The sequence below is a fragment of the Miscanthus floridulus genome, chromosome 10 (assembly GCF_019320115.1).
Source record: "Miscanthus floridulus cultivar M001 chromosome 10, ASM1932011v1, whole genome shotgun sequence".
Taxonomy (NCBI): Eukaryota; Viridiplantae; Streptophyta; class Magnoliopsida; order Poales; family Poaceae; genus Miscanthus; species Miscanthus floridulus.
In genome coordinates this window covers 62,571,917-62,642,797 of record NC_089589.1, presented here as the reverse complement: position 1 = coordinate 62,642,797, position 70,881 = coordinate 62,571,917, and the positions used below count along the sequence as shown (strand labels likewise).

General features: G+C 46.5%; 3 protein-coding genes across 10 annotated transcripts; 2 read left to right on the top strand and 1 right to left on the bottom strand.

Moving 5' to 3' along the window:
* The first annotated feature begins 20,037 nt into the window (after positions 1–20,037).
* LOC136488752 (cysteine-rich receptor-like protein kinase 44) lies at positions 20,038–43,691 on the top strand. Its single transcript, XM_066485579.1, has 8 exons — positions 20,038–20,477; positions 21,279–21,419; positions 40,168–40,307; positions 40,388–40,646; positions 40,757–40,979; positions 42,059–42,212; positions 42,327–42,905; positions 43,353–43,691. The coding sequence occupies exons 3-8, from the start codon at positions 40,179–40,181 to the stop codon at positions 43,689–43,691; spliced, it is 1,683 nt and encodes a 560-aa protein (XP_066341676.1). The 5' UTR covers positions 20,038–20,477; positions 21,279–21,419; positions 40,168–40,178.
* LOC136488753 (uncharacterized) lies at positions 35,616–37,730 on the bottom strand. Its single transcript, XM_066485580.1, has 2 exons — positions 37,452–37,730; positions 35,616–36,599 (listed from the first exon to the last, which is right to left on the bottom strand). Exons 1-2 carry the CDS (start codon positions 37,728–37,730, stop codon positions 35,616–35,618), a joined length of 1,263 nt encoding a protein of 420 aa, XP_066341677.1.
* Positions 43,692–47,312: 3,621 nt separating the features above from the next.
* Positions 47,313–63,446, top strand: LOC136486671 (uncharacterized). Of its 8 annotated transcripts, none has more exons than XM_066483625.1 (17): positions 47,323–48,371; positions 52,701–52,737; positions 52,822–53,153; positions 53,233–53,370; positions 53,455–53,606; positions 54,458–54,529; positions 59,049–59,286; positions 59,399–59,851; positions 60,116–60,136; positions 60,232–60,293; positions 60,373–60,427; positions 60,540–60,576; positions 60,741–61,066; positions 61,196–61,330; positions 61,421–61,569; positions 61,973–62,041; positions 63,158–63,446. In XM_066483625.1, exons 1-17 carry the CDS (start codon positions 47,664–47,666, stop codon positions 63,210–63,212), a joined length of 3,039 nt encoding a protein of 1,012 aa, XP_066339722.1. In that variant the 5' UTR covers positions 47,323–47,663; the 3' UTR covers positions 63,213–63,446. The 8 variants fall into 8 exon arrangements, with proteins under 8 accessions (XP_066339726.1, XP_066339722.1, XP_066339725.1 ...); XM_066483626.1 differs by having other exon boundaries at positions 47,324–48,371; positions 59,043–59,286; positions 60,125–60,136; XM_066483623.1 differs by having other exon boundaries at positions 47,324–48,371; positions 59,043–59,286.
* Positions 63,447–70,881: the final 7,435 nt, after the last annotated feature.

The window sequence follows — 70,881 nt, the reverse complement described above, 5'->3', positions numbered from 1 at the left end:
GAAAAGAACCAGTCTTAATTTGAAATGAAGACCGGACGGAGGCTTGCCGGTTTGTAGTGACTCCGTCTGTGTCGATTAAGGACTGAATCTTGGAGCCTTTCCTGTTCATGTTGAACGCATGCCTCTCTCTTAGTTGGCCGGGTCTGGAGACCGACCATGAAACCGAGTAGCTCACCTCAGGCCGGGAGTCGATAAGTATAAAGTGCGCCTCGGAAGGGAGCCATAGGCGTGAGTCCAAGGGCAGGTGATTTAAAAGTCCTGATCGTCCTGGCAGAAGGGTAATCCCTGAGAGTGCTGGCGCTGATCGAACCTGTGAATTTGGTTCCTGAGTTGTACCAAAGGTGACCCACGGCTAACCTTGCAAAGTATGCCAGGGTGAGAGTTAGGAATACCCCCTCAGCTGAGTTGTAATTCGATTCGAGTCGCTGTCTCTCCCGGTTAGTGAGAACTTGACGGGCTTATCTCCAAAGTAGATACACTAAATAACCTAATGGTTCGAAAATGATGATATGATGATGACAGCCTTATTATACCTGCTATGGTTAATATTGTTTGCTCCTAATAAGTGAGTGCTCTAGTACAGGTGCTAATCTAGTGGACAGGTAAATGATGGTAAGCTTGATGCTAAGTTTAAACTGGTTACTATAATCATAAGCTCTTTTATGCAACTGTGTCAAGCTAGCCCACCTGAAAAGCCTTGCATGATCCTTGGTGTCTTTTATTCCTAGTTTTGATGGGTAAGTCTAGCTGAGTACCTTCTTGTACTCAGGGTTTATCCCACCATGTTGCAGGTGAAGTTCTTGGCCTGTTGAAGATGGTGGTTAACCGCCGGTGGCTCGGTGATTCTATAGTTACTTCTCATCTATATGCTTTTGTCGGATGATGTCACTTATGCTAGCAATGTATTTGGAACATATATTAATGTAATCTTTTGAAAGCTATGTTGTTTTCACTAATCGGTTTTGAAACCCAAACTTGTACTATTATTTGCGAATCCATTTGTAATATTATTTTCCGCTGCAACCCTGCATATGTGATGTGTATTTGCTTAATCACGCGATCTTGGTTGTGATGTTGATTTACCGAGGTCTTTCGGGACACTCGGCGGACTACCGGGTTTATATGAGTGAAAGTATGTGTGTGTCAACGTGTTAGCGGGGACAGCCGTACTTGATCTTGTATAAATTGGGCGGTTCTATTACAGCTGGCATCAGAGCAAGATTAAGCATAATACTGTCATGTACATTGTTTTAAAAACAAAGTTTTGGTTTAAAAAGCCTATTTTAACTAAAGCTTTAGCTACAGGCAAATTTGTCAAAACTAATTTGCAAAACTATGCTAGCGACATCCTCCTTTATGCCCAGTTAAGAACTATTAGGTGGCTATCTAAGTACTAACATGGGGGTTTTTACTTTCGTCGTCCATACGACGTGCTATTGTATGGATGCCATTCGCTTGAATGGTAATGTATGGATCAATTGTCTCTACGTCCAGGTAAGTGTGAGTTGTGAGAGCATGACCGTCCCACTATCGGTCTAGGGGAGAGTTAGCTTTGGTTACTGGAATATTTACATGTTACACACATGTATATATGAAGGTACTTAATTATGGGTATATCTATTGGGTAGCTATGGATACTGAAGTATATATATCTGGGGATGTATATATGGAGAGTATCTTAGTTTACTGCTTTCATTGTATGCTTATTTATCTCTTATGGGGATGGGCTACAATGAATTTGCCTGCAGGTACGCTAACCACAAATGCGTAGATTGAATGTAGCTGACGACTAGCTATATATCGAGAGAGTACGTGTTATGCCACCGACATAGAACGTGATTGCCACCTTAGGCTGGCAATTTCATGAGGACAAATAGGACGAGCATGCATCATGATTGTGCTTGTGCAAAATATGCTTCCCTCACCTTGTTCTAATAGTAAGTAACTTGTGATCCATGTGATGTTACTATCTTCCCTGTGTGAAGCTAGACAAAATGTCTTGTCCCATGCTGCTTGAATAGCTATGCTTGAAGATAGTGTGTGATTAGCTCATCTTGTATGTCTGCGTCCAAAGGAAATAAATGACAAGTTATTAATTAGCAAAACTTCACCCCTTTGAAAACTAAAATTGCTAAATGTAAGTAAAACTTGTTTTGTAGAGATATCCACCTACTCAGTAAAAAGGAAACAAAAGATAACAGTGCCTTACCACCATGTGTTGCTTGATATGTGTAGTGTTGTTGTTGTAGGTGACTGCTTGTTATGTACGAGCTTTGTGCTTCGTAATAGCCAATTAAGCTAATTGGATTGAGTGTTTCGAAATGCTCACTTAAGACCATGATGTAGGCATGGATGCTCGTTATCTAGGTAGTGCCGTAGTTGTCACCCTTTTGTCCTTGGTAAGCATATGAGTGTGGAAGAGCGCTATCCTGGAGCAGCGTCCAAGTTTTGGTAATCTCAGGGTTGTCTTCTGCAATTAAGTTCTCTCTTAGGAACCTGAGCCTATGCACGTGGTTGCTAGCCTTGAACGTTGTGCTATGAAGACTTTATCTATGTCTTTGCTTGACCTTAGGCCCAAGCTTAGTTCCCTTGAATTCTTGCATGTTTCGTGGTTATCCCGCTCCTGTGTGGGAGGACCCTGCTCAAAAATCCTTGTTAGATCTTATTGCTTCTTCTTTTACAGATGATCTGGTGCAACGCTAATCGCTATCTGCCCTGGCTTTGGAACCTTTTTCTGCGCAGATCATGTCATTGCTTTATCAACTGAATCCCTAGTGAGTGCAATGGCTCTGTCCCTCGAATCTCATTTATTTTGCCTCCAACCCTTTCAAGTCTCTGGATGTTTATCAGTCTTGATCTCCTGTTGCTGCTCGACAGGACCAAATCTCATGTTAATCTTTATCTGGTAATCACTTTGGTGGACACGAGGCGTATATGAAAATTAAGCAAGAGTCTCCTGCTTAGTTGCCTTCGGCAATTAGGCTATGTTCTTTTGCGCTGTGTTTTGATCTTCTGATCGCCTCCTTGTTGATTCCTAACCTTGTGACTATCCTTGTTTGCTATCCCTCTTTTGCACAATGCTTGTTCTTATAATCTAATTGGTGCCACTGGAAATTTCACTTTGGTTGTTTGTCCAGTAATGGTGCCACAATTAGTGATCTACGGTGCCGCGATAGAACCTAGGGCCTCCTTGTGGGCGGCTGACGCATGGTTGTGCTGCTGGGTGCGCGCTGGTATCGAGGTTTCTAGTCATGATCCATTGCCGAACTGCATCGATGTGTTATTTTCACATGAGCTCTTCCTTGGTTATCTCTCTATATCTTATCGAAGATCCATATATCAGACCAAAAGTAGTAGAGCTTCCGGTTGAAGTCACAAAAAGGATAACCTTTGAAGAACAGGTCACCGACATAAACATTAACCGACTACAAGAGGTGATAGACAAGTGACTCCACTTGGTTGTCCCAGTATTGATGTCCGTCACCTAGTGAACAACTTATGTCATCACTGTTGGATCAGAAAGGCACACAACAATTAATATTGGACAAGTTGTTAGTCAGATAAGAATCGAACGTCACATTATGATTATGACCTGGCTATCCAAGTCTTGATTATTATGTGCATGTTGATCGCACAGTCGAGATCAACATCTCTAGTGTGACTCCTTATCTGCAGACTTCAATGGCGACCATCTGTTTGTGCCTCGATTGCAATTATTGTTGTGGTCAAGAGTAAGAATTTGGAGCTTTGAGTGTTGAGAGACAACTGATTAGTTACCCATAGTAAAGTTAATCTCCAGCTAGGTAGCAACTTATTGGTAGTTACGAAGGCTATGTCTCGCAGAGCAATGTTAAGCAATGTAACAGCAAGCCGTTTAGCAATGCAACTACTGCTTTGTTTTCCAAAACCTGTGCTATCAAGTCAAGTCCATCTTGGATAATCACACAGATAGTACAAAATATTGTATCGGCTATGTAAGGAGCTAGCGAAAGCATGTCCCTAGTTTCAGTCAGCATCTTTGTGCCCTAGGTGCCACTAACACATGTGTCCAAACTCTATTGGATGAAGTGCCGAAGGATATATAGGAATGGTTCCTTATCTCTATAGGGATGCCCTCCATGTGGAGTAATACTTTGCGCCCTGTGAAAATAGCCCACAAGTCCAATGCTTGTGCATCGTCAAGTTGGTGTCGAGATCAACGGCGGAAATTGTTACCTAAGAAACATGTTAGGAAAACTCTAGCCTCCATCCTCAGCTAGGGAAAGGCTACTGCTGCTATGAGAAAGGTTAGAGAGTGCAAAACACACACCTCAACGTGTGAAGCAAAGAAAAGGGAGAAACACGAAATCTGTTCAGATTTTGTGGCACAAAACCGGTTATCTTCAAGCCGGCGATTAGTGACTCAAACGAAGTTGGATTGACTCCAAACTTGATGATATCATTCCTTGCTTAGGACCCTTCAATGTCTTAAGTTGGTTTGAGTATTGGTTGAGTAAAACATCAGATTTGAGAGATATCTTGTCGGCTCGGTTTGCTGCCATTTCAGAAAAGAGCAGTTTTGGTAAATGAATTGTTTGGATAGTCAAACGGTGTTCGGTTGAGTTGAATTTTGGTGAGTAGTTAGAAGGCCGATGGATCTACATGCCCACCAAAATTTGTGCATATTGGAGCAGTAGTTTGTGAGATATGAATAGAAAACAAAAGAGTACAGAATCTGCAATTTCGCTGTGACTGCGATCATCCTTTGCATTAGACGGTTGTGTTTGTAATTCATGCCAAGAAATTACAACTTGTAGGTGTATTGCTGTTAGACAACCCTCCATACCCTTGAGGAGACTAATTGCACCCCTATGTGCCTTGCTTTTGCCCTCTTAGATCAGCAATGCGTGAGCAGTCAAGGTGTTCTAGAAGACAAATTGTGCTCAACCTGCTTAGTAGTGTACTGTTTTTCCAGTCGGTGTATGCTTGCAACTTGTGTTGCCCTCCAAGCCTCGCTAACATCCTTCTGCATCAATGGTTCTCCAATGCTGACATGCATAAGGTGTCTTCCATGTGTTTTACCCAAGGGGTTGCCTCAGATACAACTCAGATAACTGTTGCCGTTTGGATACGAGAATTCCCTTAAATAATGGTCGTCGAAAACGCTGAGTCAACAGAGTCAGCTATCACATTCACCGCTCACTCAACTGACTCAGGTAATACAGTATTGTTATAAGAGAAAGAGCACTGCACACATGGAACATTATGTAGCTTTCCATCAGTTGACATATGAGTGAGTGCACCGCTACAACCAGTTTGGATATTGGTTAACTAGCTTCTCATTCCCTCAAAGGATGTTTACCCCATCTTTGATCACATCCTTTACAAAAAGTTGTGCTCAAGCCACTTTAATAGAGAACTGCTTTTCAAACCTTGGGAACAAATATAGCACCGTTGCAAGGAATATCCGTCAACTGACTGCGATCTAGTGCAAAGTCCATAAGTTATGTGCTATATCCATTAGGAAATTAGATGTTACAAGTATTTAGTCTACGCTTGTATCACTCTTCGTACATCGAGGACGAAGTACATAGGACAGTGCTATCTTGGATTCCTTCCAATGTAACAATGCTTTATGGACGCCAATGAAAGAAATTCTTCAGACAACAACTTACGACAAAGAGCAAGTATCAGAAAGTGTCATGACCAAATTAGTCTCTCTGATACTCCAAAGTTAAGTAGCCTAATGCTATCACTGATGTTGGAAACTGGATGACAAGTTCTCTTCTCTTAAAAGGCTTTCGCATCGAATCTCGGGACGCGATTCCTTTAAGGGGGGAGGGCTATAACACCCTAGGTGTTTGTCACTAGTTAAGCAATGGGTTTAAGCTCAACCATGACATGTTAAGTGGTGTTGGAGATGTCAAGGTCAAACCTATGGAAATAAGCCCCAACCTAAACTCGGATATTGCACCCTTGCTTTACATATAGGCCCGTTTCAAGATATATGCTTGGCTGGTGTTATTGGAATATCTTCATGTGTCTCACATCAATACCCATCTATATGGATCACTGGAAAAGTTTCATGAAGTTTGGAATCAAAAAGACATGAAATGATAAGTTATATCCTTATTGGAATGATTTTACTAAGTGCCTGAATTGCACTATTAAGTGAATGGAAATGTAGGTCATCAATCAAACCTTGCAACCTTGCCCAAATGACTCTAGATGAACTCTACAACAAAAGTCATGAAAGGTTCGTGTTGAGCCGAGATCAAGAAAATGCATCAATCGGTCAATAACTCTAATTTAAGCTTTACAGTGACGATACTTTGACCTATGTTGACCACCAACTTACCCTGCTTGTATGGAGTTTCACCTTAAATAAAAGTTGAAGATTGAGTAGAGTAGAAAAAACTTTGTTCTTGGAATAAGAACCAGATCAACTTGGAACTAAGTCAAACAGAGGCTCGAAGATTGAATCATCAGCTGTTTTCAGGTACTTAGAATTTTTCTAAGTCTAGAATTCATCGTCGTCGACGTTGGCATGTCGCGTTCTCATGTTTTCGTTAAGCAACTTGACTTGACCCCAAATTAAAGGTTGGAGCTAAGTTCATGGAGAAGAGCATATAAAAAGATGTCACTCGTTGGACTTCGTTTTGAACATCAATTTTGGAGTTTTGTTCATCGCTGTTAACGCGCTGACACTATCACCTTGGATCCTAATTAACTTCTAATCCATTGCTTGAATGACTAGAGTGCCTTAATGAAAAATGTAGAGCATGTCGAGGTGAACAAACTTCGTTTTGGGCCCATTAACCAAATCGGCCCATAGCTGGCCCAAACCTGCGCTCCACCATGCCCACACCGATACCCGCCAGCTGCTTGGTGGAATGCCTCAAAGGGGCGACGCGTGCCCTGTGCGTGGTGGCCATGCGCGAGCAGCGCGCCCCCGCCGCTGATGCATGCCCTACCTCTCTGTCGCGCCGCCTCGCGCCTTGCGCCTCCAAGACCGAGCGCCCGAGCGGCCCTCGCCTCCTCTCTCGCCTCTCCATCGCCCCTCTCACTCCCTGCCTCTCGCTTTGCTCTGCGCCGAGACGCGCGACCGCCATGGGCGTCGCGGCTGAGCTTGCCGCCGCCACGTCCTTGCTGCCTCCAGGTTTCCCCGAGTGCGCCATCACCTTCTCAGTCATGCGCCGCTCCCCCTTCACCCATTGTCCGGTCATCGCAGCCGCCGTAACGCGCCATCGCCGGAGCGCCTGTTGCGGCTGCCGCCTGAACGCATGGCCGCGCTGCCTCAAGCTATCGCAGAGCAAGCCGTGGCTACCAGCAGGTGCGCGCGGGCCCACTGGCACTGCACCGCCACTTCACCGCCGCTGGAAGGCCGTCACCGTCGGGCTGCTGTTTCTTCGACGCCGGTGCCGCTCGCTGCCGTGGCCAAGCCACCTCGGGCCACCTCTCGGCCCTCCAAGACCACCAGCGGGTGCGGGAGGACACCCTGGTGCTCCTCCTCCACTTCCCCGCCGCCGACGAGCCTCCTTCGGCCGGCAACAGCAAGTCCGGCATGCTCCTCTGTTGTGTTCTGCGACTAGGGGCCTCGGGCTCAAATTCGACAGAGTAAAGGGGCCTAACTGCGAAGTCAGTGACTCATGTGAATAGTGCCATAAGGACTGGTTTGTAATTATTTTGCATGAATTTTGGAAATTCATAGTAAATCGTAGAAAATTCGTAAAATAGTAAATGTGGACTTTTTGGAATCCTTGTGAAATTCTATATGCACTAGATCTATAATATTACATGTTTTACTTTAAAGTTTTAGCTGTAAAAATATATTTATACAGCTAGGTTTGTAATGCTAGTGGTATTTGTCTTTTTCATAACTGTAGATCTAGGGCTCCAAATGAAGTGACATTTTTGTGGCATGCTACTCATGTGATAGTTGATGTGTGGTAAAAATTTCATGAGTATTAGATGAAGTATGAGTGAGTTATTGGTTTATCTTGCTCTCACATGATTTCTTGCTTTAGCAACTTGTCTTTTTCATAGAGGTTGCTATACATATTCAAATGGAGTGAAATTTATACAGTAGACTATTGAGAGGATATGTGAGCCACTGTAATTTTTGTATAATTTATTATATACTTTTGGTATATGTTCATTAAGTCACCTTGTTATCTAAAATAAATTAAGAAATGCATTAAAAGAATTTATTTGGTCATGGACACTAGGTTTTCTGGTGTTCTTTAGTCATGTGTGACATGTTGGTAAAGTTAGTTTTTCCCAAGTATGTGTTTGCAACATAAGTTAATATTTATTTTCTTGCAAATGGGGTTTATGGGCAGATCTGGGAACTTAGCAAGGTTCTTCATGATAATGTGCTTTTTTGTGAAACTTGTTTATACAAAAGTTGTATATAATTCATGTGTCTAGCTTCTGTTAAAATTTGGTGTCATTTGGCCAAGTAGTTTAAGGGCTATAGCTGTTTAAAGTAGCATATCAGTTTCGGTTCATGTTTTTGATAGAGATGTCTTCCTTGGTTTAATTGACCTTGTTAACTGTGACATCATCTTAAGATGATAATAAGAAAGTTGTAGGTGACTTTATAAGCTTTCCATAAAGTTGAGAATCATATTTGTCGGAGGTCTAGAACTCCATTTATGTTTCTCTAAAGTTCCTATAAGTTTTCTGTCCATAGTTGTGCCTCTGCTGTTTAGGCTGCTGGTGCAAGTGTTACTTGTGCAACTAGTTTCATGGTGTAAATGATGTTTGCTGTAGTTTTGGTAAATACAAAAGTTGTAGATGATTATCTTATCTTGCTTGTGTTAAATTTTCATGATCCTAGGTCTGATAGTTTAGGAGTTGCATGCTTAATAAGTCTACTGTCAGATTTTGATTACATTCTGCGCAGACTTAAAAGATTAGCATGTTTGGTCATGATAACTTGGGAATCATGCTGAGATGATTAAAGATGAAATGTAGATAATTTCCTAAGATTTCCAGAATGTCTTGTTTCATATCATTTGGATTTATAAAACTCCAGATATGATTGATTTATGAAGCTGCTGTTTGCAAGTCCAGAAATTGGCATATTCCGGTTATAGTTGTTGCTTCACCTTGACTTGCTTTGCATGTTGCTAGGTGTGGTTCACGTCCTTAGTAATTAAGTTAAATACACCTGAGATCTTGTGAGACTTATGTGCCATGTATAATATTCTTTGTTATCTTAGCATGATAGATTGTGTGATGTTAAGTTAAGCATCGCAAAGTACTTAAGTGTGTTAGTGTAAACTATGCTTGTCTTGCTTGCTATTTTGTGATGCGTCTCATGGTACTATTCTTCATATTTATGCACTTGCATATTGCATCTCATCTAGGTACGCTAGATGCACCACGTGAAGGATGAGATGTTGGAGCCAAACTTGGAGACGGCGTTTGATGGACCTATCCCGAAGGTGGAAGGACTGGACAAGTGCTAGGACGGGAGATGCTCACTTAGCGAGTGTCGTCTAACTAACACTGACTCAGTGTGGGATCCCAGGCAAGCCCCGGAGCATATTAAGCCTCCTAATTTTCGAAATGCAGTTACAGTATTATTGTTACATATATATATTGTTGCATTAAGTTTAGGTGTTGGATGCAAACACTTGCTGTATTGGTTATCCAATCCTTGTCCAGATATTGATACCCTGAATCCTATGTAGCTCAGGCTCATGTAGTGCTTAGCCCTGCTTAAACACGGTAGAAGTCAGGTGATTTCCTGTCACCTGCGAGAGATAGGGAGATACATATGGCACGGTTGGCTATATTTGCTATCATGGAAAAGAGCCAGTCTTAATTTGAAATGAAGACCGGACGGAGGCTTGCCGGTTTGCAGTGACTCCGTCTGTGTCGATTAAGGACTGAATCTTGGAGCCTTTTCTGTTCATGTTGAACGCATGCCTCTCTCTTAGTTGGCCGGGTCTGGAGACCGACCACGAAGCCGAGTAGCTCACCTCAGGCCGGGAGTCGATAAGTATAAAGTGAGCCTCGGAAGGGAGCCGTAGGCGTGAGTCCAAGGGCAGGTGATTTAAAAGTCCTGATCGTCCTGACAGAAGGGTAATCCCTGAGAGTGCTGGCGCTGATCGAACCCGCGAATTTGGTTCCTGAGTTGTACCAAAGGTGACCCACGGCTACCCTTGCAAAGTATGCTAAGGTGAGAGTTAGGAATACCCCCTCAGCTGAGTTGTAATTCGATTCGAGTCGCCGTCTCTCCCGGTTAGTGAGAACTTGACGGGCTTATCTCCAAAGTAGATACACTAAATAACCTAATGGTTCGGAAATGATGATATGATGATGATAGCCTTATTATACCTGCTATGGTTAATATTGTTTGCTCCTAATAAGTGAGTGCTCTAGTACAGGTGCTAATCTAGTGGACAGGTAAATGATGGTAAGGTTGATGCTAAGTTTAAATTGGTTACTATAATCATAAGCTCTTTTATGCAACTGTGTCAAGCTAGCCCACCTAAAAAGCCTTGCATGATCCTTGGTGTCTTTTATTCCTGGTTTTGATGGGTAAGTCTAGCTGAGTACCTTCTCGTACTCAGGGTTTATCCCACCATGTTGCAGGTGAAGTTCTTGGCCTGTTGAAGATGGTGGTTAACCGCCGGTGGCTCGGTGATTCTATAGTTACTTCTCATCTATATGCTTTTGTCGGATGATGTCACTTATGCTAGCAATGTATCTGGAACATATATTTTAATGTAATCTTTTGAAAGCTATGTTGTTTTCACTAATCGGTTTTGAAACCCAAACTTGTACTATTATTTGCGAATCCATTTGTAATATTATTTTCCGCTGCAACCCTGCGTATGTGATGTGTATTTGCTTAATCACGCGATCTTGGTTGTGATGTTGATTTACCGAGGTCTTTCGGGACACTCGGCGGACTACCGGGTTTATATGAGTGAAAGTATATGTGTGTCAACGTGTTAGCGGGGACAGCCGTACTTGATCTTGTATAAATTGGGCGGTTCTGTTACACCTACGGCCAATGGGGCATTGCTTGGTTACACTATTTCCCTGTCTGTGTCGGTTAAGGACCGGCCATTGCATTAGGTTCTAAGCAAGTCATAGACTTATTATTCTGAGCACATACTTGTGTATGGGCACAGGGAAGACTTATTGATCTCTTGTTGTGGGTTTCGGCTCTTTCCGTACCGACTAATTGGAGGCGGGGATGGTGGAGGTCTAAGCACCGCACTGAGTCTAGGACTCAAGAGCGGGGGCTTGGAGTCCAAGTTTGGACGAGGACCTGGACCCCATGATAGGAGAGTGGTGGGTTGGTCCTTCTTGTGCCTGGGGGGCAAGTGGGGCATGTGTTTTGGGGTACCCAGCTGGGCACATTGATTCATGAATCACCGGCGATCCGATACGGCTTGTCTACAGTCTAGCATAGTAGTAAGAACTAAAAGATGAAAGGTGGCAAAATGGAATTGTTTGCTCAACTCCTGCTTGAAAATAGAACATGTGCTTACATAGAATGGTTAGGTAATGAGATAATGATGACTATTAATAATAAACATACATAAGGATGCACTATTAGTATTGCTTTTTGCAAAAAGGGAACCCAACAAACCAATAAGCTTATCATATCCCTTAGAGTCGGGAAATTATTTCCACTAATCGGATAAGTCTTGGGAGTACATTATGTACTTAGGGTTTTATTTACCCCTATTGCAGGTGCAGCTTGAGGAGTAGCCGTTGTGTGAAGGATTCTTCTGGTGGGCACAGATGGATCCTTGTATATTATCGATAGATGTTTATTTTCATTTCGCTGTTTAATTTCTGTACTCTAAATTTGGTACTGTAATAATGTATTTCTAAGAACTCTGATTGTATGAAATGGACTAAGTATTGTAAACTCATTCTCATTACTAGATCCTGGAGGGAAAATATGGATTAATCGAGTTCTCCCTTGGGGTGTGCTCGATGGAATCCGCCCGATGTAGCTCGCTTTCGAGGTACTTAGTGTCTAGTGGTAGACGAGCACCTCCAAAGGTGTGTTATTTTAGGCGGTTCTACCACAGTACCTACCATGAAACATTCACGAGCGGGGTGATGGCTCCCCTGCTGGAGTCAGAGCTAGAGGGTGACTCCATTTCTGCCGCGAGGAGGTCGTGGAAAGACTCCGCAACATATTCGGTCATCCCCCGAACCCATCGTTCATAGGGAATGGAGGCATGTGTTGCGCCACAAGGTGGCTAGCGGTCTCTGCGGTGTTGTGGAGACCGGTCGGGAGCGCTGTCGGGGCGCTCCGGATGAGGTATTCTAGGGAGAGCGGCTCTCCTCTGGCAAGTTGCATCATGGCGTGGAGAACGAGAAGGTGAGGTGGCGCAGGTCCTCTCAGGATGGTCGGGGTCCTAGGAAGGCATCGAGCTGGCGCTCTAACCTCCCATAGTTGAAGCTGAGGAGCTGGTCACCTCCGGGGGCACGGGCCTCTAGTGCGTGCAGCTGTAGCTCCTCAAGCACCTCGGTGATCGCATCGAGGCCAGCAGAGTGGAGATGTCGGACAGCGACAAGAGCTCGCACCAACTCTCCCTCCATCGTGACGATGAAGTCTAGGTTCCCAAAGCACACGTGCATGCCAGGGACCCAGCTGTTGTTGTGACTAGCCATCCGAGGCCTGGTGTGGATGTCGAGACACGCAAAAGGCCCCTACTTGGCACATCAACTGTCGGTGTTTCAAGTTACCACCGATGAGTAAATTTCTAATATTGCATGTCTTGCTCGGATGGTGTGCTTAGAGGACACAAGGTTTATACTGGTTTAGGCAGAATGTCCCTACGTCCAGTTCGTTGCTGCTGCTCGTGTTACTAGCACTGAAAGTTTGTAGTAGGGGTTACAAATGGGCGAGATAGGGAAAGGATCCCAAGTCTCTGGTGGAAAGAGTGGGTGCCGAGAGCTTGGTCGTTGTTCAGGCGTATGATCGCATCGTGCTTTTGTGTTGATCTAGCTTGAGTCGGATCTCGATGAGTTCATTCAATGCCCCTCATGGGACGCCCTACTTTCCCTTTTATAGTTCAAGGGAAAGCATGGGTTACATCGGAGGGAAAGAGAAGAACAAGAGAGAGACAAAGGCCTTCAGGATCGCAGGGTCCTTCTTCTCCTTCATGCGAGTCTCATCGACTCTATAGATATCAACAGGAACGGTGCCACATCACGGGCTTGTCCATCACTAGCGCCATGCGTGGGCTTCGTCTGCCGGTAATGGCGGTCCATTCTATCATGGCGAACGTCGTGGTGAACTGATGCGCCTGTTAGTGTTCGTATGAGGGTTAGGCAGAACAACACCGGTACGCCCGATGCTATTCTTGATGTTAATCCTCAGGTATGGCCTATTGTGGACACGGGCTACATCGAGGCATGCCAGTCTCTTCCCTGGTGTCAGAGTTTTGACCTAGGCCCATACGCCTAGACCTGGAGTGGTTGGCAGTGGTATGGGACTCCGTCGGGTGAGACGGAGCCTGCACCTGAGGGGTCGGGAGAGGTGGAGCCCATGGTCTTGGGGTCAAGCGAGGTGAAGCCCGTGGCCTCGATGTCAAGCGAGGCGAAGCCCATGGTCTCGGGATCGGTGTCGAGCGAGGCGGAGCCTGCCCCTAGAAGTTGGGCAAGGCAGAGCCCGTGACCTTGGGGTCGGGCGAGGCGGAATAGCACTGGTACGCATGACGCTGTTCTTGATGTGAATCCTCAGGCCGTGGGTTACATCGAGGCATGCCAGTCTCTTCCCTGGTGTCAGTTTTGACCCAGGCCCATACATCTGGACCTAGAGTGGTTGGCAGCGGTATGGGACTCCATCGGGAGAGACAAAGCCCGCACCCGAGGGGTCAGGCGAGGCGGAGCACAAACCCAAGGGTCGGGCGAGGCGGAGCCCACGGTCTCGGTGTCGAGCGTGGTGAAGCCCGTGGCCTCGGTGTCGGGTGAGGCGGAGCCCGTGGCCTTAGGATCGATGTTGGGTGAGGTGGAGCCCACCCCCACAAGTTGGGCGAGGCAGAGTCCATGACCTTGGGGTCGGGCGAGGCGGAGCCCAAGGCCTAGAGGTCAAACAAGGCGGAGCCCGCGGCCTTGAGATTGGGTGAGGCAGAGCCAACGGCCTCAGGGTCAAGCGAGGTGGAGCCTGCGACCCTAGGGTCGGTCGAGGTGGAGCCCGTGGCCTCAGTGTCGGGCGACACAGAGCACGCAGCCTCAATGTCCAGTGAGGTGGAGCTCGTGGCCTCGGTGTCGAGTGAGGCGGAGCCCACCCCCAGAGGTCGAGCGAGGTGGAGCCCGTGACCTTGGGGTCGGGCGAAGCGGAGCCCGAGGCCTAGAGGTCGGGAGAGGCAGAGCCCGTGGCCTCAGGATTGGGCGAGGCGGAGCCCATGGCCTCGGGGTTGGGTGAGGTGGAGCCTGCGACCTTGGGGTCGGGTGAGGCAGAGCCCGTAGCCTGGGGTCGGGCGAGGCGGAGCCTGCCCCCAGAGGTTGGGAGAGGCGGAGCCCAAGACCTTGGGGTCGGGCGAGGCAGAGCTCATGGCCTCGGGGTCGGGCGAGGCGGAGCCTGCCCCTAGAGGTCAGTTGGAGCTGTAGTCGTGCCCTTGACTGCTTGGATGAATCAATGTTGATGGTCATTAGCTCCTCTTTGGGTACCCTAGTACTGGTCCCCGACAGTGCTTCACACACTACGCCTACTGGGTCTACGCGTGCTGCTACTGCGCCTACCCTGTGCTTTGCACCCCACGCCTGCTACTGCTGCTGGGTCCACTCATGCTGCTGGTACGACTGCACGGGAGAGCATGTGCATGGGGCCGGCCTAGCTACATGCGAGAGACAGGGTGGGAGCATAGAGCACGTACTCGTGTTGACCCCGGCTGCATGCTCCACCCTAGGGGACCAAGCCTGGTGGTGTAGGGGCGTCCGCTTCTGCGTCACTGGCTCGCTCTAGCGCTCTGCATGTGCGCATGCACTTTGACCAGGGAGTGCTCGGCCATTTGGGCACTGACCGCCTGTTGTGTGCACGTCCGACTATTGGAGCTGGCCCGCATGATAGAGATTGGTAGCGTTGGCCCGCATGACAGAGATAGGCAGCATTGGATGGGTGCGTGCCCGCAAGTCAGAGCGCGTGGGGAGCAGCACCTGCTGCAACATACTGAAACCAGGTGAAACAATTGAAACATACGTTTGCAACATATGTGTATAACTACCGCAACATATAACAACATCCAGATAAAACACTTACAACATACGTATGAAAATAGGTGAAACATTTGGAACATACACTTGCAACATACGTGTATAGCCACTGTAACATATGCAACATCCAGATGAAAAGATGCAACATCCAGATGAAAACAGCTGAAACATTTCAAAAACAGAATTGCAATATACGTGTATAGCCATTGCAACATATGCAACATCCAGATGAAACACTTGCAACATGTGTTTGAAACAGCTGAAACATTTGAAACATACACTTGTAACACAAGTGTATAGCCATTGCAACATATGCAACACCATATCTACTTTTGCAACATACAGATGAAACATATGCAACATACATCTAAAACGCATGAAACATACGGTTGCAACATATGCTCATCTACTTGCTACTACCCAATGAAGGTTGACACGGGCGCGGGGGAGCATAGCACAAGGCGCAGACAGTGCGTGGTGCGAGGCATAGGCGGGGTGCGTGGCACGAGGCGGGTCTGGCGTGACGCGTAGGGGTGCGTGGCATGAAACGGGTCTGGCGCGAGGTGCAGGGGTGCGCGGCACGGGTGGTTCCGTCCCAGTGGAAGTGTCCAGATTTTTTTAATATATGATGGGCCGGTCAGACCTGATCGTCAGGCTCAGCGAAGGCGCGCGTCCGGCCAGACAGACCCTCGCTAGATAGTATTACCATAACAGGAAAGAACCACCGGAGGCCCGAGCGTCTCGTTGGTGGCAAAGGGCTAGCGCTAGCCCCCCGCGCACGCACCCCCGCACGCTTGTCGGCTAGGTCAGGTAGCGGCTGGGAGGTCGGGCTGCGGCCACTAGGGTTCTGCTCTGAGCGGTGGTGTTCGACCACGAGCAACATAGGATAGAGGCGGGGGAGCAGGGGAGGCCGCTCCGGCATCAGCCTCGTATGCGGCGGGCTTTCTAGCGACAGGGGCGTCTCCCTCAACTCTGCGTGCTCGGTGCTATCTAGATCCGAGTGTCTCGACCCCTCTCTTGCACACCGGCTAGGCCAGGGGGCAACCGGGTGGTCGGGGTAGCGGCCAGAGGCCCGCACGTGCCTGTGCCCCTGCGCGCTCGCCGGCTAGGGCAGGCGTTGGCTGGGTGGGTGGGGCTATGTCCGAAGCCACGCGTGCCTCTCCTAGATCCTAGTGTCTGGCCCCCGCACACGCACGTCGGCTAGGCCAGGCGGACGGTGGCCCGTGCATGCATGTGCCCCCGTGCGGTGGCCGGCTAGGCCAGGCAGCGGCGGGGTGGACGGTGCTGCAGCCAAAGTCGCATGCACTCGTGCGTGTCTGGGTCTGTGCCCATGCTTGCTGACCGGTCAGCGGCCTAAACGTCGACGGCCAGTCCAAGCAGTTCCACAGATTGATCATTAGGGGCCGCTGGGCTGCCGGAACACTGCAACTGCAGTGCCCAATATTTCAAGGCCATGGGAAAAACCTCAGGTATCGAGCTCTAAGCTGGTCTGGTCTTCAGGAAGACCCGCTACTGCTTATTGCTGCACATGTGCCAAACCTCAGCTATCTGAGCCTTAATAGGGTGAGCAGCACAGAGACAATGGTTATTTCTGAAGGGTCCTTTCCACAACTAAAGGCACTAATACTGAAGAACATGCTCAATGTCAACCAGTTGACAGTTGGGAAGGATGCTCTTCCAAATATTGAAGGTTTATATATTGTGGCGCTGCCGAAACTGAATAAGTTTCCTGAAGGATTTGAATCCCTTGTGTCTTTAAGGAAGCTGTGGTTACTGTCTCTGCATAAGGATTTCAAAATCCTGTGGGAGTTAAGTCGAATGCGCCAGAAGATGCCACAAGTGGTGGAGGTTCGCGTCGAGTGATCGTCTGCTTCTTCATACAACAATACTTCTGATTATTTATGCATATAGTCCTTTGTCTTTGATTCTTGCAGTAGACCTGCAATTCTAAATGCTTTTGTGGCTTGTGTTTTTCCTTTCAATAAGTTCGGAAGAAACAGATCTCCTCACCAAGAATGTGCCTGATAGTTTAGGGTCTTGTTTGAGGGTCCTGCTAGAGATTTCTCGTATGAAAGGCCATGCATGGTTGGAAACTGTCTAATGTAGTCATGATTTGAAACTGTCCCGGGCGAACACGGAAAGCGTGCATAATTCAGCCTGTTCGCTTGTTGGTTTCAGCCAGCCCAAATCAGCCAGCCAACAGTATTTTTCTCTCACAACAAACCAGCACCAGTCAGCCCAAACCAGCCCAGAAACCAACTAGCGAACATGCCGATTGTTTGTTTCAAATTCGAAAAAAAAGCAGGGGTCGTCAAAAGAGTGTCTGCGAGTTCCATAATCTAATCGCCAGCTTTCGACTAATTGATCACCAAGGAAAGTGGATTCGATTAGGTCCTCATCAGCGTTCCACTGATCCGCGTGCTCATGCCAAGTCAAGATGCGTAGGCCACACCCTTCAAAAAAAAAGATGCGTAGGCCACATCCGTGTGAACGGCACTAGCGGCTCCCACTTCCCTCGTAAGTCCCGCGGCTGCAAGAAATTCCAATTTGCAGTGGTTGCAGAGAATCTCGGTAGTTTCTCTACACTTTCCTGCTCCCATTGTCAAAAAGTTTGAAGCAACGCAGGGCAGAGCTAACTAGGGCAGAAACCTGTTTTGTTCTGCTAACCTCGCCCAAGCTAGCTAAACTAGGGGATCACATCCACTGCACGGACATTTCGACTTTCGAGGTATAAACTTTATTTAACAAAATCGTGTCACCTATGTATGATCATATGTTAGTATTAAGTACTCATGTTACACATCTATAAACGTTACAACAAATAATCAAGTTTAGGTCTAAAATATATTAATCAAGTATACAGGTTTCACATTAATTTACATATGCCACGTTATTACTAAGAAAAAAGAAGTTTCATCCAATATGCACATTCAGATCCATCATCACATATGTAATATGTCACATCAAAGGAAAAAAAAAAACTCTTACATCAACTATGCACATTGGGATCCACCACATATATCACATTCCAATAAAAAAATTACACCAACTGTGCACGTCCACCATGTATGTATACATACATTCATATGCATACTTTTTTGTTAGATTTGATTGCCCTATCTTATAGACATGCACTCAATCTATATTTCTCTAAAGTAGGGTCCCAAAATTTTAAGCTATGATTATAGACATGCACCCAATCTATATTTATATTCTTTTCATCTAGAAAAAATTTATATAGTACCAAAAGAAAACATCTTAAATTTGATCAAAATCTATTTAAAAAAGTTATTAATGTTTATGATACCAAAAAGTATGTCAATAGATTATCCATTAAATCTATTTTAATTTCTAGTAATATATATTTGCTATCATAAATAATATATTATTCTTTCAAAGATAATTAAGATTTAGGTAATTCGATGAAACTAAAATTACATTAGTACTCGCTTTGATATTATTATTAGAGCATCTTCAAGAGTGTCTTTCTAAAAATTTACTCTCTGAATCATCGTATGGAGAGCCATTTGAGTAAAAATCATTTTCTATATCTTTGTATCTTCCAACATCTTTTCTATATCTTGTGCGCACTCTAGGCAGTCATCTTCGTTATCCACTTGGGCTAGCGAGAAATACGAAATAGAAGATGTCTCTATTTGGTGATCCAATTGAAGATGCTGTTGGAGGGAATTTTTTCCTATAAATTAGGAAGGATATATAGAGTCTCTTGGAGTTGCTCTTAGCACATACTATGATGAAAACGAAAGTAGTATTATATTAGTCGCTTTGATATTATTCTTTACAAATTTAATTAAGTATCTTCCATCCTCTCACATTCCAGCAAATCCATCGTAACCGGACCGGCCGATTTGCGCTCTCTCTCTCCCTCTCTAAGGGTATGTACAATAGACAGACAGCTGCTGTCTGTAAGTTTTTGGGATTTACAATATAGACAGCTAAACAGACAGCTCATACAACCCTGAGATAGCTACTGTCTATTTGGCTATCTACGAATTATTTAATGCTTACATGTAGCCGTGATCAATCATGAATATCATTTCTATGTACCATTGTGTGTACCATTGTGTTGCTAATTGATACAAGATAAATCCTTCAAAGTAAATCATATATCCTTCAAACTATTTAATGATTACATGTAGCAGTGATCAAATGTGAATATGGTTCATCTATACCATTATGTTGCTTGTTGATATAAAAGAAATCAAACATAAATAAGATGAACATGATTATAATATTTCTCATCAATATAAATGATATATTAATTTATTTATATCTAGATTTAAATCAAATTTATTCCATGCCAAATTGCTTTCTCCCCAAATGTTCACATACTACAATCTTCTACGGACCAAAATATTCAGGATCATTGACTGACCCTATAGACCAAGGGAGGATCACTGTATATATCAGACATGCAGACGAGCTGCCATCTCTGTATCAGTTGCTAGTGTATACTTTTGCAGCATGTAATGAATCGTGTCACAGTCCATGCCAGGTGCGACGGAAGGGATTTGGCGCGCAATGCTCATCTCTCGTGCACACCCGTAGCCGATCCGCACGGTGTACCTCGGCTCGACGAGATCGCCTGGGAGCACGAGCTCTTGCCGTCGTCTCGCCAAGAGACGGCTTCTCCCTCTTTCTTCATTTATTGCGCTGGATGGAGGTGTTTTCTGCAATTTTGTCATCATGGAGACGGCATCTCAAAGCCCGTTGTACGTGCCCTAAAACTTCGTCCCTCACCTTCACTTCACGCGTGCAGGTGACCCGGCGCATGCACCGCAATTATTGTACCTGCTTCTTGGGTCGGCATCAGCTTTTGCTGAACCAGCATTGGAGACTTGGAGTCAACTAGCAGGTCTCCTCCCTTGGGCCAAATGCAGAGGTCCAACAACCAACATACTTCTGTTCGCATTAATATTGAATCTCGATAAAGCATAATCTACTCCAACCTCACTGGTTGCCGCCCTCTCCTTTCCTTTCCTCTGCTCACCATCGCTTCAAGGAGGGTGGCCATTGCAAGATTGCTTCAGGCTAGTGACCCTGATTCTGCTATATATTTAATTCTGAAAAGGTTTTAGGGAAGTTTATTTGCGCCAGGCTGCCAGCTCGATGATCGTAGCTCTGTGTTTACTACCAAATCTAACATGGCGACTCTGAGCATATACATGTGGATTTTCATCACATACTACTAGTTGTTGCCTTGTTGGTCCTCAGATACTCTTGTGTGCTCATCGTTTCTAAGGAGGTTGATTGGTGTTGTAGCAAACAGCAAGGTGACAAAAAGCCAGTAAAACCTTTTCGTGATACTATATTCTCTCTGTTAGTCATGTTTTATTTTTCTTACCAGGAGTCATGTTAAATAGTTCGTGACCCTTTTGTTGGTACTCTGCTATTTTTGTAATTTTGTCTCTCATATTTTGGAATAGTAGAGAGACGGATTCTTTCAGTTCTCTCCTCTCCTCTAGTATTCTTGTAATATCTTAGCTTATGCTTAAACTTACTCCACACAATCCTGTCAGCCAGCACACCCCCCACAACAGTAGTCTTTAATTTCAGTCTAATTGAACAAGTATTCTAAAGTCATGTTTTTTCTTTCTTATACTACGTATATATTTCGGTTCTCGAAGAAAAGCTTTCTACCAGTCGTCCAGTAGTATGTTTACGAAATACTCCTTTTCATACCGTGAAACTAGTCCTTCCTATGTTTCAGATGAAATTCCCGTTCAAGATCTGTGTTTATGAAAAGTCTTCCTTGATAACATGCTCGTGGAATATTTCGCTGCTGTCTGACCTCTGCTCTCAACCAATCCGCTGTCCAAATCGTATAGCAAGTTAGTACCACTGAATTCCATAGTGACCAATATGACATTAGCTTCCCTAAAACCTTTCAGAATTTCTTCCGAAATAGTACTTGAAATGCCAGCCTTTTTGCAGTAGAAGACAATTGCTTTACTACCAGGCTACATGAACTCTTCTTATTGCAGCATGAATTTTTTTCTATATTTCAAATGTTTAAAATGTTTTGATGGTCCATTGTCCATCAAAAGATGACACTTTTTTTCTTGAACATGCAGGAGAACTACATATCATTGCATTAAGAAGAAAAAAAAGGGGACCCTTAAAAAACACCACACACCCACAAAAGGAAACTACAAAATCCAAAGATCTGGAATTGTGTAAATATTGAACCTTCATCCTTTGAAAAGTTCCTCTAGGTGACTGCATGAAATTCCTTTTGTTTGGTTGTCTTTCAAATTGGGCATATGATGCTCAAGATAATTCCTGCCCATTCCCATATTATCATAATTTGAGTAGTTGCCAGATTGATTCTTTATTTACCACCATACTTCTCTGAAATCCTTGGATGTGAAACTGACATGGTGGGTTTGTTGGTCTGGTCCCACATAGCAGAGTACAACAAATGCTGATTAAGGGTTTCGAAACTCTGGACTGGAAGATAATGAATTTTGTCCATGTGTCGGTGTTTTGGGTCTGGCGGATCCTCAACCGACTAGTGAAAGTGTACTGCGTGCCCCTAATCCCGGATGGTGATGCAAAGAGACATAAGGTTTATACTGGTTCAGGCAATAGGTGCCCTATATCCAATCTGAGAGAGTGATCTTGTATTCCTTGCATCGAGGTGCTTGTAGTAGGGGCTTACAAGCTGAGCGAGAGAGGGAGCTAGTCCCAGGTCTCTGCGTGGAGTGGCGTGGGTTGCTTGAGATGTTGATCTCTTACAGTGAAGAAGCGCGTGTGTTACAGAGCGTTGTGCGTTGTTTGCACCTGTGTGTCTGTCTGTGTCCCTGTTCCCCTAGAAGTGGCCCTGGTTGCTCCCTTTTATATTTGAAGGGAGGCACAGGGGCAGTACATGTATTCGCTACGTGGCGTTTTGTGAGCGGAGGCGGTATGCCGAGCCCTGTAGCTCATCATTGTGGCGGCATGGTCGGTGGAGCGGCCTTGTCCTCGGTGCACTGGAGCGACGCGCCGGTCACGCCTGATCCTGTGCGACATGGGAGCTCCCACGCCTGATCCTGTGCGACGTGGGAGCTCCCGTGGCTTGGCGCAGGGCATGGTGCGTACTGCAGACGACGTGCCGGTTGCTGTATGTTGACAACGTAGAGAGCCAAGGCCCAGTCGGTGTAGAGGCTGAACCATTGTGGGGGGCTCGGCGGGTGCCAGTCCCGAGGCTACATGAGCCCGGAAGCGGATAGCCGAGGCTCGGAGGGAGCAGTTGGTCTTGTACGTCGATTCCGAGGCTACAGGGACCCGGACATGACTCTCCACGCCGCGCTGTCCTTGGAGCAGGGGTTAGGCAGCACAGTGCAGCACGGGTGTCAGTCGTGGGCATAGTGCCGAGCATAGCGGCCGGTAACCCCTGCCCTGTCCTGTCCCGGACGGTATGGCGTCGATGTGACTCCCATCTCGTCGGCCGCTCCGCTGTATTGAGCCATCGTTTGGCTGACGTCGCGGGAGTGGTTGGACGCGTTGGCTGGATGTGACGTCCCATCCGAGAAGTCGATCAAGGCGAGAGTGACGGGGTTGATGCCGAGCCGGCCTCGAGCGAGTCGGAGAATCGGTACCTCATCCAAGGCCTTACGGGCGGCGCCTCGGGCGAGGCGGAGAATTGGTACCTCGTCCAAGGCCTTACGGGCGGGGCCTCGGGCGAGGCGGAGAATCGGTACCTCGTTCGAGGCCTTACGGGCAGGGCCTCGGGCGAGGCGGAGAATCGGTACCTCGTTCGAGGCCTTATGGGCGAGGCCTCGGGCGAGGCGGAGAATCGGTACCTCGTCCGAGGCCTTACGGGCGGGGCCTCGGGCGAGGCGGAGAATCGGTACCTCGTCCGAGGCCTTACGGGCGGGGCCTCGGGCGAGGCAGAGAATCGGTACCTCGTCCGAGGCCTTGTGGTTTCATTTTGGGCCGAGCCCGCTTCGGGTGAGTAGGGATACTGTCCGAGGTGGGCCGGGTGGTCCAGCCGAGCCTCGGATAAGGTGGGGGTTTGCCGGTGGTTGTCTCTTGGCTTCGATATTTACAAGGTCTAAGCGATTTTTTCGGTTCTTGCTTAGGGGACCCCTTTTTATGGTACCCGACAGTAGCCCCTGAGCCTCGGGGAGAGTGTGAGCGCTCTTCCTGAGGTTTTGACGAGACTTGGCTCGCGGCAGCTCCTGGCGGGATGGTATTTCGTACTCGAGGCCTCGGTGGGTGCGCGCGAGTGCACCTGCCGGGTGTAGCCCCCGAGGCCCTAGAGGAGTGGATTTATTCCTCCAGGGGCTTTTCTCATGTTGAGCGAGGGGTTTTATCGCGTTTGCCGAGCCCACAAGTGCGAGTTCGGGTCGCTGGGCCTCGGCTTGGTTGCATGAAGAGCCCCCGAGCCTCTGCTCGGAGCAAGAGGGCGATCAGGAGTTTTCCTATCTTTTTTGTGTGGCCATCGCGCATCCTTTTCGTTCGGAAGGAGGGGTGGAGTATGCCAGGCTACCCTCGGTGGGCGCGAGCAGTGACACCTCTGGTGAGCAATTATCGGGTAAGTCCGAGTGGAGGCCCGTGCCCCATTCGATAGGGGTCGGCTAGCGGTCCAGAGACGCACTCCAAAAGTACCAGAGGGCTTCTCTAGTGGGTCATAGGGCTGTTTGATTAGCCCTGGGGGCTCGGTGCCTCCCTACGGTGGGATCCTATTCAGAGACATCCCTGCCGGTCTCGGACATGACTTAGGGCATCCCAAGCAATTACTTGCTTGGGCCTCGGCCATGTACGGGCTCACCTATAGTCATCCCTGACTTTGTTTGTCCTGGGGCGGCTGCCGAGACCCTCGGGGGGCTAGCCTTCGAACCCCTGGACCGTAACGGGCTCGGTGCCTGGTTCCTTAGTCTGAAAGGAATGGGCCTCGGCTTGGTTGCAGGAAGAGCCCCCGAGCCTCTGCTCGGAGCAAGAGGGCGATCAGGAGTTTCCCTGTCTTTTTTGTGCGGCCCTTGCGCATCCTTTTCGTTCAGAAGGAGGGGTTTTTATCGCGTTTGCCGAGCCCCCGAGTGCAAGTTCGGGTCACTGGGCCTCGGCTTGGTTGCATGAAGAGCCCTCGAGCCTCTACTCGGAGCAAGAGGGCGATCAGGAGTTTCCGTGTCTTTTTTGTGCGGCCCTCGCGCATCCTTTTCGTTCGGAAGGAGGGGTGGAGTATGCCAGGCTACCCTCGGTGGGCGAGTAGTGACACCTCCGGTGAGCTGTTACCGGGTAAGTCCGAGTGGAGGCCCATGCCCCATTTGATAGGGGTCAGCTAGCGGTCCAGAGACGCACTCCAAAAGTACCAGAAGGCTTCTCTAGTGGGTCCCAGGGCCGTTCGATTGGCCCCGGTGGCTCGGTGCCTCCCTACGGTGGGATCCCATTCAGAGACCTCCCTGCTGGTCTCGAACACGACTTAGGGCATCCCAAGCAATTGCTTGCTTGGGCCTCGGCCATGTACGGGCTCGCCTATAGTCATCCCTAACTTTGTTTGTCCTGGGGCGGCTGTCGAGACCCTCGGGGGGCTAGCCTTCGAACCCCTGGACCGTAACGGGCTCGGTGCCCAGTTCCTTAGTTTGAAAGGAATGGGCCTCGGCTTGGTTGCAGGAAGAGCCCCAGAGCCTCTGCTCGGAGCAAGAGGGCGATCAATAGTTTCCCTGTCTTTTTTGTATGGCCCTCGCGCATCCTTTTCGTTAGGAAGGAGGGGTTTTTATCACGTTTGCCGACCCCCAAGTGCGAGTTCGGGTCGCTGGGCCTAGGCTTGGTTGCAGGAAGAGCCCCCGAGCCTCTGCTCGGAGCAAGAGGGCGATCAGGAGTTTTCCTATCTTTTTTGTGCGGCCCTCGCGCATCCTTTTCGTTCAGAAGGAGGGGTTTTTATCACGTTTGCCGAGCCCCCGAGTGCGAGTTCGGGTCGCTAGGCCTCGGCTTGTTTGCATGAAGAGCCCCCGAGCCTCTGCTCGGAGCAAGAGGGCGATCAAGAGTTTCCGTGTCTTTTTTGTGCGGCCCTCGCGCATCCTTTTTGTTCGGAAGGACGGGTGGAGTATGCTAGGCTACCCTCGGTGGGCGAGCAGTGACACCTCCGGTGAGCTGTTACCGGGTAAGTCCGAGTGGAGACCCATGCCCCATTTGATAGGGGTCGGCTAGCGGTTCAGAGACGCACTCCAAAAGTACCAGAGGGCTTCTCTAGTGGGTCCCAGGGCTGTTCGATTGGCCCCAGGGGCTCGGTGCCTCCCTACGGTGGGATCCTATTCAGAGACCTCCCTGCTGGTCTCGAACATGACTTAGGGCATCCCAAGCAATTGCTTGCTTAGGCCTCGGCCATGTACGGGCTCGCCTATAGTCATCCCTGACTTTGTTTGTCCTGGGGCGGCTATCGAGACCCTCGGGGGGCTAGCCTTCGAACCCCTGGACCGTAACGGGCTCGGTGCCCAGTTCCTTAGTCTGAAAGGAATGGGCCTCGGCTTGGTTGCAGGAAGAGCCCCCGAGCCTCTGCTCGGAGCAAGAGGGCGATCAATAGTTTCCCTGTCTTTTTTGTACGGCCCTCGCGCATCCTTTTCGTTCGGAAGGAGGGGTTTTTATCGCGTTTGCCGAGCCCCCGAGTGCGAGTTCGGGTCGCTGGGCCTAGGCTTGGTTGCAGGAAGAGCCCCCGAGCCTCTGCTCAGAGCAAGAGGGCGATCAGGAGTTTTCCTATCTTTTTTGTGCGGCTCTCGCGCATCCTTTTCGTTCAGAAGGAGGGGTTTTTATCGCGTTTGCCGAGCCCCCGAGTGCGAGTTCGGGTCGCTGGGCCTCGGCTTGTTTGCATGAAGAGCCCCCGAGCCTCTGCTCGGAGCAAGAGGGCGATCAGGAGTTTCCATGTCTTTTTTGTGCGGCCCTCGCGCATCCTTTTCGTTCGGAAGGAGGGGTGGAGTATGCCAGGCTACCCTCGATGGGCGAGCAGTGACACCTCCGGTGAGCTGTTACCGGGTAAGTCCGAGTGGAGGCCCATGCCCCATTTGATAGGGGTCGGCTAGCGGTTCAGAGACGCACTCCAAAAGTACCAGAGGGCTTCTCTAGTGGGTCCCAGGGCCGTTCGATTGGCCCTGGGGGCTCGGTGCCTCCCTACGGTGGGATCCCATTCAGAGACCTCCCTGCCGGTCTCGAACACGACTTAGGGCATCCCAAGCAATTACTTGCTTGGGCCTCGGCCATGTACGGGCTCGCCTATAGTCATCCCTGACTTTGTTTGTCCTGGGGCGGCTGTCGAGACCCTCGGGGGGCTAGCCTTCGAACCCCTGGACCGTAACGGGCTCGGTGCCCAGTTCCTTAGTCTGAAAGGAATGGGCCTCGGCTTGGTTGCAGGAAGAGCCCCCGAGCCTCTGCTCGGAGCAAGAGGACGATCAGGAGTTTCCCTGTCTTTTTTGTACGGCCCTCGCGCATCCTTTTCGTTCGGAAGGAGGGGTTTTTATCACGTTTGCCGAGCCCCCGAGTGCGAGTTCAGGTCGCTGGGCCTAGGCTTGGTTGCAGGAAGAGCCCCTGAGCCTCTGCTCGGAGCAAGAGGGCGATCAGGAGTTTCCCTGTCTTTTTTGTGCGGCCCTCGCGCATCCTTTTCGTTCAGAAGGAGGGGTTTTTATCGCGTTTGCCGAGCCCCCGAGTGCGAGTTCGGCTCGCTGGGCCTCGGCTTGGTTGCATGAAGAGCCCTCGAGCCTCTGCTCGGAGCAAGAGGGCGATCAGGAGTTTCTGTGTCTTTTTTGTGCGGCCCTCGCGCATCCTTTTCGTTCGGAAGGAGGGGTGGAGTATGCCAGGCTACCCTCGGTGGGCGAGCAGTGACACCTCCGGTGAGCTGTTACCGGGTAAGTCCGAGTGGAGGCCCATGTCCCATTTGATAGTGGTTGGCTAGCGGTCTAGAGACGCACTCCAAAAGTACCAGAGGGCTTCTCTAGTGGGTCCCAAGGCCGTTCGATTAGCCTCGGGGGCTTGGTGCCTCCCTACGTTGGGATCCCATTCAGAGACCTCCTACCGGTCTCGAACACGACTTAGGGCATTCCAAGCAATTGCTTGCTTGGGCCTCGGTCATGTATGGGCTCGCCCATAGTCATCCCTGACTTTATTTGTCCTAGGGTGACTGTCGAGACCCTCGGGGGCCCAGCCTTCAAACCCCTAGACCGTAACAGGCTCGATGCCCAGTTCCTTAGTCTGAAAGGAATGGTCCTCGGCTTGGTTGCAGGAAGAGCCCCCGAGCCTCTGCTCGGAGCAAGAGGGCGATCAGGAGTTTTCCTGTCTTTTTTGTGCGGCCCTCGTGCATCCTTTTCGTTCGGAAGGAGGGGTGGAGTATGCTAGGCTACCCTCGGTAGGCACGAGCAGTAACACCTCCGGTGAGCTGTTATTGGGTAAGTCCGAGTGGAGGCCCGTGCCCCATTCGATAGGGGTCGGCTAGCGGTCTAGAGACGCACTCCAAAAGTACCAGAGGGCTTCTCTAGTGGGTCCTAGGGACGTTCGATTGGCCCTGGAGGCTCAGTGCCTCCCTACGGTGGGATCCCATTCAGAGACCTCCCTACTGGTCTTGGACACGACTTAGGGCATCCCAAGCAATTGCTTGCTTGGGCCTCGGCCATGTACGGGCTCGCCCATAGTCATCCCTGACTCTGTTTGTCCTGGGGCGGCTGTCGAGACCCTCGAGGGCCCAGCCTTCGAACCCCTAGACCATAATGGGCTCAGTGCCCAGTTCCTTAGTCTGAAAGGAATCAGGTGGGGGATATTCCCCTCCCATCGGCTGACAACGGCGGGTGCGCCTTTTGAGGCTATTCCTCGGGGAGACAGAATGGCGCCTGCCATCACTGCGGTCGGATGCGACGCAACGTCTGTGGATGGGACATTACTATGTGCGTGCAGTTAATAAGGAAAAGGTGGATGCGTGGGCGGTTTAGTCGGATCTGGATTAACTACGCGCTAGATCTGAGGGAAACTTCTCCGGTTTCATCGCCCATCTGTTTCACCCTCTTCCCTCCCTCATAAATACATGACGAGCCTCGCCCCACCCCTCCTTACCTTGCCTGCCTGCGTTCGCCCTTTCTGCCCTCGAGTGGTTGCTAAGAACAGAGGAAGAGAGCGTCGGGGAGAAGAAGGGAGAAGGGGGAGGAAACGCGAGAGAGAGAGAGAGGGATAGCGAGAGCACGCCGTACCGCCGTAGCCACATTCTCCACCGCACCCATGGCTGGCGGGACTATTGTCATCCAGGCAGATCCTTGGTGTCTGTCCGACGTGTCTATGGCGACGCTGCAGTCGCTCGTCGACGATGGTCTCCTCCACCCAGTTACCGACCCCAACAGACCAGAGTGGATTGCTTCGGGGGGCAAGCCGGAGCCGAGGCCACGCGATGGCTACATCGTGAGCTTCGTGGCCTTCCACGAGCGCGGTCTTGGCTTGCCGGGGGACTGGTTCATGCGGGCGCTCCCGCATTACTACGGCGTGGAGCTTCACAACTTCAACACCAACTCCATCGCACAGGCGGCCATCTTCGTCACCGTCTGTGAGGGGTACCAAGGCATAACCCCCCACTAGGAGCTGTGGCTCCACTTCTTTCGGGCGAGGCTCAACACCAAGCCAGCGGGCACGCGGAAGGCATTGAGGGCCGGCGGCTGCACTCTCCAAGTGCGCCAAGACAGGCAACCCTTCTACATCCCAGCCCAGCTTGCGTCGTCCAACCGCCGCTGGTACAATACCTGGTTCTACCTCCGCAATGACGACGGTGGGCTTCCCCCCTATACCGGGCAGGTTGTGGAGAGCCAGCCGAAGAGGTGGAGGTATGGCGTCCCGTTGGTTGATCAGCCCAAGCTGTAGCCGCTCCTGAAGGTGCTGGAGAGGCTGCGTAGCTGCAGCTTCACGGCGGCCATGGTCGTGGTGGCGTTCCACCGCCGGAGGGTGCTGCCACTGATGGCTCGGTGGCAACGCCTGTTCGAGATGACACCAGGTGAGCCAATCGACGGCATCTGGTTGTCCGCCGTCACCCTTTCCGACGAGGAGGTTTTGCGTTGGGTGAGAGAGACGGTGGAGGGGCGGTAGAGGAGCAGTGAGCTGACCCCATTCCCGATGCACCCATCGCGGGGGTACATCTCTCTGGTAAGTCACGCGCCGTTGCGGCCGCCGAGGCCTCCTCACTCCTTACATTTTCAATCTGTTCCCTTATTTGCGTTTGCCGTTCCTGCAGGGGATGAGGGATGTGCAAGCCTCCCCGCCGCCCGTTCCTGAGGATGCAGAGCGGCGGGCGGCGAATAGGGCACATGCCGAGGCATACAAGGAGCAGAAGGACGCCGAGGAGGCAAGGTGCAAGAGGAAGAGCCTCAAGCGCGACGAGCTGGAGAAATGTCGCCGGCAGCAGAGGCACGACGGTCTCCCGGTGGAGCCATCTCCGTCACCATCGTCGATGGATTCTTCGAGCGATGACGACGAGAGCGAGGTGAGGCAGCGTCCTCTGGACCATCTCCCTAACGTCAGGGGGACTGCGCCCGGGGCATAGGTGAGCGGCCCGGTGTTTCCAGGAGGAGGAGGAGAGGACGCCTCGGGGCTAGCGATCGCCCGCCCCGGGGCCGAGGCCAACACGCCCGAGGCACGGGCGTTGGGGAAACGCGCCGTCAGCCCGATGGGCTCGACGGCAGAGGTGGAATAGGTGATGGCGGGGGTGACCCAATAGCCTCCGTAGAGGGTAGAGGGGGCGTCAGAGTCTAGCGAGGGCCGACCGGCACCAGCGGACACGGGGGCCGTGCCACCGCCGCCACCACCACCGTTGAAGAGGACAAGGGACACAGTGCAGAAGCTATTGTGTCCCCGTTCGAGGTAAGTGTTTTGTCAGTGGAGTTTGCAGCATCTTCCACTCGTTCTTTGGCCGTATGCTGACCTTGTGAGTGTTTTGTCTTCAGCCGGAAGCGTCAGGAGGAAGCGCCCGCCTTGGCGCCACGTAAGGCGCTCAAGGTGAGCACCAGCTCCACTGCCCGATGGGTGGTGGAGGCGCAGGCCACCATACAGCGTGGCGCGGTGTCGGCCAGGGCCGACCCGAAGGAGCCGGTCGCCCAAGGAGAGGCTGCCGAGGTGGCCATGAAGCAAGCGGGGGAGGAGGCGCCTATGCCCCACGAGGCCGAGGCCCTCGAGCTAGGTGAAGTCGAGGCGCCTTCAATCGCTGAGGCCACCGAGGGCGAGGTCGAGGCCCCTAGGACCTCTGAGGCTGAGGTGGCGGAGGCCGGGGCTCCCAGGACCACCGAGACCGAGGTGGCAGAGGCTGGGGCTCCCAGGATCACCAAGGCCGAGGCAGCGGAGGCCGGCTTGGGCGCGGCGGAGCCAGCGGCCCAGGATGCGGAGATGGAGGCTGGGCAAGCTTCAGTACCGCCCCCGGTCCAAGACCCGCCGCCATCGCAGAAGAGCGCCCCAGAGGTGCAGGTCCATTCGATCTCCTCCGATGATACTTCCTGGGGGAAGGAGGTGGCGGACGCCAAGGCGGCCAGTACTGTGGAGCAGCCAGCTCCGACTTCTGGCAAGGGGAGCTCAGCCCTTGTCCGGGTACAACCCGAGCCCCGCGGGTGGGATTGCCCGCGTGTCTTGTGGTGGAGCCGAGATGACCCTGAGGGGGAGCCTCTGTTTGCCCTTGAGGATGCGGCCGAGGGGGCGCTGGGGCTCCTTCGAGCAATTCCGCCAGCTGGCGGAGCAGTCACTGCGGACAGCGCTGTTCGTCATGGCTGACGATCTGCCCGGCGTTGCCTAGGTGCGCGCTTTCTTTCCTTGTGCTGTGTCGTCTTTTTTCTTGAGTTTTCTCGCAGTGCTTGACGTCTGTTCTACCTATCCAGGAGCTTGAGGCCCGGTCCCTCGGGAAGTCAATGTTCCTTCGGCGTGAGAGGGACGTCTGGGATCAGTTCTGGCAGTAGAAGGACCTGCTTGCCAATGCTAATGAGCTTCTGTCGGCGCGGAGCACAGAGGTGGAGGACCTCCACCTTCGCTGTGCTGATATGAAGGCCGAGGCAACCATGGCTTGGGAGCAGGCCGTCCCTTTGGCGGCGCGGATCAAGGAGCTAGAGGAGGAGGCTAAGGCCACTAGCACGGCACTGGCCAGGTTGTTCAAAGAGGAGGTGGTTCCTCCTACGCCGACCGCCAACGCTGGCGACCCTGAGTTTTGACCTGGGCCAAAGGGGCCATGTAAATAGATTAGGACTTACCATAACGCTTGTGGCCGTCGAGGCCTTTTAAAGTACTTGTGTGTATACGCTTTTTAATCATTTTATTGTATTTCCGAGCCTCTGCCCTCTGTCTCGTCTTTGAACATATCTCTTGCAAAAAACTTCCTCGGAGCCTAAGCTGCCCCTCGGGCAAAAGGTGGTGAGGGAGTTGCCGTAGCCCAGAGGCGTAGGCCGTCTCGCGGCTCGACCGACCTTTTGGCCCTGAGACAGACTTTCGGTCCTTAGGTTTTTTACAATCGATTTGCCAGAGTACGCGAGAGAGTTTGGCGTAGAATTTTTTTTCAAAAAACGACTAAAAACGATGTCTGGGACTTAGGGGGGTCCCCCTTCTAGCCCCCGAGGGAGGCTCAGTTCTGCAGAGGCAGAGCCGAGTCTTGTTCGAGCCCCACGGTGGGTACCTCTGTAGAGGCAGAGCCGAGTCTCCCTTATAGCGTTATCGTAACGCCGATCCCCCATCGATGGGCTCGGGGGGTTTCTCGAAAAATTAGAACAACTAAAGAACGTTTCTTTATTGTATTTCGAGAAACAATGTATACGATGCTTGGAATTTTAAGGGTAGAAGCGACGTAGCTGTTCTATGTTCCAAGCGTTGATGAGGATTTCGCCCTTCTCGTTGGCTAGCTTGTAGGTCCCGGGCTTTAGCACTTGGGCGACGATGTACGGCCCTTCCCATGGCGGGGTCAGCTTGTGGCGGCCCTTATTGCTCTGCCTCAGTCTTAGCACCAGGTCGTTCACCTTCAGGTCTCAGCTTCGAATGCGCCGGGCTTGATAGCGACGTAGGGCTTGCTGGTACTTGGTCGAGTGTAGCAGCGCAACGTCTCGGGCTTCCTCCAGTTGGTCGAGGGCATCCTCGCGGGCAGTGTGGTTGCTCTGCTCGTTGTAGGCCTGTAGCCTCGGGGAACCGTACTCCAAGTTAGTGGGGAGGATGGCCTCGGCTCCATAGACCAGGAAGAATGGTGTGAACCCCGTGGCTCGGCTCGGAGTGTTCCTCAGGCTCTAGATGACCGATGGGAGTTTGGTAAGCCATTTCTTGCCAAATTTCTTCAACCGGTTGTATATTCTTGGCTTGAGACCTTGTAGGATCATGCCGTTGGCACGTTCTACTTGGCCGTTTGTCCTAGGGTGTCCTACGGCCGACCAGGCCACACGGATGTGGTGGTCATCGCAGAACGTCAGGAACTTATGGCTGGTGAATTGTGTCCCATTGTCAGTGATGATGGTGTTTGGAACCCCGAACCTGTGGATGATATCCGTGAAAAACAGCACCGCTTGCTCGGATTTGATTCGAGTGATCGGACGAGCCTCAATCCACTTGGAGAACTTATCGATCGCTACCAGCAAATGGGTATAGCCCCCGGGGGCCTTCTGCAGAGGCCCAACCATGTCCAGCCCCCACACGGCGAATGGCCATGTAATGGGGATGGTTTGGAGGGCTTGGGCCGGGAGGTGCGTCTGCCGCGCATAGTACTGACATCTATCGCAGGAGCATACCAGCTTGGTGGCGTCAGCAACCGCCGTTGGCCAGTAGAACCCTTGGCGAAAGGCGTTTTCGACGAGCGTCCGAGGCGCTGCATGGTGCCCGCAGGCTCCTACGTGCAAGTCCCAAAGTAGGGCTTGGCCTACCTCGGTGGTGATGCACCGTTGGAGGACGCCGGATGGGCTTCACCTGTACAACTCGCCATTGCTGAGGACGTAAGTTTTGGCTCGTCGCGCAAGCCGTCGGGCTTCGGTCCTATCTGTAGGAAGCTCTCCGTGAACGAGGAAATCAAGGAACAGGACTCACCAGTCCATGCCCTTGTTGGCCTCGGGAGGCTCCGCATTGATTTCTGTGGCCTCGAGCTCGGCCGCAGGGGTCTCGGTGACAGAGGGGGCCTCAGGCCCTGCGGTGGGCTCGACCGGTGGGCCCTCTTCCACCGCCGAGGCGTAGTCGATGGAAAGCTTGTGGAGGTCTCTGGTGAAGATGTTTGGGGGGACCGGGGCCCGTGCCGACGCCATCTTTGCCAGTTCGTCCGCGGCCTCGTTGAATTTTCGCGCAATGTGGTTGAGTTCGAGATCGTCGAACTTGTCTTCTAGGCAACGCACCAACTTGCAGTACGCCTCCATTTTGGGGTCATGGCAGTTCGACTCCTTCATCACCTGATCGACGACGAGCTGTGAATCGCCCCATATGTCGAGACGCCGTACTCCAAGTTCGATGGCGATCTACAAGCCATTGATGAGGGCTTCGTACTCGGCTGCGTTGTTGGAGGTGGTGAAGTGGAGCCGAATCATGTAGCGTATGTGCACTCCGAGGGGTGAGATGAAGAGCAGACCCGTGCCTGCCCCGATCTTCATCAGGGACCCATCGAAGTACATGGTCCAGCATTCCGCCTGGGCTTGAGCAGGTGGCAGTTGGGTGTCGGTCCACTCAGCCACAAAATCAGCCAAGACCTAAGATTTAATTGCTTTCCGAGGCGCAAAAGACAGGGCTTCCCCCATGAGTTCGACGGCCCACTTGGCTATCCTACCCGAGGCCTCCCGGTTCTGGATTATCTCTCCCAGAGGGAAAGACGACACCATGGTCACCGGGTGGGACACGAAGTAGTGACGCAGCTTGCGTCAAGCCAAGACTACAGCATAGATCAGTTTCTGGATGTGGGGGTAGCGTGTCTTAGTCTTGGAGAGCACCTCGCTGATGAAGTAAACAGGTCGTTGGATGGGTAAAGCATGCCCCTCTTCCTGCCTCTCGGCCACTATGGCTGCGCTGACCACTTGGGTCGTTGCGGCGACGTAGAGTAAGAGGGCCTCGCCCTTGGTCGGCGGCACTAGGATGGGAGGATTGGTGAGCAGTGCTTTGAGCTTGGCGAGGGCTTCTTCGGCCTTGGGGTCCAAGAAAAGCGTTTGGATTTTCTCAAGAGGCGGTACAGAGGCAAGCCTTTTTCGCCAAGGCACGAGATGAAGCGGCTCAGGGCCGCAAGGCATCCCATAACCCTCTGCACTCCCTTGAGGTCTCGGATTGGTCCCATGTTGGTCACGGCCGAGACCTTCTTTGGGTTGGCCTCGATGCCGCGCTCCGAGACTATGAATCCCAAGAGCATGCCTCGGGGGACCCCAAAGACACACTTCTTGGGGTTGAGCTTGATGCCCTTCTCTCTGAGGCATTTGAAGGCTACCTCCAAGTCATCGACGAGATCACTAGCCTTCCTGGACTTGACCACGATGTCGTCCATATAGGCCTCAACGGTTCGCCCGATGTGCTCACCGAAGACCTGGGTCATGCACCGCTGGTACGTGGCCCCTGTGTTTCTGAGGCTGAACAGCATAGTCACATAGCAGTACATGCCGAATGGGGTGATGAAAGAAGTCGTGAGCTGATCGGATTCTTTCATCTTGATTTGATGGTAACCGGAATACGCATTAAGGAAAGATAGGGTTTCGCATCCCGCAGTGAAGTCGATGATTTAGTCAATTCGAGGTAATGGGAATGGAACTTTTGGACATGCTTTATTCAAACCGGTGTAGTCTACACACATCCTCCACTTCCCATTTTTCTTCTTAACTAATACGGGATTAGCTAACCACTCTGGGTGGGACACTTCCTTGATGAATCCGGCCGCCAAAAGCTTCTACACCTCCTCACCGATGGCCCTTCGCTTTTTTTCATCGAATTGGCTCAGGCGCTGCTTCACCGGTCTAGAACCGGCCCGGATGTCCAAGGCGTGCTCGGCGACCGCCCTCGGTATGCCCGGCATGTCCGAGGGACTCCACGCGAATACATCGGCATTCGCGTGGAGAAAGTTGACGAGCACGGCTTCCTATTTGCTGTCGAGGGTGGCGCTGATCCTCAGCGCCCGGTCGTTGGAGCAGGTGGGGTCGACTGGGACAAGCGGCCTCTGCGGGCTTGAAAGTCCTAGCACGACGCTTGGAGTTAGGCGCCTCGCTACCAAGTCGGTCGAGGTTGACGATGAGGGTCTCGGCCTCCACGAGAGCCTCAGCGTACTCGATGCATTCGACGTCGTAGTCGTATGCATGCTCATGCGTGGACTCGACAGTGATGACGTCGTTGGGGCCCGACATCTTGAGCTTAAGGTAGGTGTAGTTGGGGATCGCCATGAACTTGGCATAGCATGGGCACCCTAGGATGGCGTGATAGGTCCCCTTGAACCCAACCACCTCGAAGGTGAGGACCTCCTTGCGGTAGTTGGAGGGAGTGCCGAAGCAGACGGGCAAGTCGATGCGGCCGAGGGGTCATGTGCGTTTCCCTGGCACGATGCCATGGAAGGGCGCGGCATCGCCTCGGAGCCATGACTGGTCGAGCTCTAGGAGCTGTAGGGTGTTGGCGTAGAGGATGTTGAGGCCGCTGCCTCCGTCCATCAACACCTTGGTGAGCTGGGTGTTGCCGATAATCGGGTCGACGACGAGTGGGTACTGTCCGGGGTTTGGGACATAATCGGGGTGGTCATCTTGATCAAAGGTGATCGCCTCCCGAGACCAGTCGAGGTACCGGGGAGTGGCCACCTTAACCGAGAAGACCTCTCGGCGCTCCTTCTCTCGCTGGCGCGCCGTGAGGCACGCTGAAGGCCCGCCAAAGATCATGAAGGCATTGTGCACCTCGGGGAACCTGTCGTCCTTGTTGTCATCCCTATCGCCGGCGCCCTTCTTCTTGGCATCGTCATTGGGGAGTCCGAGCTTGGCATAGTAATGCCGGAGCATGGTGCACTCTTCGAGGGTGTGCTTCATCGGGCCCTGGTGGTAAGGGCAGGGCTTCTTAAGCATGTCGTCGAAGAGCCCGGGGCCTCTGGCGGGGCCTCGGGGGTTCTTGCGATCTGCGGCTGCGACTAGACCGGCCTCGAGGACCTCCTGCTTCCCTTGTCGACCCTTTTTCTTTTTATTGGGGAGGTGGGAGGCCGAGGCCCCGGGGGCCTCGTCCCTCCGCTTCCCCTTGGCATTGCTATCGGGGAAGATGGCCCCAACAGCCTCTTCGCTCGAGGCGAAGTGGGTGGCGATGTCGAGGAGCGCGGCCGCCGTGGTCGGCACGTTCCGGCCTAACTCTAGGACCAGGTCTCGGCAAGAGGTGCCGGAGAGTAACGCCTGGACAATTTCCGAGTCGTTGACGTGGGGCAACTTGGTGCATTGCTTGGAGAAGCGTCGGATGAAGTCTCGGAGAGACTCATCCGACCTCTGGCAACAACTCTTGAGGTCCCAGGAGTTCCCGAGGTGCATGTATGTGCCCTGGAAATTCCCGAGGAAGACCTTTACCAAGTCGCGCCAGTTGTGGATCTGCAAGGGAGGGAGGTGTTCGAGCTAGGCTCTCGCCGAGTCTGACAGGAACAAGGGGAGGTTGCGGATGATGAGCAGGTCATCGTCCGCGCCGCCTAGCTGACAAGCCAGACAGTAATCGGCCAGCCACAGCTCGGGATTGGTCTCGCCGCTGTACTTTGCGAGGTTGGCTGGTTGCCAAAACCGGGCCGGGAAGTGAGCGCCGCGGATGGCCTTGCTGAAGACTCGAGGGCCAGGTGGCCCAGGAGAAGGACTGCGGTCCTCCCCACTATCATAGCGACCGCCTCGGTGCGGGTGGTAGCCTCGGGCGGGCCCCTCGTTGTCGTGGCGCCATCGCCTGCTGACCACATCGTGGTCGCCTTGCGCCTCGCGTCGGTCGCTGAGGCGGTCGTGCACCGAGGGGGCCTTGTTGGCTGTCGGTGCCCGAGTAGGCTCGGGACGAACCGAGGCCTCTCTATCCTATCGAGGCGGTGCCGTGGGTAGTTCCGAGGCACCTCCGCGCCGTCGAGAGGCGGAACTTTTGGCCTGCTGTACTGCGGCGGTCTCGAGGAGGTCTCGAAGCTCGCCGTGGACCCGTCGCCCCTCCGAGGTAGAGGCCTCGGGCATTGTTCGAAGAAGCATCGCTGCTGCCGCGACGTTCTGACTAACACGATTGAAGATAGGGGGTTGCTGGCCCCCTTCGTTGTTGTTGATGTGGCGGTTGACGTCGCGAGCCCTCCACCGGGCTGCTCCGCCATCACTGCGACCCCACTGCTCTTGCTCAAGAGTGTCTCGGAGCTGCTGTAGGAGTCAGTCTTGTTCGACCTTGGCCTGAAGCTCACGGAGCTGCTCTAGGTCCAGGCGTCGAAGTTCCTCGGGGGCAAGGTTCTCGTTCCACGCTGCTCGGGGCTTGACGCGTGGAGGTGCGGCGCCGCCTGCCCCCTCGGGGGGCGGGGAGCGATTGCCTGCCCCTTCATCCTCATTGCTCGTGATTGGCATCCCGAGCTCGACGTTGAAGCACTGTCGAGTGGGTTCGTAAGTGCCTCCGTCATCAGAGTCGGAGTAGCCGAAGCAGTAGTCGCTCATGGCCATGAAGCGGCGCATGGCTTCAGGGTCGCGAAGCCCGGAGAAGTCCGCTCCGGCCCACGCCTCGTCCTCTTCTGAGGAGTCAGCGTGGGTGTGGGTCGGGGTTGTGGCGATGAGGTTGAGGGCAAAACATTGGTAGGTGGCGGCGGCATTGTCCAACCCGAAGGGGTACGGGGACGATGTCGTCGCCGGGCTCTGCTTCGCCGGAGCCGACTCCTCAGGAGGTGGCGGGGCAGAGCTTGATGATGGGGCGTCGCTGCGCGCCACCGGCGTCTTTCCCTTGCCCATGCTTAAGCTAGACAGGTCCCCAACCAGGGACTCTATACCAACAGCCGGGTATGGGATACCGGCGGAGCGCGGTGCGTCGCCCTGAGCTCGCGCGGAGTTGGGGTGGTCCCGCCCGCGTCGTGCCTGGCGAGCGTGATGAGAGCGGCGGCCTGGGCATCGCCTGCGCCTAGGCTGCTGGTACACGATGTCGTCGTCGATCGATGGGGCTCTGGGTGGGAGGAGTACCATATCGTACTGATGTCCTAGAGACTGAACTCTAGGCTCCCGAACCAGATCACCGTGCCGTGACACAGTGGTCGCACGGGGTCTGCCATCTGAAACTTGTTGGGATGACTAAGCTGACAAGTAGTAGCTCCCCTACCTAGCGCGCTAACTGTCGGTGTTTTGGGTCTGGCGGATCCTCAACCGACTAGTGAAAGTGTATTGCGTGCCCCTAATCCCGGATGGTGATGCAAAGAGACACAAGGTTTATACTGGTTCAGGCAATAGGTGCCCTACGTCCAGTCTGAGAGAGCGATCTTGTATTCCTTGCATCAAGGTGCTTGTAGTAGGGGCTTACAAGCTGAGCGAGAGAGGGAGCTAGTCCCAGGTCTCTGCGTGGAGTGGCATGGGTTGCTTGAGATGTTGATCTCTTGCAGTGAGGAAGCGTGTGTGTTACAGAGCGTTGTGCGTTGTTTGCACCTGTGTGTCCGTCTGTGTCCCTGTTCCCCTAGAAGCGGCCCTGGTCGCTCCCTTTTATAGTTGAAGGGAGGCACAGGGGCGGTACATGGCGTTTTATGAGCGGAGACGGTATGCCGAGTCCTGTAGCTCGTCATTGTGGCGGCATGGTCGGTGGAGCGGCCATGTCCTCGGTGCACTGGAGCGACGCGCCGGTCACGCCTGATCCTGTGCGACGTGGGAGCTCCCGCGGCTTGGCGCAGGGTATGGTGCGTACTGCAGACGACGTGCCGGTCGCTGTATGTTGACAACGTAGAGAGCCGAGGCCCAGTCGGTGCAGAGGCTGAACCATTGTGGGGGGCTCGGCGGGTGCGAGTCCCGAGGCTACAGGAGCCCGAAAGCGGATAGCCGAGGCTCTGAGGGAGCAGTTGGTCTTGTACGTCGATTCCGAGGCTACAGGGACCCGGACATGACTCTCCACGCCGCGCTGTCCTTGGAGCAGGGGTTAGGCAGCACAGTGTAGCACGGGTGTCAGTCGTGGGCATAGTGCCGAGCACAGCGGCCGGTAACCCCTGCCCCGTCCTGTCCCGAACGGTATGGCATCGATGTGACTCCCATCTCGTCGGCCACTCCGCTGTATTGAGCCGTCGTTCGGCTGACGTCGCGGGAGTGGTTGGATGCGTTGGCTGGATGTGACATCCTGTCCGAGAAGTCGGTCAAGGCAGGAGTGACGGGGTTGATGCCGAGCCTGCCTCGAGCGAGGCGGAGAATCGGTACCTCGTCCAAGGCCTTACGGGCAGGGCCTCGGGCGAGGCGTTGAATCGGTACCTCGTCCGAGGCCTTACGGGCGGGGCCTCGGGCGAGGCGGAGAATCAGTACCTCGTCCGAGGCCTTACGGGCGGGGCCTCGGGCGAGGCGGAGAATCGGTACCTCGTCCGAGGCCTTACGGGCGGGGCCTCGGGCGAGGCGGAGAATCGGTACCTCGTCCGAGGCCTTACGGGTGGTGCCTCGGGCGAGGCGGAGAATCGGTACCTCGTCCGAGGCCTTACGGGCGGGGCCTCGGGCGAGGCGGAGAATCGGTACCTCGTCCGAGGCCTTGTGGTTTCATTTTGGGCCGAGCCCGCTTCGGGTGAGTCGAGATACTGTCCGAGGTGGGCCGGGTGGTCCAGCCGAGCCTCGGATAAGGTGGGGGTTTGCCGGTGGTTGTCTCTTGGCTTCGATATTTACAAGGTCTAAGCGATTTTTTCGGTTCTTGCTTAGGGGACCCCTTTTTATGGTACCCGACACCATGTTTTGTTAAATACAGTAAAATGAGAATAATATGTGAGTGTCAGCATTTTATTTTTACACCTAATGTTTATATGAGTAGATTCAGCAAAAAGTTCATAAGGTAGGTTAGTGTGAATCCAAAAATCGCCGAATTTTTTAGTACTGGAGGATGTATATTTAATTGTTCATTAGTTGCTCATTATCTTAAGTTAGTTTTTTAAAGTGACACTAAATGTAACAGATATATGAATTATGAATAATGAACGATACAATACAAGGGAGGTGCCAACAGATTTCCCATGGAAACTAATAGAAGACATTACAAATGATTTTGCACTAGAGCAAAAAATTGGTAGTGGTGGATATGGGATGGTTTACAAGGTATGGCTAATGACTTTTGCTTCATATTTTTAGTTTCATCCTTCAATAATGAAATGCCTGTAATCAAATATGTGAAACAGGGAGTATATCCAAATGGACAAGAGGTAGCTGTAAAAAAGCTTTACAACATGCCAGGATTAGATGAGGATCAGTTTCAAAATGAACTTCGAATCCTTACTAGAATTTGCCATCCAAACATCGTCCAGCTCGTTGGGAAAAGCTACATAGAGCAAGATAGATGTGTCGAACACCAAGGCAGACTAGTGTTTGCTACAAAGATAGACAGGGCAATATGCTTGGAGTTTTTGCCTAAAGGAAGCCTTGAGAAGCATCTCTCTGGTATGAGGTAGTTTTGTTTAGTATGCTAGTTAGTGTTGATCCCTAAAAAAATGCTAGTTACATTTGATAGAATAATTCTGTAAACATGTGTCATTCATTTTCTTCTACAGATGAATTTTCTGGACTTCGTTGGCATAGTCGCTACAAAATAATAAAGGGGATTTGTGACGGTTTGAAATACCTTCATGGAGAAAGAATTTTCCATCTTGACCTCAAACCTTCAAATATATTGCTTGACAAGGATATGGTGCCAAAAATTGCAGACTTTGGCCTATCAAGGCTCTTTAGTGGAACTCGGCAATCGCATACTACAAAAAACCTTCTAGGGACTCTGTGAGTTAAATGACTCATTCCTTGTATATCTGTTGGTTTTCGTTTTCTTTTTTTTAAATAGTGGTATGTTTGCATTGCGCTTAAACATGTGATATTTATGATATAGAGTGCCTTTATGATTTTGATTTAGTGAAAATCAACCACTCAGTTGAATCATTAAACCCCTCCATATATAAGCTTTGGTTCTCATAAAAATTTGTAAGGCATCCCATAATAAGGTTGTTTAGAAGCCGATTCACTAGTAGATGCATCAACATAATCGACTTTCTTACCCTCTAGTCTATCAAAATGAGACATGATCATATTAACAACAGTTATAAGGTTGTTCCCAATCACAGTTTTATGATCATGTAATATCATAGCATAATCAGCATTAGTAGGGGAGAAATCATCAACTTCTTTATGGATCTTTACCTCAGGTGCATCAGATGTAGAGGTAGAAGGCTTACCGAAGATGGCCTCACGGTATTGAGTAATATTGACCCCCCGATCTTTGGAGTAGCTCACAAGGAACACTTCTAGATCGGCTGAAAGCTTGCCTTGTACCTTTTTTTTGGCAAAGATCATCGGGAAGCTCATCGATCGATGATCGAGTGATGATGTGCAATCACCCACCGTCTTCTTGCAGTCATTCTAAGACATGTTGCTCGTCCTCTCCCTCTTCTTCTTCTTCTTCTTCCTCTTCTTCCTCGTCCTCTTCCTCTTACTCCTCCTCTTCCTCTTCTTCCTCAACATTGATGATGGAGTCTATTATACTTGTCCATTTTTTTTGTAAACAGTTTCCTTTCCTCTAGAGGCAGCAACATTGATGGTGATAGGAAATTGCATGAATTAGCAATCATGGTTGAATTTTAGTCAAGACGACATTTTTTAACTTGATTGCAATTTTACTTTTAATGGGATGTTTTCTGTAATAAACATTGGAAATAGTAAGTTACCTTTTGGTCTTTTCTATGTAATGTTTTCTGTTTTTCTTATTGTATATTAGGAAGGAGATTATCTTGGACCATCTTTTCTATAAAATAAATTATTTAGGTTTACATCACTGTTACTTACGCGATGCTTCAAATATATTTCAGTGGATACGCCCCACCAGAGTATGTAGATATGGGAAAAATCACAAAGAAGTTTGATGTATTTAGTTTGGGGGTCATAATCATAAAAATATTGACAGGATCCGATGGCTACTCCACATATTCTGATATGTCCTCTTCCCAAGACTTCATTGATTTGGTATGGGAAGTTTTTTTTTTTCTTATGAGGACTATAATGTCCATTTTCTTGTAGTTTTGGCTCGAAACGTTTTCATAGTGAGGTACGGCGTTTACTGATTCACTTCAGTTGCAGGTTCAACGAAACTGGAGGACCATGTTACTGATAGTAGCATGGAAAGATGCATCGTATCTGGATGCTTATTGCAACCAAGTGAAGACTTGCACTGAGATCGCAGTGAAGTGTGTGGAATCCAACAGCCACAAAAGGCCCAGTGTAGAGGATGTCATCTCTATGTTGAACCAAACAGAAGAAACTATTGATAAGCTGTACAGGCAGCTATTTGTTGTCCAACCTCTCAATCTCTGCTTCCCCTTCGAGCCAGATAAGCTGATTCCATGCCCAGTGCAGCTAACCAACAACGCAGATCATCATATTGCCTACAGGATTCAGCCAAATACCCCAGATATCTTCGTCGGTTCACTCAATGGCATTGTACCTGCAAGATCCACTCAGACTTACATTCTGACGATGCAAAAGCAACAGAAACCACCCCAAAACCTGAGCACAATTCACATCCAGAGCGTTGCAGCCAACTTGTACTCATGGTTCAACAATGACTGCATTTTTAACAGAGCAGAAGCAATTCATGATGTGTTGAAACAGGTGAAGATAACGAGCCTTCATGAGTGTGCAAGCCAGCTAGCATTCAAGGTGCGTTCTGTAAATTTGCTGCTCAAGGGTTTTTTGCGTACCATTACAATTTCGAACTTTGGAGAAACATCTAATTTCTCAAAAAAAAAAAACTTTAGAGAAACACTAATACTATTCGTCTATTTTGAAACATACCATTACAATTCTTCGTTTCCCACAAGAATGCCACAAAATACGTATAGAGACGACTTGAGCCTAGCTGCAGGCATATACGAATCCGTATACTTCATTATAGCCCCTCTTCCTATTACCGACGCGTGAGCCTCACATGTCATCTTGTTCTTCCTCTTCTCATCTCTCCTTGGTGAGCAGCATCGGTCGCCGTCCATGGCGAGCAGCAGCAGCTAGCACGCGGCCGAGCAGCAGCAGCAGCATGCCAGCTGGGAGACACGAGCTCGCCAAGACAGGGCCACGAGAGCAGCAGCTCGCCATTGACGGGGCCATGAGCTCCACGCCGGCTGGGAGCGCCTGGGCCGCGAGCTCCGTGTGCCGCCCAAGCCGCGAGCTCCGCGCGCCGTCCAGGCCGCGAGCTCCGCGCCGGCCACGTGCGCCCCACCGCCGTCCGCTCGCCGCATGCTGCTGCTGCTCGCCTGCGCGCTAGCTGCTGCTGCTTGTGGGAAACAGGGGAGCTCGCGGAGTGCTGCTGCTGCTCGCGGCCCGGACGGCGCACGGAGCTCGCGGCTTGGGCAGCGCGCGGAGCTCGCGGCCCAGGCCCTCCTAACCGGGGTGCTGCTGCTGCTGCTCGGCCGCGTGCTAGCTGCTGCTGCTCGCCATGGACGAAGATGACCTGTGGGGCCCGCGCGTCGGTGACAGGGAGAGGGACTGTAATGAAGTATACGTATTCGTTTACGTCTGCAGCTATAGGCCCAAGTCGTCTCTATATGTCTGTGGCATTCTTGTGAGAAATAAAGAATTATAATGGTATGTTTCAAAATAGGCGAGTAGTAATGGTGTTTTTCTAAAATTCAAAAATGGTAATGGTATGAATAAAAAAAACCCCAAAAAAACAATGGCACTATTTCATGTGATATTATGCCCCTCTGACCAAAGCTAAACCACAAAACTTACGGCACCCGCAATGACTGACTCATAAGCTAGCTCTAAGTATTTTTTTATATTTTAATAGAAAAGAGAAAAAGCTAGCTCTTCATTAAGAGCTAGGCTCATACACACATTCCAAAAACATATGAGAGTGTCGTGGGGCTATCCATATTCTGAGTTATATGCTATAAATTAACACTGTTGAAGAGGCTGACTTAGAGCTAGTAACCAGCTTATACCATTACGGGTGTCCTTATCGCTCCCATCCTAACAAATATGGATCGAGATCACGTCATTTTTTTTTCTAAAGTGAATTTTATTTCTAATATACTTTTTCTCTGTTTAATTTGTCCTTTGGCATCATTGTGCAACTGCTTGATTTCGTGGTGTTGTTACACCAATACAGCCCGGAATTGAGGTATATACATAATTTTATTTTTTCTTATTTTGCCCATAGTAATATGTGATGCTTAAATCTTTTGGCGCTAACTAGCGTTTGTTTGATTTGATCAGGTATTATCCCTCAATCCTACTTTTAGCATAGACATCCATCCATTGGAGCCATGGTGCGTGCAAAGATTTACTCTCTTGAAATGATACGGATTAGCATTGATTATTCGTTCATCGAGTTCTTTAACGCAACTGTTTTTTGCTCTCACAGAACTTCTTATGCGGTACACGCAGGGTTCTAATAGGTGAGGCACGTGGCATTGAAATTTGGAACTGCAGGACCAGGGTAAGTGCTGCAATGACACTAGCTAGTCGGTCCTACATCCGTCCCAGCAATGATATAAATTCTACTGACTAGCTATGTTTAATTTAACTAAATTTATGGAAAATAGTATCAACATTCATTACTTCAAACAGATACTATAAAAATGTATTTCCATGGTACCTTGGGAAAATATTCGATGCAAACCACCTTCTCGGTGGAATCATGAAAACCCTTTACAAAAATATACTTAGAACTATTAAAAAAATAGAAACAATGTCCATTCCTAGTGCATTTATATATGTATGTTGTCACCAAATTTGAGATTTAAATTCGTTTTATAAAAAATTATAGGAAAATAGCAAATTCCGGATACATATGCACTATACTATAAGTCTAGAATTACATCCATGGTACGACGGAGTGAGTGCGTAGTAGTTGAGTGTATAGAGGCATATATGTAATTAAGATATGTGGGTTATCTATTCTTTTGAGCTAAATGCATCATATGTCTATTAACTTATGCATGGCTTTCAGTTCGGTCCATCAACTTTAAAAGTTGAATTTCGGATCTATAAACTATTTATATTTAAGTGGTTCACTATGGGTCTATATTTCTTTGTTCGGCCCTTAGATTCAACTTTTGTGCCATAAACTTTTAACCGTAGGTCCATATCACCCCTTTATTTGGTCACGTAGCACGTAGAGTCAACATTCACCATGGAATGAAATCTAAGAACCCAGAAGTTGAATCTAAGGCCAAACGAAGGGGTATGGTCCTATGATGAACAGCTTAAAAGTTAATGAATCTCTAGTGTATTTAACTCTATTATTTTTACAATCTCGTCAACCCACGATTAGAGACTTTGTTGTCTGGTAGTATTATAGCTAGATTTATTTTTTTAGTAGAATCTTAATTTATGTATTCATCATTACTATAATTGACTCGATCATTCATGTTAGAGCAACAAGATTAGAAAAGCCGGTCCTGATACTACATGGCAAGAGCCAGGACTGACCCCTGAGAAGTACAATTTATCGAAGCCCAAATAGTATGAACAAAGGGCCGGGAATCTGTCTACAGGACACTAAAACGTTTTGGTTTTGCTTAAAACACGCACCATCTTGTTCAATTTTGGCTGTTGCATATCAAAAATGCATTATTTTAAAAAGAGACGCCGCAGCAGATAAAATGATTATTTTTAGCCCACATGTTAGAATATAGGGTAAAGTATAATTTACACCCTCCAACTATCGCGAAAGTATAGATTTCAACCTCGAACTTCAAAACCGGATAACTTTGGTCCTCCAACTCTTGAAAAAGTTCAACTTTCGTCCTTCTGGGCGGTTTTGCGTATGAACAGTACTTTTGATATTCCCACGAGGCGCCGAAATTTTATATTATTTTTTAAGCATCTTAACGTCCTCGAATGAAAAAACTCAAAACTACAAAGTTGTAGATCTCATTAAGAGCTACAACTTTGGTATAAAAAGTATTTTCATTTAACTCCATACAAATAATATATTAGTGCTCTAATACGGCAATCGCTTGTTGACGATTATTATGGTGCTGAAATTTTATATTATTTTTTCGAGCATCTTACTGTCCTCAAATGAAAAAACTCAAAACTACAAAGTTGTAGATCTCATCGAGGTCTACAATTTACATATAAAAATTATCTTCATCCGCCATCGTATTGAAGGGTTTTCTATTTTTTGAAATTAGAGTCTCATCACGTGATAAAAATATATTGTCGCGTGATGAGACTCTAATTTCAAAAAATAGAAAACCCTTCAATACGATGGCGGATGAAGATAATTTTTATATGTAAATTGTAGACCTCGATGAGATCTACAACTTTGTAGTTTTGAGTTTTTTCATTTGAGGACAGTAAGATGCTCGAAAAAATAATATAAAATTTCAGCACCATAATAATCGTCAACAAGCGATTGCCGTATTAGAGCACTAATATATTATTTGTATGGAGTTAAATGAAAATACTTTTTATACCAAAGTTGTAGCTCTCAATGAGATCTACAACTTTATAGTTTTGAGTTTTTTCATTTGTGGACGTTAAGATGCTTAAAAAAATAATATAAAATTTCGGCGCCTCCTATAAATATCAAAAGTACTGTTCATACGCAAAACCGCCCTGAAGGATGAAAGTTGAACTTTTTCAAGAGTTGGAGGACCAAAGTTATCCGGTTTTGAAGTTCGAGGTTGAAATCTATACTTTGACGATAGTTGGAGGGTGTAAATTATATTTTACCCTAGAATATAAGGCTTTCTTTTGGCCATCCTCAGGATAGATCTAGCTTCGCCTTCACCTGCTACTCTGGTAGCAACAGCTCTGGCTCCACCAACTCAAAACCAATTAACAAAGAGGAGGAGCCGTCGAAGTTTGGTTTTTTAGACTTCACTGGACTCCTACAAAGTAGGAAGATATACGGTTATAAGAAGGTCAAAGTCGTTTTTAAATTATTATTTAAAAATAAACTCTTGGCGCAAAATTCTTAGGCTCTGATTGGACGTAGATATTGTGCTAGAGGTATTGAATTGGGTGCCAATACCAATACAGCCTTAGAATGGAATTTGGTTCAATACCAAATCGTTTGTTTGGTTGTAGATAGAATTGGTAGCTAGAATCTAGAAAGGTTATAAAGTCAAAATTCTGTTTGGATGGCCAGGCATTGAAATGGCCCTCTGTCTCCCTTGTCCCTCCCCCCTCGGTCCCTCTTCTCCGTCCTACTTCTGCACCAGGGCTCTCCGCCGGCAAGTCACCCTCAGCCCGAGCTCTCCACCGATGACGGGCGCGTAGGCGGAGGCGGCCTCGGCCGCAACATGGTCGGGCGCGGAGGCGGGAAGTTAGAGATGGGGTGGTCGCTGCCGACCCTCGGCCCTTCCTCCCCGTCGTCGACAAGAAGCAGTGGGGGAGGACGCGAGTGGATCTCGCCGCTGCCGGAGATGGAAGAGGAGTTGCCGAGAAGGGAGCTCGATTGCAGCCATGGGGGAGCTCACGACGCCGTCCATGGTGGATCTCGCGCCGTCGGCCATGGGGAGAGGAAGAGGAGCTCGTGCCGCTGTCCATGGTGGATCTCGCCGCCGGCGGAGATGGAAGAGGAGCTGCCGAGAAGGGAGCTCGACTGCAGCCATGGGGGAGCTCGCGACGCCGTCCATGGTGGATCTCACGCCGCCGGCCATGGGGAAGGAAGAGCAGCTCATGCCGCCGTCCATGGTGGAGCTCGCGCCACCGTCCATGCGGGGAGGAAGAGGAGCTCGCGCCGCCATCCATGGGGGGAGGAAGAGGATCTCGTGCCGCCGTCCCTGGTGGAGCTCGCGCCGCCGGCCATGGGGAGGAAGAGGAGCTCGAGCCGCTATCCATGGGGAAGAGGAAGAGGAGCTCACGCGCGCCGTCCATGGTGGATCTCGCGCCGCCGGCCATGGCGGGGAGGAAGAGGAGCTCACGACGCCGTCCATGGTGGAGCTCACGCTGCTGGCCATGGGGGAGGAAGAGGAGCTCGTGCCGCCGTCCATGGTGGACCTCGCGCCGCCGGCCATGGGGAGGAAGAGGAGCTCGCGCCGCTATCCATGGGGAAGAGGAAGAGGAGCTTGCGCCGCCGGCCATGGGGAAGAGGAAGAGGAGGTCGCCGGCCACGGAAAAGAGGGCGCTCGCCCGCCGCCGCTCGCCCACGGGGAAGAGGCTGAATGTCAGGTGCAATTCCACTCAATACAGAGGGGTCGGGCTTAGTATTGGGATAGACCCCTTCCAGTCATAGTTCAATACCAAGGAATTCGGTCTTGAATGCCAAATCTCAATTCTATGTACATCCAAACAGCAGCGTTGAGGAAACCTGATTCCAATTCCAATGCTTGGGCTCCAATGTCTACATCCAAACAGGGTGTTATGGAATTACAACACATAAGCTTAGAGTGTATAGGACCGTTTCAATAAACTATTACCTCTGTCTCAAAAAAGATACGACGTTAGGTATGTCTTTCGTTAATTTATTTTAAGTTTGATCAAATTTATAGAAACATATATCAATATGAATCTAAAATAGTTATAGGCCTTGTTTAGATTGGGGTTAGGAATCCGTATTTGGCACTGTAGCACTTTCGTTTGTATTTGACAATTATTGTCCAATCATGGCCTAACTAGGCTCAAAAGATTCGTCTCGTAATTTACAATCAAATTGTGTAATTAGTTATTTTTTTTATCTACATTTAATACTCCATGCATATGTCCAAAGATTTGATGTGATGGAGAGAGAGTGAAAAAACTTGCAATCTAAACAAGGCCATAGGATGAAAACATATTTAGTAATAAATCTAATGGTACTTATTTGATATCATTAATATTTGTAGTTGTTTGTATAAATTTTGTCAAAATTGATATAGTTTTACTTAGTAATGTGCTGGAGTTGCGTCCTTTTTTTGACGGAGGTAGTAGTTTGTAAACTCAAAACAAAAAGAAAATACCACAACTGAGAACCGAAGCAATTTAAGTAACTTGTAATATTAAGAAGAAAAAGGTTTGTAACCAAACAACCAGACACACCAACAAAAATTACATGCTTACCTGTAAACTTAAACCTAAAATGATATTAACAAAACATCAATTGTCACTTGGCACAAGGGCGAGGAGATGAGAGACCCCTCGAGCCCCAGCCAAACACCAAAGGTGTAGCTCCTCCCTGATGAACAACATAACCTCATTCAAGCTTGGCAAAATCCCATAAAAAATACAACGATTGTGGTGATTCTAGATTGTCTAAGCTCCTAAAATGATGATGGAATTAAGCCCTTTTTGAACTGGGCCACTCACTCTATCATTTGTTTGTGCCCACCAATCATCAAAGGAAACATCATTGGGCTGGGGGTTAAGCCTTCCAAACTCACTTGCTGCAAGAGGAGGTACCACGCTGGTCAAGTGAAGACACATGACACAAGCAAATGGACAATTGTTTCTTCCTCCTGATCACATAGCAAGATCTGATCACATAGCAAGCAATGTTCATGATGCAGTAACCCCCGTTTGGCAAGGCGATATGCAGTCCAACACCTATTATGAGCGACCAACCACATGACGAATTTGCACTTACCAGACACCTGACTTTTCCAGATTCTCTCCCTAGGTCGACTGAAATGGTCAGCCCCAACAATCAAACTCTCATATGTTGATTTTGTTGAGTATTTTCCATTAGAAGAGAAACACCATGTGTGGGAATTTTCACTCTCGGCCTACAGTTCTACCTCCGAGAAAAGGTCACACAGGTCAAGAAATTCAGCAATGATTGTAACAGTGATTGCACCTTGAATATCTGGAATCCAACTCAGTTCAGTCAAAGCATCACAAACTGTTCGTTGCTTTGCTCGCCTTGGTACCAGTTTCTTGAGCTAACATAACAAGTCTCTGAAGCCCTTACCAGACATACTATGAGTAGATTTCAGCTCTAATAGCCTGATAACTTCTAATTTGCTCACCTTGCAACCCTTATATAATGGTGTTTTTCCATCCTTCCTCATTTTCTCTGACTTTTTCAATTGTTTTGGACTAAGGAATCCTGACTACGCATCACATAGCATCTTAGAGAACCCATCGTCCACGGTGTCATCAGCTAACATATTCCTAAGAACATTATTATTAACCACATCTTCGCCAGGTATGCTCTCATCATTGCCACCTTGGTCATCCGCTACATTGTCACCCTCTTCACCATGCATATTCCATATCTCGACTTATAATCTTCCACAAAACCTTGGGTAACCAGGTGACATCCTATCTTCTTAGGCTTGCGAAATTTCCTCAGATTCTTGCAGACCCTGCATGGGCAGCACACGTCCTTCATTCAGGGGATCACCTGTGACATAAGCTTTGGCGGCCTTGATAAATAAGTCGATGCCCATCACAAACTGCAGGTCCATAGGACCCAGACCGCATATCCATCCTTGATCCATCTGTTAGCAAAAAAAAAAAGTACAGGGCACTGGATTTAGTTTAAGTTTCAAGTTTATGAATGCATGCCCTATGAAGAATAAATGCTCACTAGGTAAATATAATGTCCAATAATAATAAATTTCCAAATCCTATACCAGATATAATTCAAACATGTCTAAATTAAATGTTTGGTAGGTAATAAATGCTATTCTGAAAATAAATACTTGGTAGGTAATGTAGCCTCAAATTAAATTATGTGTATCTCATTGGTTCATCAAGAACTGGTCACCCATATGACAAAAATCAAAACCAATATTCTAACAAAAGCAAACTACGTAGATACATATTAAGTGAGTACACAAAGGTACTAACATTGTATTGCCAGTCGCAAGTGGATTCACCAAAATTCAGATGCCTTCACGAAAAAAGCTCTGCAAATTTGATAACAATCAAGAGCATGAGAATCAAAGACAATATGACCAACAAGACCAGCTACAAATTCAAAGGACTACTAGTTTACCACCTTACAACAAAGGGATCATGTCAATCCTTCAAAACCAACCCCCTCCATGAGCAATTTGGTGAGAAATGGCCGCAAAAGAGGAAAGCGGAAAGACGCCTCCTTCCATGAATGTGCTCGGGTTGGGCGGGAGGAGGAAGAAGGGGCTTGGGTTGGGGTTTCTGCATTGTATCAGTAACACTGTCGGGTTAAGCAAAAATCCGGTAGTGATACTGACACATCACTGTCGGTTTCTTTCAATAACCGGCTGATGATCCAATATCACCGGCGGTTCATAATTTCAACCGGCAGTGATGGGACCTTCCTGCCATGTGTACACAATCCTAATCATTTTTCGGATAGTCCATACAGCATTGTTGGCATGTCTCGGACCTGGCAGTTGGATACACCTACCCATACATGCATGAGTTGTCCACCATTGGATATATACACCTACTGATACCGGAAGATGTGCTAAAAGTTATGTGCACTTATTGTATTTTTCTTGGATGCATGATTTATATACCTGTGTTTGAGACCCTTACATGTGGTGTATCCAATTTGTAAACGATGTATATGTCATTCTAGAACAACAACATATATGAATTTATAAAGATCTAGAGTACACAAAAGATATATATGATAACAAAAACCTTACAATAAATTTACTTATACAATAATAAAGATCTTTTCAGAAAAGAGGTAAATGTTTTACCGACTAGGACAATGTTAGCATCAAAATCTATAAACACATTATAATATAACCCCCTCACAATCATTCTTGTAACACCCGAGTGGGGGTGTCAAAAGTGTAGGAGCATGCTAGGGTGGAGAACCACTATGGCTGCGAGCCATGATGAGTCTATGCTGCATTGCTGCCTCTGGCTCAACGCTGACCAACAGGCAAGGGTTTGGAGCTGTGATGAACCCATGCCTCTAGCAGTAGGCCACAGAATACCAACAAACTAAGGAATGGTTGCACTGCTGCCAACACACCTTGGCTTTGATGTGGCTTTATCTTTACAAACATTCTTATAGTACCTCTCATGCTTCATCTTGACTACAAAACGGAAGGTGTATATGGAGAGACTCCTCCCACAGAGAACACATATTGAGACTATATTCAAATGACTGGCACACATGCAGGGGACCTAGCTCCTCTGTCCGTGGAGGTGTACAGACGCTGGTTTTATAACCAGAAGTAATGGTGGTAGATGGATCTAATGGTGGAGAAGCTCAACCAATTGATGGTTTGGTGGATCCAGCGGCAGAGAACATCGGGTCAACACCAAAGCTCGTGGCTTGACCCGACAGTGATATATCACTACCGGTTCATAGCCTTTGCCATCACTGCCGGTTTATGGCTTGAACCGGCGGTGATATGTCACTGCCGGATAGTGGTTTGAGCCAACTGCGATAGGTGCCTTCACTGCTCGGTGAATAGCTTTCCTAACTTTTCTGAATCCTAGGCTTATGAACCGGTAGTGTTAAGCAAACACTGCCGGTTCCAGCATAACCGGCAGTGATTGTGTGTTCTGGCCTCATGTAAATACCACCGGCTACTCGGAGTACTAAAACGAACGGCTTTTTCTGTCTACGTGCAGGCAAAGTTGGACCTATCGAATAAGCTTCCACCAATAGGTGTTTATTTTTACTTCTACTTCTAGCTGTTTCTTTTCCGACGCACTCACTTGCTAATAAATAGATTAATCACTACAATTTCAGGTGTGATTGAAGCCAAAATTATTGCACGCAAGCAATGGCTTGTGGCTGGAGATTGGGATGGTTACATTCATGTGTATTGCTACAAGGCAATGCAACAACTAGCGCATTTCAAAGCACACTTACACATACAGGACTTGGCAGTTCATCCAACTGAGCCATATGTGCTGTCAGCTTGTGTGGACAAGGGAAACGTCAAGTTGTGGGACTGGGAAAAGGGCTGGGAATGCACTCGAATATTTGAGTTTGCTGACTTTGACCATGTCTATGGACTCACCTTTTTAAACATAAAGGATACGGATACTTTTGCAGTTCGTGGCGATGCTGGAATAAAGGTAGTATATCCAACAGACCAATACTTAAGTCAATCTGGTAGTATAGTCTATTGACGACCTATGGACCATACTTCTTCAGGTTTGTAGTCACCGGTCTGCTGGTTCTGCTGAATTCATATTGTCTGAATATAATGACCCAGATATATATTGCTTCGATTACTTTGCTAATGGTGGCCATCATTATCTGATTATCGGTGGCAATGATGGGATTGTCAAGGTGTGACGTCTTCTCAGTAACCATGACGTGCAACATATGCGATGAAGCATTCTCAATTATAATCTTTTTCTTTTGTTGAATCAGATTCGGGACTTGCACACAAAGAGTCTTGTTCAAACAGTTGAAGGCGTACATCTTGGTTCAGTCTACCTAATCTATTGCCATCCCGAGCATCCAGTACTAGTTACAGGGTCAGAAGATGGAACTGTTTGTCTGTGGAACCCAACTACGCTCAGGTAAAAGCACTTTACACTTTACTGCTCGTAGGACAGCTTACACATGACAGGCTGGGTATATCAGCGTTCGCTGAAATATTTTGTCAATGAGACCAGAGAAAATATATGTGCCTGTAAAATAAAGCGCAGCAATGCTACAGACAGATGTATAATTGCTTCTTTTCTATTGATCATCCTGTTGGAGTATAGTGATTGTGGAATGCCCAAGGACATGCATAAAACTTTACATTCATTGACATCAAAAGATTGTGATGTGTTGCTTTCTTAAAAGCAGAGGTAAAACTTTTTTACAAAAAAAAATTGTGATGTACCGTATCACATTTCACATTCTTTATATAATGAAAACAGAGTTCTGGCTCTTTTTACTATTTGTATCACATTTACAGCCGTAGCATACATCTTGATCATTGTTACATTTTTTTATTTTGTGAATTACATTGATCATTGTTACATAATTTTCCCAAAAATGATAAAAAGGAATCAACTGACACAAATATATACTATTTTTTACTACCATGTTTCTGCTAATTTACTATCATTGTTTGTCCACTTTCACTTAATACTATTTGAGTTGAAAAATGAGTTTTGTTGATTTCCACAAGGACAGTAGGAGCCTAACTCAACTGGTTGGGTGGGAGGTGTGGTCGTGCACCCAACGACCGAGGTTCAAGTCCTATCTCGGCTTGAATTTGGGTTCCTATTTCTGCTTATTTCTCTTTTTAATAATAATGAAAAACCACCTACTTCCTCCTAGGTTGGATCTCTTTTTTTAATCTTTTTAAATTATAATATGCACTACACACGTTTCAATGATTGTCTCCTTATATAACAAATGCCTTGTGCTCTAACAGGCCTGAGAGAACGTTTAACTTTGGCCTCAGAGAAGTTCATGATGTAAAAGTATGTATGGATAGCTCAAGAAGGTATGCTGGAAAACAATCCCCTGTTCTGTGGTTCAACTGTCATGAGCATTATAGACACAACCCATAAAGTATGGAAGCTTAAAAAAATTACTACCTTCATCCTAGAAAATTTAACGTTATAGTTTAGTCAAAGTCAAACTATCTTGTGTTTAACTAAGCTTGTAAAAAATAGCAATTTTATATTACCAAATGAAGTATCATTAGATCCTTGGTTATGGTTATGGTTATGGTTATGGAAACCTCTTATCACTACCCTATGGCAATTACCTTCTCAACCTCTACCCCAAAAGGTCAAGTGTTCAGGTTTGAAAACTTTTGGCTGCAACAACCAGGCTTTCAAGATCTCCTTCAGAAGGAATGGACAAATGATCAACATCATGGTGATTGTACAAAAACCATCACTTCCAAATTCAAAGCCCTGAGAAAAGCTTTGAAAGCTTGGCATTCAAATGTATCAAGCCTGAAAGCAAATATAGCTAATGTAAAGCTAGTTTCAGAGTTTCTGGAGACAATAGAAGATTTTAGGGACCTTAATCTGGAAGAATGGAACTTTAGAGAGAGATTTAGAACAAAACAATTTCACACTCTTGGAACAACAAAGAACATACTGGAGACAAAGGGGCTCCCTGAAATGGGTTAAGCTTGGTGATGCAGGCACAAAATTTTCCAAGCAAATGCAACAAATAGACATAGAAAAAACTTCATTGCTAGATTGGCTTCTGACCCTAGCACCATTCTTCAACCCACTCAGAGAAGGAGCAACTTCTTTGGCAAGCTCTCAAATCAAGGCTTGGAACTTCTGAAATTAATGAGATGCAATTCAATTTGCAAGCTCTAATCCAACCCACTGATCATCTCCACTTTATAGTGGAAGAATTTACATAAGAAGAAATTGACAATGTGGTCAAATCCTTACCTAATGATAACTCATTTGGCCCAGATGGTTTCGCAAATGAATTTCTAAAAAAAATGTTGGCCCACCATTAATGCTGATTTCTATGATCTATGTAGGGCTTTTCATCAAAATAATCTCTGCCAACAGAGCATTAACTCCTCTTACATCACCTTGATCCCAAAGGTGGATACCCGCTTGACAGTTTCAGATTTCAAGCCCATCTCCCTCCGAAACACTTCTATGAAATTGATTACAAAACTCCTGGCAAATAGCTTGCAAGGAATAATCAAGGGCCTTATCCATAAAAATCAATATGGCTTCATCAAAAACAGGACAATCTAGGACTATCTTACATGGTCTTTTGAGTATCTACATTTGTGTCACCACTCCAAAAAAGAGATGGTGATCCTCAAACTTGACTTTGGAAAGGCTTTCGACAAAATTGAATATCAAACAATCATAAATCTTCTGGAAGCCAGAGGCTTTGGTAGGGTCTGACTTGCCTGGATCAGAAATATTCTTTATTCTGGCACATCAAAGGTTCTCCTCAATGATGTACGTGGGAAAACTATCCATTGTAGAAGAGGTGTTAGACAACAGGGACCCTCTCTCCCCCCTACTTTTTGTTCTTGCATAGACCTACTGCAATCCCTCCTAAACAAAGCTACAGAATTTGGCCTTTTAAAGCTACCCATCCCTCTCCTCTCTTCCCCACATTTTCCCATCATTCAATATGAAGATGACACTCTGATCATTTTGGAAGGAGAAAACAAGCAACTCTTCTTGGAATCTGCCCTATACATTTTTGCGGAATGAACTGGACTTAAGGTCAACTACAGAAAATCTAGGATTTTCCCAATCAACTTTACAGAAGAAAAAATAAATCACCTTGCAAGCACTTTTGCTTGTGAGATTGGGTCCTTGCCTTTTACTTACCTAGGCCTCCCCCTTGGCCTTACCAAACCCAGAGTTGAGGAATTTGTCCCTTTAGTAACCAAATGTGAGAGGAGACTGGCTAGCACTTCTGCTTTTGTCTCCCAGGCTAGAAGACTTGAAATCACTAATGCAGTCATATCTGCCCTCCCAACTTTCTACCTTTGCTCCCTCTGGAAAACACTGTTTATGGAGAGTTGCTGACTTGAACTAAAAAAAAGCACCAAAGGCAGCTTCGGACTTAGTTTGCTTACCCAAAAATGAAGGGGGGCTTGGAGTTCTGAATTTGAAAAAAAAACACAATGAAGCTCTGATGATGAAGAATTGGAACAAGTTCTTTAATAAGCAGGACATCCCTTGGGTCTCTATTGTCTAGGAAAAACATTATCCAAATGGAAAGCTTCCCAAGCATAAAAAAGGATCCTTTTGGTGGAGAGAAAATCTAAAACTCCTGGAATCCTTTAAACCTTTAGCCATGAATCAAATCCAAAAAGGACAAACTTGCCTCTTTTGGCAGGATAATACTGGACGCAACAACCCCTCAAAGATGAATTTCTAGAACTTTACTCCTTTGGTAAGACAAGAAACATCTCAGTGCATAGCGTCTATGCCAAAGACCCCATAACAAGTGAATTCAACTTGCCCCTGTCTACATAGGCATCACATGTGGGGACAAGACTTCTCATCAGCAAGAGCGTATGCAAATCTCATCGGGCACAGACAAATTCATGAAGGATTCATTTGGCTTTGGAGAAGCTTTTGCCAGCCTAAACACAAGGTTTTTTTTTCTGGCTCCTCATTAGGGATAGATTGAGCACAAGAAATATCCTCAAAAGAAAAAAACATGTAGTTGGAATCCTACAATTGTGTGCTCTGTTAGGTCAATTCGGAGGAAACAATGTAACATTTGTTTCTAGAGTGCCCTTTTGCCAAAAGTTGCTGGAGACTGCTTAACATTAACTTCAGCCATGATTCAATATTCCCGGAAGCACTGCTACAAATCAAGGCACAATCACACCCACAAATTTTCATGTTAATAGCCATCCTAATGTGCTGGGCAATATGGACAGCGAGGGATGATCTCATCTTCAAAAACATACTGACAACAGTTAATGCAGCCAAGGAAACTTTCTTTAAGGAGTTAAAGCTACTGACGGCAAGAGGAAAAACCAAGGACTCAGGCGTTTTTGGTCTATAGATTCAAAAATTGTTGTAATTTCTCGTTTATCTCTTATTTTCTTTCAGTCTTTCTTTTTTCTATTTCGTGCTGTACTTTAAATCCAACTCTTATTTCTAATAAGCTTCCTGTAGGGGTGCAAACCCCTCCAGTTTCATAAAAACATATGTCTAAAAGCAGATCAGAGCCTCTAGAGGGAGGGCGAGTTAGCCAATCTATCTCATGTTGTTCTTTTATCCATTCCCCAACCAATCTACCACAACATCTTTAGTATCAGAGACTTCGATCCTCGGTCCTATGCCAGATCGCTCTCATTGCCATCCTTCTGCTCTCCTAGCAACCACTGCCTTCAATGGGTGATTTCATCACCATCTCTGAGGGCCTCGACCACGTCTGTGCAGGGTATGATCGCCTTTCCACGCGGATCGGTCGTCTCTAAAAGACGTTCTTCCAACTCGGCGATCTAATGAAGACTCGACCGCCACCATTATCAGCACCAACCATGGTGACGCGCTAGGTTGTTCCAACACTGGCCTTGATGTACGGTCCACCAAAGCGCACATCCTTCTCAGTCTTGGCCGCAACGTCTACCACACTGCCATTGTCTTCTCCATCAGCAGCCTCGCCAACAGCCACTCTCCGTCTATTGTGGCGGCATCCGCATTGTCTTTGCAGCTCCCAGATGTGCCACCATCTCTGCCATCACCGCAACGTTTGTCAGCTGTGGACATGCCCGCCCCATCAGTATTGGCAACCTCTATATTACAATGGTCGGTTATAACAGGCAACTTTGTGCCCACTTTTTTTTTGAAAGGTTAGCAGGGGAGGCCCCTACCTAATAATTTTTATACAAATATACTAGTGTAAAGTATATATGCAAAACTTTAAATAACATGTAGTACACTAGTACTTTATAAGACAAATTTAGTTATATTTTTATAAAAGTCAAATTAACATATTCACCAATATATATATATTTTTGAGCGTATTCACCAATATATATTAATGTACTACTACATAGCTTATTTATTAAACATATGCTGATTGCATGCAACCCGAAATGGCATTTTTTTACTAGAGAGGTAGTGTTATCAGCTAGGTTTGTTATGTGACGATATAAGCCAAGTGGTTGTATAGAATCAAATTGCACAAATTAAGTATGCACTTTTTGTCTTGACAGCATGTTGGCTATGATAACGAGTGCCAACTGCACTTTTTTCGAGCTTTCTTCAATATTGACATAATCTTATTTGTCATGGTCTCCTGAGTTGTTTAAGATCCAACTTCATATCAAGCTTAACGAGCTGAGACGGAGTCAAAAGTCACTCAAAATCAACTCATTTTTATTTTACAAGAAAAATGAGTTCAATCGGAGCATTTTTGGAACGAGCCACCGAGCCAGCTCAACGAGCTTTTTGTCTGGCTTTAACCTCTATGCTCATGCCTCTTTATTTAGATTGTGCTCTTTGATCACATGTAAAACTTCTAATCGGCAACATCTTAATCAGTTACAGGGTAGTGATTGCACACAGGAAAGGATTGGCAATGATAGAAATCGACCAAAATGATCTAGTTGTTGTGAACACTGGCAGCAGCAGTGAAGAAAATGATTTAGTTGGCTCAAGAAAAAGAAAACTATCGGAGCCAGACCAGTCGGAGATAGAAAATGAAGAAAATGATTTTGTTGTCGATGTCATGGACACTGGTAATGGCGCAGAGCAGACGCAGGGCAATGGGTCAACGGATGAAGAGGTAGCTGCATGCACACATGTCAACACATCTTTTTCATGTGGGTGCATGATACTGTATATGTTTCTGATGTCCTGTATTCTTACCGATCTTTTTTTTTTGTCCCTTCTTGTAGATACATTCTGTCTCCAGTAACCTGCTCGACGTTTACCCTGTGAAGCTTCAGCTACCATTTAAGCCCAATAAGCTGACCTCTTGTTCAGTAAAGCTGAGAAACACGACGGATGACCACATTGCTGTCAGGCTTCTGACGAAGTGCCCGAAGAGATACATGGCAAAGATGCCACTCTGTTGCATTGTGCCGCCAAATTGCATGTACACATTCATAGTGACAGGTAGCGATCAGAAGAAGAGACCCCTGCTGAGCAGGGACGAGTTTCTCACCCTAGAAAGCACCATTTGCTTGAAAGAAGATATTGTTGGGCTGCAGAATGCTAATGTAGACTCAGCGGCCATGGAGTTTACCAACTTCTTTAAAGAAGCCAAAGAGATGGCAGCTGATAAGCAGGTGCATGAGCTAAAGTTAAGTGTTGTTTCTGACCCACTAAAAGAGACAACCTCTGTTCAGGTAAACACTTCCACTATTTATGTAGTACTTCCTCTGCCCAAAATTATAAGATGTTTTGGCATTTCTAGATTCATAACTTTTACTATGTATCTAGACATAATATATATCTACGTGTATAGCAAAAGCTAAGAATCTATAAAAGCCAAAACATCTTATAATTTAGAACGGAGGGAGTATATATATGTTAGACTTAAGCACCTAATACATGTATTCGAATTGTATTCCTTTTTTATCTTTTAATGGTGGTTAACTGTGATGTGGTAGCAGCAACAGTCAGAAGTTGAGGTAATTTGCCTCCATTTGTTTCAACCATTGCCTCTTTGTTACAGCTGTTGACATTTTTCACCAATTAATGTTGCTCTGTGTTTCGGTTGAATCAGGTCGTATCCAATAGGAAGTTTTCACATGTGCTGTCTGTGGACGTGCATCCGACGGGACCATGGTTACCTCCTGTCTTACAACATAGCGACCGAGATGATTTATTAAGTCTTTTTCACTTAACATTTCCTTTGTGCATGCAGGATTCTGACGACCAATCAAGCCGGAGAGGTTCTCATTTGGGACTACAAAGCGCAGGTAAGTAGCAGGTTGCTGCTCGATCTCATCTGCTCATCTCTACAATGGTGGCAAGTTCTGTTGCTTTGTAAATTTTCAATTGGTTACATTGAATATGCTCATTTATGTATAGGCCATAGCTATATCCTTTGACTTCACACAGAAACAAGGTATCCTTTATGATATTACTATTTCCATTTATACTTTTTCTTTTTTTTAAAAAAAAGAGAGAGAGAAGAAACATGATTCTCTCGTGAAATAAGAAAACATTTAAGTTCCGTTTACTCCATGACAAATAACACATATGCATAATATCATTTCATTGCAAATACAGTTTACTCTGCTAAATTCATTGTGGGAGAGGAATGGATTGTCGCTGGCGATGGCTACGGGACTATCTATGTATACAGTTACCAAACAGAGGAAGAAGTTACAAGCTTCGATGCTCACGATAGTGACATCACGTCTTTGGCTGTGCATCCCACTGATCCTCTTGTGCTCTCGTCATCCGAGGATCGCCTGATAAAGCTCTGGGACTGGAAGAAGAACTGGGAGTGTACTCGAACATTTGAGGGACACTCCGACAGAGTAACACATGTAAATTTTAACCCAATAGGCACCAGCAGTTTTGCATCTGCTTCCTTGGATCACACAATCAAGGTTTGACTTCGATTTTGATCTTATCTACAAAAAAGGTTTTCCTGCATAATCAGTGCCTATGCACAAAACAAATATTACTAATTCAATCCTTGGAGAGTTCAACAGATTGTTCTATGCTTTGCTTTGCAGGTTTGGAACATTTCTTCTCCTGAGAGCATCATTACGACGCTGTCTGATCACCCGGATGGCCTGGTTTGTATTCACAGTTACAGAAGTGATATGAAGCAGTATTTGATTGCTGGATCTTGTGATGGGACTGCACAAGTATATCATCTTTACTGAAGAATACACTCACTGTGTTGTTTAGCATAAAAAGTACTACAGTACTTCATTGACATCATCTTTGCTAATTAGATCTGGGACATGGAGACGAGAAGACTTGTTCAGACACTCAAAGGGCATGCACGTCATATTAGTTGTGTCTACCATCACCCAGAACTTCCAGTAGTAATCACAGGTTCACATGAGGGGACTGTTCGTTTATGGAACTCCACTACCTACAGGTACATTGAAATACTTGTTTTTCTGTCATTTTATTGGAGGGTTCTAGGAAGACGCTTCAGCAATACTTCCGCTGTGTACATGTTGTTTAGGTGTTTAGTTCATAATATGTAGATCTAAGTAGTTAGTGAAAGGTTGGAAGTTTTTTCTTACAGTTTTAGTAGTTTCACTTGTGAGATGACAGGCGACAGACCAAAGAACATGCAAAAATTAACTTCTTATGATAGATATATTGATAGAAAGTAAAATATTATGTGTTATCTAGATAAATAAAATTTCGTAAACCATGGATCTTAATATGGTGCATATAGTTGGTATTAACCTTGGTGTAGCTGGTATTAACAATCCCAAAGTTGCAAGTTAATTTTTGTAGTTTTCATAACAGCTATCTTTTTAATCTTGCAGGCTCGAAAGTATAGTTGGTATTAACCTTGGTGTAGTTCATGCTCTTGGATATATCAAAGACTTAAGAAGGTAATGGATTGTTTTAGTTTCTTTTATATTACTATATATCACCAATTGAAAAGAAAAATATAATTTAATGCTTTCTACATTTATGCATTGCTTCAACAACTTCATATTGTAGTATGCTTGACACCTAATTAAAATCAATACATATATTTGTAACATTTTGATAGAAACATCCGCAAGGTATGAATGGCTAGGATTACAATCATTAATTAATATGCTTTGATGTATCATTTTTTCAAAGAGAGTATCTATAAACTAAAACTTTCAATCATATTGTCGAAGGAACCATGAAATGATAATGTTATAACCCACAACACTCCTTTAGTTAAAACCGGCCACTGAACTAATAAACAAGAAAAATTGTCAATTTTTTTGCAAAGTTGTATGTTTGTACTCCTTTTTATTAGACAAATTTGGCGAAGATTCTAATGTGAAATCATATGTGCGCCCAGTTAAAGTCCTAGACTCTATAGTAGCACTGACCTTCCTAGGAATTTTAATTCCATGTTGGATGCATTTGTATGCATATAGCATTCTTTGTGTTAAAGCATCTGACTTATTTTTTTTCTAAGTAAATAAAAAATAATATTCGAATATTAAATTGACTTGTTTTTAGATAGAAACTATCCAAGAAGAATGAACTATTTGCACCAAAAGTTTAGGTTCTAAAAAGAGGTTGAGATAGCCATTGCAAAACGGTTGCCAACACATAGCCTTAGCCTGTTAATCTAATTTTGTGTAACACCATACATCTAAAGTTTGCTCTGAGGCTAACCCTGCATATGTATAGCATTCCTTTTATAGTGTCATCCTAACTTCATATAAAAGTATTAATTTTTGAATATGGTACATTTGTAACGACATCGATCATAAACCAGCTAGTACCTATTCAGACAACCAAATTACCACTATTCATCTCACCATACTAGAACATTTGTGCGATACATGCCAAGACTAGAGCATTAATAGTCTACATACACAGTATGTTTGTTAGTTGTTTAACTTTTAATTGGTTCTAAGATTGTTTGGAACTTGTAATACCGTCGTATACTCCAATTTATCATGAATATTTGGCTAGCATAATGTTCATCTAATGAAGCATATATTAACTGTGTGTAGGATTGCGATCGGTTGTCACCAAGGAATAGCCATCATGGGAGTGAACTACAGTTAAGACCATTATGTGTGCAGAACACGACAGAGATAATAACTATTGTGACGCAAACACTATTAGTTTTATTAGTGTTTGTTGCGAGAAAATACTTATGGCGTGACAATAAATGTATAACATAATTTTATTTGAGTGGTGGATGTGGTCTTCATCTTTCTTTTGATTTTTTGTGTGGTTAAAGAGGGTATCGATCTCTAGTGTTATAGTAAGTAGAGTTTTTTTTTCCGCCACGCATTATGCACATTGAACCAGCGAAAACCTGGCCAAGAAAACTATGTGCCTTGTCCTCGAACTAGATTCTAGACATTTGAGCTGGCTGTGAACAGCTATGTCTGAATTGGAGCTGGCCGCATGGCCGCTCAATGATCACTCGATAGTGGAAAAAGGTAAAAACAATATATATAAGACGACATCGCCATGTCTAAATTGAAGCTGACTGCATGCCCGCTCGATGAGCACTCGAAAAACTAGAAAACAATATAAGTCGACAAAAAGAAGTTTGAAATCAATTCTTGGAAAACACAGTTTCATACAACCACATAACATGTTACTTCACAATTAAATAAAATCAACAATGTAGACATGTTACAAATGCTTGGAGACGGCAAAGCTTGATCCTAGCTCTTCCACCTCATCTTGTCTTATTTTTTTGATAAAGAAGAATTTCATTATTGTTTTTAAAAATATTACATCGAGATGACACAAAACCTTGAAAAATAAAAAAAATTAGTTGGTAGCCCAGCTTTCCTTAAAGGTTTGTGCTAGTGAGAAACTCCTTGCTCTAAGCCTCGCAGAAGCCGGTAAGGTTAGGCTGGCTTTGCTGGTAACTTAAGGGCATCTCCAAGAGTACCAAATTTATTCCCAAACCATTTAGTTTTCTAAGTCACCAAAAAATTTTAGGAGCACCAACCACTAATGCCCTGATCGCTTGGCTGATAAGTCATGGCTGAAAGTACTGTTAACTGATTTGTTGTAAGAGAAAAATATTGTTCGTTGGCTGAAAAAGTACGGCTTATAAGCCAAGCGAATAGGGCGTAAAGAATAGTTTCTCCAACAGTTTACAAAAAAAATCACTCCTTAAAAATATAAAAAAACTTGGTCCCACACAAAACTTCCACTACGACGGCATGTTTTATTTTGCGTGAGATCGCGCGTGCCGCCATTACACACCACCTCCTGTAACACCCGGTTTTAAGAAAAAAACCAGATACACACTATATGTGAGCCTAGGGAGTCAAATCTCATATATAGCTACAAATAAGGGTAATATCAAACGACAATGCGTAAATACATAGCGTATTAGTATAAAGAATACAACCTCATAGTATAGACAGCGGAAAGACAACTCCGATCTTCAAGCGAAGACTCCAAATCCACAGGGACAACTGACTGGTTGATCATAAGCCTAATTTCTCCAAACTCTAGCAATCTGGTACCCATCTGGGATTTTTCCAAAGATTTAAAAAGTAAAGCAAGCGTAAGTACATGTCGTACTCAACAAATATAACATGGGGTTCATGAGGCTCAAAAGGCTGACACTGGTTTAACTACGATTAGCTTTTAATTGTCACAATTTTTACATAGGAGTAGCAATAAGTTTATCACAAGCCCATATAAACACATGATCAGGTAAACATGAATAATGAATAGTATAAACAGTAATCATTAATGAGCATATTCATCATCAGTATCATTAGTGTTCATTATCTATTCTGTAAGGGTTCCAAGGCCGCTCGTGACCGTGAGCACGGCTGATATATCAGTTTTACACTCTGCAGAGGTTGTACACTTTCACTGTGAGTCGTGATTTACCCTTTCGCCCGAGGTAGCTAACCTCTTAACCCACTTCCAAGGAAGGTCGGCAGGGTTCACTATGAAGCCTTTCAAAGGTTCGTCTAACAAGTTAGGGCCATTAGATTCACTCGGCAAACAGATGTAGAAACCCTCCTTCCCGATGGCACAATGACACGCAGCCTATACACAAGGGGATAGAGGTTGTCCTATACCTGATTCGGCAAGCCATTCTTATGCCAATAAAGGTAACCTCTAATAAGCTAGAAAAGGTTCTCATACTGAGCTAATGCCAGAGCCATATAGCCCTCACAGTTGTACTGTACGTCCCGGATGATCACCTATAGATAAGTCCTTAGGGAGAGGAATCTAGAGCACCATAAAATATCCCAATGCTCTAGCCCCCTGGTTCCATGTTGCTAAAAACATATTTTAATGTTTATTGCATATACCATTAGTTAAGTTACAAGATCACGGTCTTTAATTGAGCACTAGCATCATACTACCCAATGCAATAACCCAAAGGTATCAAGGTACAAGGTAGCAAAGTACTAGGAAATCCTTAGTGGCAGTCAAGGTAGACACATGCAGTATGAATTAAATGATTAAAGGTGTATAGGACAACAAGGAAGATCCCATGCTATACTTGCCTTAAAACACCGATCCTTCGCTAAGCTTTAATCTTCAACGTTCTTCTTCTTCTTTTTGATCACCACATATATCTTACCGACTGGACGAAATCATAAAGCACCACATAAGTATCCATACAATCATACATGAAGCAAATAATAGAACTAAATCAGAACAGTACACCAATCATAGAAAAATAAGTGAAAGAGTTTGAAATACGATTCTACGCATCGCTACGAACACACACACAAGAGAAGCACTCTAATCGGAGCTACGGTTGAAAAGATACAACTACCGAAAGATCTACTCATAAGAGAAAATATAAAACTATAAGCTTCACGTATTTTAACTTTATAAAAGCTTATATAAATTGAATTCAATCAAATTTAGATTTGAATTATAAAACTAAAGTAAAATATGTCATATTTTGCTTATAAAATCCGGTTGCATAATTATTATCCAAGTTAGGAGTTAAACCATAAAATTTCAGAAATAGTGACATGGTAACCACTGTCACTGATGCGTAGATCTCGTTGTAATGAATCTAGCACAACTTGAACAGGTCAATTCGGAGCTAAAACATAGAAGATATGAATTAAATAAGATTTCCTTTAATAAAATAATAGATTAAATCTAACCTCGTATGTCAAAAGTTTAAAACATATCTAAAAGTAATATGAACATGTAGTTTATGGAATTACGAACATAACGCAAGTTGAACGGGTCAAATTGGAATTAAAACGACAAAGTTATAGCCTAAATAAATCTAGGGGCAAAACTATAAATAACTAAAAACGTGTTTTATATGATCGTGTTTAAGCTAAACAAATTATAATAAGAACATATTTAAGTTGATTAATCTATTTAATATTCATTTACAAAAGGCCGACGTGAAATCCCTACCTTGCTTTTAATTAATTTAGAAACCTAGTTGCACATTAACCTTAATCAAGTTAATATTTAAATTTAAATGAAATATGCGACATATTAAATGTGCATACTATGTTATCGCGATTCTAACACAACCGAAAACGGGTAGAAGCGGAGCTCGAACGGTAGGATTAAAGCTGTACACGTAACAGAGGTGATGGATACTTTCTTCTAACAAGGAAGAATGAATTGATTAGAAAGGAAGAGATCATGCACTCATGGTTGTGGTTCTTGGTGGATTCTGATCATTACTCCACGCTGGCATAGAGGAACATGGTGCCAGATGATCAAATTTGTCGTAACATGCTGGCTTACTGAATCTTGACTTGCAGATCTGCTAGACCAGCTCGAACGAGGTAGCTTGCTGGCTAACATGCGAAGTGGAACATGGCACAAAAAGTAAAGGATAGGAGACGCTTCAGATAAGCAGCAGAACATAGATAGATAACGGGTGATGGGACATGGCGCAAACGACTAAAGTACTCACCGATGACCATGGAGATGAACGATGGCAGCTCGGACTGGATGGGCATCGACTTGTTGCATGAAGGAGAGGATGGTCGGGCTGGGCAGCGCGGCGGCGACGGCGACAGCGACGACGAGAGGAGGAGAAAATTTTAATTTACTACACGAGGGATTTCCCAAACTAGGGGCTCTCCTTATGGTAGTTTTGGTATGCTTTGCCCAAAGGGTTGGTACGGATTTATAGGAAGAAAAACTCCCCACATCTACATCAACTAGCAATATGGTACTAATTGATGTTGCACCCTCCACATTTACTAATGGACCTAAATAATCATTAAAGACCATTAGTAAATAAATGCATGGACCTTTATGATTTATTAGGATTATTGCACATGGGCTTTGAGCATTGAGAAAAATGAGAGATTTATTATTTTTGTGGATAAAATAATTCTAGAAAAATCCAGAATTGATATTTAAGCCACGAAAAATACTCCGAGACCTCCGAAAATTTAGGAAAAATTTTCAGAGACACTTTGGAACATGATGAACCCAAATAAAGTATTTGGAGCTCATAAAAATATTGTTGGAAACTTGGAACATTAAGATTAAGGTGAAGGAGGTAGGAATTAAATTCCAGAAAGAAGCTGGAAAATTCCTAGAGATAGATATTCGTCTCCTAAACGTATTAAAAAACACACATTTTGCACATAGAAACACGAGGTGCGACCGGCATGAATGCAACAAATACGTTTCTACCTTATGATAAATTTTAAATTAATAAAAAAAAATATTTTCCTATGTTTTCATGTGCACAAAAATTCACAAATAAATCATTTTAATCCTATTTTCAAAAAGGCAAATTTTGGGTTGTTACACCTCCCCGGCCGCCGCCCGACACTAGATCACCTTCGCTTTCCCTCTGAGCATGCCAGTAAATCCCGGATTGGGAGAGTGTTTTGGGTACTCTTGGAGATGCTCTTAGAACCCAATTGTCTCTCTCTCCATCAGTGGTTGCAGAGAAGATACAAAATATTAATAAGGAAATTGAAAAGGTGGGAAAACAGCCAAAACAGAAAAAAAGATCTATAGTATGAGTATCGTGCAAGTAGAGTACTACAATTCTTGCTCACCATGTTGTCTGGTGAAAGAGTAAAATTCATCATCGGTCCTTAAGCTTGGCCGACGATGTCATCCTAGTCCTCGAACTTTCAAAGTGATATATGTGGATCCCTAAACTTGGCCAACGGTGTCGTTCCAGTCCATTAACTTCTAAGGTGATCATCGTCGGTCCCTAAACTTGGCTAGTGGTGTCATTAGAGACCCTAAACTTGGTTTTGAATCTCATCCGAGTCCAAATGGGGCTAACCCACTCTATACGCTAATGTCGCATGCTAACTTTTCTAGAAAACAATTATAACTTTTCATATGAACTCGGGTGAAGACAAATTTTATATAAAAATTGCAGCTCTCGACGAGATCTACAACTTTGTAGCTGAAATATTTTTGAATTGAAATTGTTTAGGGTCCCAAAATATTGTTGTAATTTCACAGATTTTGAAATTGAAATTTAAAATTATCAAACAATCTCAGATGTTGATATAGTCTATATGAAAATTATAGTTTTCAATATGATTTACAACTTTGTGGTTGAAAAGTTTCATTTAAAGTCTAGTGCCCTAAATATGTGTTCTAAGTTTATAGATTTTGAAACAAAAAAAACTTAGAACACATATTTGAGACACTAAATGACTTTAAAAAAATCCTTTCAACTACAAAGTTGTAGATCGTATTGAGAACTATAACTTTCAAATAGACTATATCAACATCCGAGATTATTTAATAATTTTAAATTTCAAATTTCAAAATATATAAACTTACAACAATATTTTAGGACCCTAAACAGTTTTAATTCAAAAACGTTTTAGCTACAAAGTTATAGATCTTGTCGAGATCTATAATTATATAAAGTTTGTCTTCGTCCGAGTTCATATAAAAATGTTATGAATTGTTTTCTGAAAAAGTCAGCATGCCACATCAGCGTATAGTGTGTCAGGCCTCGTTGGACTCCGATGAGATTCAAAACCAAGTTTAGGGTCTGTAATGACACCACTAGCAGTTCAGAGACCGACTGTGATCACGTTAGAAGTTTACTAGTAAATTGCCCGTGCTAACGCTACGGCGACAAACCATATTGACATCTTAGAAGAAAGCAGCATGCCATGTAAATAACAATATATTCTCAATTTAGTTCCTAAAACTTTTCCAAAAACAGCACAAAAAAATCAATATTGATACAATTAGGATCCGATGCAGCATGTATTTGTCCACATAATGGATGAGTAATCTGCCACTTTCCATATCTTGAATCCTAATATCATGTGTTTATGCTTAATGCAAGCCGAAACAAGAATTTTATCTACCGTTACAGTATTGCCATAAGGACCAAATGGCCAGGACCATTGTTGTGTCAAATGATTATCTGTCACTTTTGCCCATGGATGCTTGCGATCAGCCAGCAGTCTTACAATCAGGCAACAGAAAAAACTCATCTGAATTGCTTGGTTCAATTGCTCCAAATCAAATCTGCAGCACCAGATTTTGATATATCCCACTCCGGCACCTCGCAGGGCAAACCTAAGCTAACCTTCACACATATCAAAAAACTATAGGAGGATGTGCGTCGCGGAGGAGTCCGGTAGCTGCTGCCGAGTCCGCATTCGCATATCCTCCTTCATCCTCTGCCCTGAGGTGCAAAATTAGTTTAATCAACTCACTCCCCAGCATATTGGGACTTATATATATAAAAGACCGAGAGCAAATCAGGGCATGCCGATGTCAACTCATCTCCAATCTTAATCTAAATAATTCACAGCTACTTATTGCCATGTTGGACTTTCAAAGGAAATGCAGTATAGTTGCATTACAAAGCTACGGTATTAGATGGCAAACATTGAAGTAGTTCAGAAGAAAAAAGAACATTTATGTTGTTGGATTTCAGACCAAAGAAGTGTTCCAAACCTGCTATCTCATTCAGAAATTCAGATTTAGATGCAGAGACACAAAAATACATAACTGGCAATCTTGGGGACGAATGAAGGCACCCGCGTAGCCGAAACACTGCTCGTAAAATTTAGCAGGCTGCCACCAATAATCAAGGTTTCTGTGTGAAATTTCACCCCAACTTGTGGTTATGAGAACCATGAAAAGATATCCACCATCTGTCGGTACAAGCAGTTCAGAACAGAGGTTGTATGTAACAGATTAGTTCAGGCATTCATTAGAAACGGCGATGGGAATTCGTGTATGTGATCACACCAGTGTTTTTTGTATTATCGTCCAAGATTTGCATGCAGTACGGTCACTAAACAATTAGCACAAAGACAAAACTATAATGCTGCAAATCTTTAGGATTCTTACTAAGCAACAAACAATTGGACACAATGTCATTTTTTTGAAATCTGACAAGTGGAAAGTTTGCAAAGGTGAGTGATAATACATGTAGAATTTGTCAGACCATGATGCATCCTAATATAGAACAAAAGGGAAGTTAACAGGCTCAGAACTATATGTGAATCCTGCTGCACAGATATTGTATCAAATTCGACAAAAGGAGCTATGTGATGCGTGAAGTAATTAAGGATCCCAATGGCTAATACTTAATTGCCTTGTTTCTGAATCATTTTGAAATTCGTACAGCTACCGTTGCTCCAAACTGCAAATTGTGTAGCACAGATGGTAAACAACACCACAAAAAGGGGAGAAAAAAGAACAGAAGAGAGGAGCAGGACAAACCGTGTCCCAAATCTGGACGTCATGGATGGGCCTCTCAATATCCAGTAATTTTGCACCACATTTT

Coding starts and splice junctions, on each gene's coding strand:
- LOC136488753 (XM_066485580.1), bottom strand. CDS start 37,730: ATGCGCCGCTTCATGGCCATGAGCGACTACTGCTTCGGCTACTCCGAC. Junction 36,600..37,451: donor TCCGTGAGCTTCAGGCCAAG/GTCGAACAAGAC, acceptor GGGAATTTCCAG/GGCACATACATGCACCTCGG.
- LOC136486671 (XM_066483623.1), top strand. CDS start 47,664: ATGGGGGAGCTCACGACGCCGTCCATGGTGGATCTCGCGCCGTCGGCC. Junction 60,577..60,740: donor TGACTTCACACAGAAACAAG/GTATCCTTTATG, acceptor TTGCAAATACAG/TTTACTCTGCTAAATTCATT. Junction 61,331..61,420: donor CTTGTGATGGGACTGCACAA/GTATATCATCTT, acceptor TTTGCTAATTAG/ATCTGGGACATGGAGACGAG.
- LOC136488752 (XM_066485579.1), top strand. CDS start 40,179: ATGAATAATGAACGATACAATACAAGGGAGGTGCCAACAGATTTCCCA. Junction 40,980..42,058: donor AAAAACCTTCTAGGGACTCT/GTGAGTTAAATG, acceptor AATATATTTCAG/TGGATACGCCCCACCAGAGT. Junction 42,906..43,352: donor CAAGCCAGCTAGCATTCAAG/GTGCGTTCTGTA, acceptor CGGGGCCATGAG/CTCCACGCCGGCTGGGAGCG.